This window comes from Aethalodelphis obliquidens, unplaced genomic scaffold, assembly GCF_003676395.1.
Source record: "Aethalodelphis obliquidens isolate GAN/ISIS:26980383/991018 unplaced genomic scaffold, ASM367639v1 scaffold89, whole genome shotgun sequence".
NCBI classification, from domain to species: domain Eukaryota; kingdom Metazoa; phylum Chordata; class Mammalia; order Artiodactyla; family Delphinidae; genus Aethalodelphis; species Aethalodelphis obliquidens.
The window spans coordinates 947,829-1,011,552 of NW_020838033.1; the positions used below are offsets into that span (position 1 = coordinate 947,829).

General features: G+C 57.7%; 4 protein-coding genes across 25 annotated transcripts in view; 2 read left to right on the forward strand and 2 right to left on the reverse strand.

Annotated features, from left to right (window-relative positions):
- The first annotated feature begins 4,195 nt into the window (after nt 1-4,195).
- PPP1R9B (protein phosphatase 1 regulatory subunit 9B) lies at nt 4,196-20,593 on the forward strand. 2 transcript variants are annotated; one of them, XM_027094742.1, is made up of 10 exons: nt 4,198-6,069; nt 10,007-10,139; nt 11,456-11,576; nt 13,438-13,542; nt 14,578-14,713; nt 15,302-15,454; nt 15,565-15,618; nt 18,134-18,363; nt 18,675-18,771; nt 18,963-20,593. In XM_027094742.1, exons 1-10 carry the CDS (start codon nt 4,696-4,698, stop codon nt 19,014-19,016), a joined length of 2,457 nt encoding a protein of 818 aa, XP_026950543.1. In that variant the 5' UTR covers nt 4,198-4,695; the 3' UTR covers nt 19,017-20,593. The 2 variants fall into 2 exon arrangements, with proteins under 2 accessions (XP_026950544.1, XP_026950543.1); XM_027094743.1 differs by lacking the exon at nt 18,675-18,771 and having other exon boundaries at nt 4,196-6,069; nt 18,963-19,633.
- A 3,193-nt stretch (nt 20,594-23,786) lies between these two features.
- On the forward strand, nt 23,787-38,935 carry SAMD14 (sterile alpha motif domain containing 14). Of its 14 annotated transcripts, XM_027094746.1 has the most exons (12): nt 24,014-24,750; nt 26,743-26,969; nt 27,293-27,469; nt 28,207-28,261; nt 32,525-32,932; nt 33,366-33,654; nt 34,379-34,466; nt 34,557-34,631; nt 34,738-34,897; nt 36,112-36,231; nt 36,319-36,474; nt 37,285-38,935. In XM_027094746.1, exons 5-12 carry the CDS (start codon nt 32,585-32,587, stop codon nt 37,438-37,440), a joined length of 1,392 nt encoding a protein of 463 aa, XP_026950547.1. In that variant the 5' UTR covers nt 24,014-24,750; nt 26,743-26,969; nt 27,293-27,469; nt 28,207-28,261; nt 32,525-32,584; the 3' UTR covers nt 37,441-38,935. The 14 variants fall into 14 exon arrangements, with proteins under 14 accessions (XP_026950555.1, XP_026950557.1, XP_026950559.1 ...); XM_027094744.1 differs by lacking the exon at nt 24,014-24,750 and having other exon boundaries at nt 24,757-26,969; XM_027094749.1 differs by lacking the exon at nt 24,014-24,750 and having other exon boundaries at nt 24,757-26,969; nt 32,766-32,932.
- A 254-nt stretch (nt 38,936-39,189) lies between these two features.
- PDK2 (pyruvate dehydrogenase kinase 2) lies at nt 39,190-55,715 on the reverse strand. 5 transcript variants are annotated; one of them, XM_027094761.1, is made up of 12 exons: nt 55,393-55,498; nt 53,938-54,068; nt 53,401-53,542; nt 46,110-46,181; nt 45,578-45,762; nt 45,016-45,105; nt 44,751-44,828; nt 42,310-42,386; nt 42,121-42,219; nt 41,845-41,952; nt 41,062-41,175; nt 39,190-40,261 (listed from the first exon to the last, which is right to left on the reverse strand). In XM_027094761.1, the coding sequence occupies exons 3-12, from the start codon at nt 53,466-53,468 to the stop codon at nt 40,121-40,123; spliced, it is 1,032 nt and encodes a 343-aa protein (XP_026950562.1). In that variant the 5' UTR covers nt 53,469-53,542; nt 53,938-54,068; nt 55,393-55,498; the 3' UTR covers nt 39,190-40,120. The 5 variants fall into 5 exon arrangements, with proteins under 5 accessions (XP_026950562.1, XP_026950560.1, XP_026950563.1 ...); XM_027094759.1 differs by lacking the exon at nt 53,938-54,068 and having other exon boundaries at nt 55,393-55,715; XM_027094762.1 differs by lacking the exons at nt 53,938-54,068; nt 55,393-55,498 and adding an exon at nt 52,753-52,825 and having other exon boundaries at nt 53,401-53,511.
- A 3,751-nt stretch (nt 55,716-59,466) lies between these two features.
- Nucleotides 59,467-63,724, reverse strand: part of ITGA3 (integrin subunit alpha 3) — a 34,594-nt gene continuing 30,336 nt past the window's right edge. For 2 of the 4 annotated variants that reach the window (XM_027094740.1, XM_027094741.1), the window contains 3 exons: nt 62,082-62,207; nt 61,579-61,720; nt 60,711-60,824 (listed from right to left, as the gene is read on the reverse strand). In XM_027094740.1, coding sequence (XP_026950541.1) covers nt 61,610-61,720; nt 62,082-62,207 — 237 coding nt within the window. In that variant the 3' untranslated portion in view covers nt 60,711-60,824; nt 61,579-61,609. Of the gene's footprint in view, nt 60,825-61,578; nt 61,721-62,081; nt 62,208-63,724 lie in introns of those variants that run through there. The other 2 variants (XM_027094738.1, XM_027094739.1) reach the window with 2 other exon arrangements.

Below are 63,724 nucleotides of genomic sequence, written 5' to 3' on the forward strand. Positions count from 1 at the left end.
CACACACACACACACACACACACACACACACACACACACACACACACCCTGACTCTTCCTTCTTGGTCTCCTTCCTGAATCTCTAAGAGGTATCTGAACTTTCCAAGTGACACTAGAATGAAGCGTGGAGGGTGGATGAAAGAAAGCGGGGCAGAGCAGAGGGACCCAGGCAAGCCAGTCTCCCAGCTGTGGGAGGACCCCAAGGGGCACTCTTTCTGCAGGGGCACTGGGGGACTTGAGACACTAAGAGGAAGGAATGAAAAACACTTTGGGAGGTAGAGAAGGAAGGTCACCTTCACTCCAGGGATGATCCCAAAAGCTTTGGAGGAGCTGCAGGCAGGGGGTACTTATATTTCAGAATTTCATATAATAGACCTTAAAAGGAAACAAGAGGCCCTATAGTCCAATGAAGACACACGTGGAGATGCAAATACCGATGCCCACTTTCAGTCGTACCTCCCCACACGTGTACACGTGTGCACATACACGTTCAGATATACATGTAATCAATAACAACCAAGCTTCTTTGTGCCAGGAGCTGTTCTAAATGTATTTAATTCTCACAACACTATGAGGTTGGTCTGTTATCTCCATTTTACACATGAAGAAATTTGTTGAAGTCCCTTAACTGGGCAGTGGCAGGTTGGAGATTCTAACAAAGATGGTCTGGCTGCAAAGCCCAAGTTCTGCTCTGTTCCAGAACTGGGAACAACCAGGATCACCTATGCTCGGGAGACACACTCAGACATTCAAATTTGAGCAAGTTGAGGAAATTGGGGCTTAGGGAGAGGAAACAACTAGCCCAAGGTCACTCAGCAAATGGGTGGAGCTAGCGCTCGGTTCAGACCTTGTGAACCCTGGTCTCTTTCCTCCAAAACTGGTAAGTCACTTCCCACTTCAAGTCTCAGCCTTCCTCATTCCCCCTGGGAAGGGGTCAGCCAAGGGCCGCTAAAGGCCCTTCAACACTGACATCCTGGATTTGAGCTCTCCTGTATATAAAACATGTACGCACAGGCAAGCCTTTCCAGCATCCTCGGATTAGCCCAAGTCCCTGGCAGAGGAGGACAGATGAAGGAGAGTGATCGGGGCAGGGGCCACTGGTTCACTACAAAACGACCAAAGAGCGGGGTCTAGGCCAGTCTTTGCTCAGATGACCCTAGCCACGGAAACACCACTTTCCGAGGCTGAGTCTCAAGGCCCCAGGGCTGGGAAGAGAAGGCAGCCTTGGCACCCAGCCTGGATGTGAGCCCAGGGTGCTAAGAGCTTGGGATTTATCACAAATCAGGTCTGTCCCTGCCTTCATCACCTTCATCACCTGTCTTTGCAGTTAACACCTGGTGTTTAAAACTATGAAGCCTCGGGCTTCCCTGGTGGCGCAGTGGTTGAGAGTCCGCCTGCGGAAGCAGGGGACACGGGTTCGTGCCCCGGTCTGGGAAGATCCCACATGCCACAGAGCGGCTGGGCCCGTGAGCCATGGCCGCGTGTCCTGCGCATCTGGGATCAGAGGGCCCCCATCAGATTTGAGGGTAGGTGGGAAAACAGGGAGGAGCTTTATCTGGAGAATAAAGATTACCTCTCCCTATAGAAGCCTCCAGGCTTTTTAGCAAGAACTGGGGAAGGCACACACCCTATTTTCTGTGTTCCACACTTTCACCTCAGTTTACCCTTATCAGAGCACAGAGAGGCTGAGGGATTTGTCCAGCGTCACACAGCTAGTAAGTGGTGGAGCCAGGATTTGAACTCTGGCACCCTGGCTCCTGCGCCAGCTTTGGGAACCGCTCTATTCCACGTCAGAGGTAAGGAAGGAACTTCCATTCAAAGACCATCAGGCAGCTCCACAAAGGAAAAAGGAGAGAAAGAATGGCTAAATTACCCTGGGAGATAAGTAAGGATCTGAGGATCACAGCCTGAGGAATGATAATTAGGTTCAAACCCTTCAGTTTGGGCGTAACCCTCCCCAAAGTAACCGCCCTCTTCACCCTCCCTGCAGGTGTGATTATTGCCTCAGGCAGGCAGGGACTGGGTGGAGAAGATAACAGCCATTCCCCACTCCTCTCACAGGCCAGCCGGCCTGGCGCCTGACCCCGGGTAAGGAGTGAGGTGCTAAAGCACTCATTGCTCCATAACAGCTTCTTCGGGAATACTGGCAGGGGGTGTCGCCCAGGAAATAACGATCCCCCTCGTTAGCCTCAGTCCTCCAAGCTCTGGGCTGGCTCCAACTGTCCTGCATCCCGAAGTACTTAAAAGAGTTTCACTCTTGGAAGTCTCAGGACAAGGGGGACGCAAGCATCCCGAGTCTAGTCCACTCCAAGCTGCTGCTGGAGATGTTGTTGGGGGTCGGGGTGGGGAGCGTCCACTGGGCCTGACTTGGTTCCCACCTCCTCCTCCCGTCCTTTAGAAGCTGGATTCCCCACCTGGCCAGAAGCATGGGCACTGACCCCTTGGGCTGGGACCAGTTAGAATGACTCACCAAAGGGTGTGGGAGATTCTGGGCGGAACACCCAGGGGCCTGTGCCCTCCCCCAATCCACACAAGAGCTTCTGAGGACACCGCCCAAACCCCCAACTAGGTGAGACTTCTGTCTCACCCAACTTCTATAGTGAGGTTGAGCGGGGGCGGGGCCGGGGGCGGGGGCGCTGTGGGTGGGGAGGTTCAAATCCCAGACTTGAGCTTGGAAACCCAAGTCCCAAACCTCCTGCTCAGAACCCAGATCGTTCCTCTCCGTTACCCTCAGGATTGCCAGCCTCAAGATCCAGTCCTGTGGTTCCTCGCCCCTCCCTGTCCCAATATTCAGGGTTCCCAGGCGGCTTCCCACACCCCATCCCCCACGCTCTTTTGCACGTGCTAACCAGTTTATATCCCACAAAACCCACACATATCCCAACAGTGGAGAGGTGAGAGGATTCCTTTCGACAGCCCTTCCAGGCAAGGGCAGTGGGTAGTGGGAGATTGGGGAGAAGAGGAAGAGGATGGAAGGGAAGAGGGCGGGGGAGGAGGCAGAGGCTGCAGGAAGGCCCGAGATGCAGGAAGCAGCTGGGAGTGGGGGGAGGCTTTGTGCCTGAGTTGTTCTCTGGGTCCTAGGGTCCACAATGTTCATCATTTTCTGGGATCTGTGGAGTGAAGCCGTGCATCTGGATCTGTCATGGTCTAGGGGGTGGACCTTCACTCCCAGGCCCTGGCATCTGGGTAAGGGTAGAGGGCAACCCCAGGCCCCTTGTTGTGTATGTGGGGGTTGGGGGGAGCATCAAAACAGCTGCCAGGACAGGGAACGTATAGGTCACTGCCCCCCTTCCCCCTCCCTACCCACACACACTTGCACACAGTGGCCAGAATCCTTTAGAGTAGAGATCCAAGCTAGAGCTCTCACTGGTGAAACTCTGGCCCGAGGCCTCCAGAATTCCTCCTCCAAAACTCCTTCTTCCTGTTTGAGAGGCAGGAGTGCTCTAGTAAGGCCGTGAAGACAGGCATACCACCCCTTCTTTCCCAGCCTGGGTGCAGTGCAGGCAGGTGACAGGACACCCTCTTCAGAATGGCAGAGGGCAAAAGCCAGCTTCGGACTGCCACCTGGGTGATGAGGACCATCTCCTTTCTCTCTTCCCCTTCCTCCTCCACCATAAGGCCAGCAACACTGGGCCAAGGTTTCACGCGTTAAAGGGTGCAAAATGTTCCCTATGGGAAATTGTTAAAATGCAGATTCCAGGGCAATCTGAATTTTTAAAATTTTCAAAGTGAACTATACTAGGAAGCTCCAAGGACATTGAAGGAAATGATCCTTTGCCCCTCCCCAGTATTCTCCCTCCACACCTCGGGTAGAGGAGGGCCACACTGAGACCACAGTGGTTGGCTTGCCAACCCCCAATATTTAGTGGGAGTGCGGTTATGTGGGTTGTGAAAAGCCACAGTCAGAGGTTGGGATGGAAGGGTTGAAGTGTACAAGCCAGCGTCTGGGGTCAGTGGAAGGCTGTGGCGAGGAACGGGCAGGGGAGGGGAATACAATCGCGTGGAGGGGAAGGGGAGGGCTCACAGGCTCCGGCCCCGGAAATCCGATCCCTTTAGGACCCAGAGGTGCCAGTCCCCAGCGGCGGCTGCGAGAAGGGCAGCCGCTTGGTCTCCGGCAGCCGCCGCTCGGGCAGAGCCAGAGAAAGACCGAGGCTCGGGGCGCGGGGGGGAGGGAGGGAGGGAGGGTAGTGCAGCGGCGGAGCGGCCCGGGCCGGCCGAGCAGCCATGGGCGCCCTGGTGCCGGGCCCCCCAAGAGCCAAGGCCCCCGGCCGGGGTTGGGGGTGCCGGGGCTACCAGCCCCGCTGACACCGCCTCGGACGATGTGAGCCGGCGCCTTCGCTGCTGCTTCGCGGGCAGGGCTCGCAGTCCCACCGGCCCCGGCCGCCGCTTTTCTAATTTGGGTGGGGGCGACCGTTCCAGGCCGCTCGGTCTTTGGTAGAGGGGCTGGCTGTCTTTGGCAGCTTGACTGGGGGAGGCGACCCACACAGGGCTCTCGGAGATATTTTTTCCCTTTTTTTTTTTTTTTTTTTAAAGCGAGGTTAACTGTTTTGGGCAGCTTGGTTTTGGGGGGAGGCTAAAAAAGGCCTTTCGGGGTTCCTTTTCTCTGGGGGAGGGGGCGGTGGTCCCGACTTGGCCAGCCGCCTGTTGGAAGGGGGGAGCGGGAAGCGTGGGGATGAGAACCCGGCTCCCCCCACTATGATGAAGACGGAGCCGCGGGGGCCCGGGGGTCCCCTCCGGAGCGCTTCCCCGCACCGCAGCGCCTACGAGGCGGGCATCCAGGCTCTGAAGCCGCCCGACGCGCCCGGGCCAGACGAGGCACCCAAGGCGGCCCACCACAAGAAATATGGCTCCAACGTCCACCGCATCAAAAGTATGTTCCTGCAGATGGGCACGACGGCGGGCGCGCCGGGCGAGGCGGGCGGCGGCGCGGGCCCCACTGAGGCCTTGCGGGCGCCCGAGCGCGGCGTGCGCCTGTCGCTACCGCGGGCCAGCAGCCTAAACGAGAACGTGGACCATAGTGCCCTGCTGAAGCTGGGCACCAGCGTGTCGGAGCGCGTGAGCCGCTTCGACTCCAAGCCCGCGCCCTCCGCTCAGCCTGCGCCGCCGCCGCACCCGCCGTCCCGGCTGCAGGAGACGCGGAAGCTGTTCGAACGGAGCGTCCCGGCGGCCGCGGGCGGCGACAAGGAGGCCGCGGCGCGGCGGCTGCTGAGGCAGGAGCGCGCCGGCCTGCAGGACCGGAAGCTGGACGTCGTGGTGCGCTTCAACGGCAGCACCGAGGCGCTGGACAAGCTGGACGCCGACGCCGTGTCGCCGACGGTCAGTCAGCTCAGCGCCGTCTTTGAGAAGGCCGACTCGAGGACCGGCCTCCACCGCGCGCCGGGGCTGCCCAGGGCCGCGGCCGCCGGGGCGCCCCAGGTCAACTCGAAGCTGGTCAGCAGGCGGTCCCGGGTGTTTCAGCCGCCCCCGCCGCCGCCCGCCCCGTCGGGGGATGCCCCAGCCGAGAAGGAGCGCGGCCCCGGAGGGCAGCAGCCCCCGCAGCACCGAGTGGCCCCCGCGCGGCCGCCCCCCAAGCCTCGGGAGGTGCGCAAGATAAAGCCGGTGGAGGTGGAGGAGAGCGGGGAGTCGGAGGCCGAGGCGGCGCCCGCGGAGGTGATCCAGGCGGAGGTGACGGTCCATGCGGCCCTGGAGAATGGCAGCGCCTTGGCAACCACCGCCAGCCCCGCGCCCGAGGAGCAGAAGGCCCAGGCGGCCCCCGAGGAGGAGGCGGCGACCGTGGCGGCGCCTGAGAGAGGGGTGGGCAATGGCCGGGCCCCGGACGTGGCCCCCGAGGAGGTGGACGAGTCCAAGAAGGAGGATTTCTCGGAGGCGGACTTGGTGGACGTGAGCGCCTACAGTGGGCTGGGGGAGGACTCTGGGGGCAGTGCCCTGGAGGAGGACGACGACGAAGATGAGGAGGAGGGTGAGCCCCCCTACGAGCCCGAGTCGGGGTGTGTGGAGATCCCGGGGCTTTCGGAAGAAGAGGACCCGGCCCCGAGCCGGAAGATCCATTTCAGCACGGCGCCCATCCAAGTAAGTGAACCCCCTCCCCGCCCCCGCGCCGCCCCTGCCACGTGCACGCAGTCGCCCCCGCCTCGCCAGCCAGCCGGGTTTGGCAGGCTGAGTCAAGCCCTGTCACCCAGCCCCCTTCCCAGAAGTTACCACCCTAAGGGGGGCGTGGGGGACTTCCAGCTGTTTGTCAGAGGGGGAAGATTTTTAGGCCTGAGCCGGGGTGGCCTGCTCTGACCTGCCCTCAGGTTCCTGTGCCCGCTGCCCCACCCAGCCCTGGGGCTCACCTGCCCTGCCCTGCGCGGGTCCTGGGACACCTGCTTTCCCTTCCTTTCCCAGACCTTCGTCCTCCAGAGGCTGCCAGAGGCGTGGACTGGGGTGGTGGGAAGGTGTGTCTGTGTATGTGTGTGTGCGTGTGTATCTGTGTCCTCAGGAGAGCCTCCCCACTTTGGTCCTTACTCCACTCTGGGCTGGAGGAGCCTGGGGAGCTTAGAAACACCCCTGCTTTCCCCCTGCACCAGAGCTGCATGGGGGGATGGAGGAGCAGGAACGTGCAGTGGCCTGCAGCCCTTCCTCCACAATGTCTGTAGCCCTCACCCCAACTTTACAGAACTGAAAGAGGGAAGCAGGTCTGTGAGGTTGAGCTGAGCTGGGGCCATGTGACTCGGGCCCCGTTCCCCGGGGTGTGTGCTGGGCCAGCTCCCGAGGTGGGGGTACAGGGTTCCACGGGGAGCAGGCGCTTTCTGTGGGTTTTGAGGAGGCTAGGCCTTCTGAGGGATGTGGAGAAGGGAGGGGGTGAGGCTGGGAAACCCCCAGGTGCCTGGCGGCAGCCTCCTGCTTTTGCTCTTGGCCTTGGCAGGACCCAAGCGCTCTTGCCTCATTCTCTGGGTGCCCTCTTTTTTGGGGACTCAGCTGCGTGTACACACACACACACACACACACTATTGGTGATTGGTTTGTGGGTTGTGCCAGTGCCCTGAGATCCTCAGGAGAATATTGATGGTGAGATCCCTGGGAGAATTAAGAACCACAGCCCTCCTACTACCACAGCCTTTCCTGCTACCCTCCATTCTCGGCTGGCACATTCAGCCTAAAGGCTCTTTCTCACCACGCCAGGCTCAGCTGTGCCCAACTCCAAGTCTGCTTCATGGGGGTGTCCAGGCCAAGGAAAGTCCAGCCTTTACCCCTCACCAGTCAAACCCTCATCTGTTTGACTGAAGTTTCCATAACTACTCCTGGACACGGAAGCTGCCCAAGTTTCCTCTCACCTGCTCCAGCATCTTAACCTCTGTTCCTCTCCCACCTCCACCCCAGGGGGCCTGAAAAGTGCTACTCCCCGCCTGGGCCAGCCCCTTCCCCCAGCGGTGACCTCACAGGCCCTTTCCCCTCCCCTCTGCTCTTCTGAAGGTGCTGGCATCCTGGAGGGAGAGAATTGAAGATTATGGGTGTTTCAGGGGACACTGAGGACAGAGGTGGGGACCACTGAGGCGGTCAGGACCTCCCCCACCACCACCACCGGCAGTTCTCTGAGCTGTCTGATACCCTCAGTTGGAGTTTGGTCTTTCAGCCCTGGGCCTCTGACTGTCTATATTTGACACCTTACCCTGATTTTTGGGTAGAAAATAGCACATGATTTGGAACAGTGCTCTCTGACTCCCTGGTGACTGTTGCTCGCCTGTGTGTGGGAGCCTGTGGTGTGGGGTGCCGCCTGTGCGTGTCTGACGTTTGACCTTACTGGGAATTTCCTCCCCCCACCCCCCAGTTTTTCCCTCTCTTTGCTGCGCCCCCTGCATTGATACTAAGTCCAGGTCTTGTGCCCCTTGGATGACCCAATTGTTGCCTTTACGGAGGCTTCTGCTGAGGACAGAGAGCTCAATTCCAGATTTGTCACCTGGAGAGGGGGGACTGGGTCCAGGGCCCTGAGGTCGGCTGGGCACATGGTGGTGGGCAGTGGTGAGGGGTGGTCTGGGACCTCTGAGCCTGAGGCCTGGGTTTCCTGCAGGGGGCAGGATTTGATAGGCTGAGAAAAGAGGGGAGGGCGAAGCCCAGGACAGGCTGTGAGGGTGTTATGGAGGTCACTGTGTGTGTGTGTGTGTGTGTGTGTGTGTGTGTGTGTGTGTGTGTGTGATTGCGTGTGCTTACACAATGGGGGGGTTTGTGAGGGTGTTATGGAGGTCACTGTGTGTGTGTGTGTGTGTGTGTGTGTGTGTGTGTGTGTGTGAGTGATTGCGTGTGCTTACACAATGGGGGGGTTTTGTTGACCCAGGCCACCACATAGACTGAGGGATGAAGGGACCATCTCTGCTGGAGTAGAGGGTGAGGGTCAAAGGGACTCAGGTACAAAAGGGGGCCAAAGCCAGTTTGCCAGGTCTAGGCACACACCAGCCCCTGTCCCAGGGCCTGGGGCATATGTGCAAAGGGGACAGAGTCTCAGTGACCCACCCTCCAGTCTCATCCCGCCCTGTCACAGGCTAACCCCCGTGACCTTGGGCAGCGGACCTGGCATTTTGCACTGTGTGTGGATGAGGTAGCCCGTCCCTCCCAGGAGCTTGGGGCTGCTGGCCAGATGTCAGGGGGGCAGCCCAACTACTGCACAATCCACAAGGAGCTTTTAAGGGTTTGTGTTCAACTTTCTCTGATGCTGTGAAGTTGAGGGCAGTGAGTTAAGTGACCACATGGACTCCTCCAGCTAGGAGCCCCCTTGTGGGAGTGGTGGGGCTTCGCGGGGGTGACGCCAGACCAAGGCTGGGACACGAGAGTGCCGCTACCGGCCTGGGTGCCCGTGGAGCCTGCTCCTGGAGGAGTGGGGCCCTGGCAGGGGCCTTGGGGGAGACGGTGCCCCACTTCAGCTGCTTAGGCCTCAGGCCCAGCCATCTGATAGAGCTGCTGCCACCCTTCGTCGCCCCCGCTTGGCTCCAAGTGGTACCAGCCTGTCGCTGCAGGCAGTGAAGCAGGAACACGTCATGGTACCCCAAATGGTGCTCATTAACCTCCCACCAGGGGCACCCTGCCTGGGCCCAGAATTAGGTACTCCTGCAGAGCCCTTGTCCTAACTTCTCTGCTCTTTGGAGGAGGGTCAGGCTGGGGAATTTCCCTTTCTGCTGAGAGACAGCAGAGGGGTACGGGGGACAGTAAGGCCGGGTTCGCTGTGGACAGTGTCAGAGGCTGCCACCTTCCCGCTCTCCTTGCTTTCTGCAGGGCACTGGGCCCAGGACCTCTGCCCAGGCCTCCTAGTGCCCTGGGGATAGGGGCGTACCTCAGAGAGCTGAGGTTCTAGAGGGAGACTGAGGCCTGGCTGTGCAGGCAAGGCCATAGGGGCTCCTCTGGCCTGCCCTCTCTCCATGGGGGTAGAGGTGGTCCTTCCTGCCTCCCTCCTCCACCCTGGCCTCCACTTCAGGTTCAGGTCAGCTGGGTCCTGGGTGCCCCTCTGCCTCTTTCTACCGCTCTCTCTCCTCCCTTCCCCCTCCCTGCGTCTCCACTCCCGTCCGCCACCCCCCAAATGTGGCATCCTCCAGCATCTCCTTCACTCTTTCTCCTCTTCCCCTCTTCCACTCATCCTGTTCCTTCCTCTCTCCTGCCGTCTGTGTCCGTGCCCACCCTCGCCTCTGTCTGGGACAGGGGCTGTCTGTCCATCTCTCTCTGACCTGGGGACCTGGGTTCCTGAGTGTGACCGTTTCTCCGGCATTGACCTTCCTTTCCTACTCCAGTTGGCCATGCTCATGTGGTCGGAGCTGCAGGGGAGTAATGGTGTGGATGCGGCAAGGCTGGCTCCCTTTCTCTCTCGCCCCACAGTTCCGGAACCAGAAGGGCCCCCACTCTGAGCTGGGGTCATTGCGGGCTGGGGGAGGCCTGTGGCAGGAGGGGAGCGCGGCGGGGGGCGCAGCCTGCCCGTTGGGCCCCCTCTCAGCGGTTTAGCGCTCGCCCTCCTGCGGGCTCCTCTGACAGGCGGCCTCCTCCCCAGGTGTTCAGCACCTACTCCAACGAGGACTATGATCGCCGCAACGAGGACGTGGATCCCATGGCAGCCTCTGCTGAGTACGAGCTGGAGAAGCGGGTGGAGAGGTTGGAGCTGTTCCCTGTGGAGCTGGAGAAGGGTGAGCCGGGCCTCCTGCGCCTCCTCCCCCGTGCCAGCTTCCACCCTGGACCCTCAGGCGCTTCCACAGAGACGTTCTGCTTCTACCTCTAACTGGGCCTCTGTCAGCGCCCCACGGCCCCACAGACTCAGCCCAGCCCAAGCTCCTACCGCCACCACCCCTGTCATGCTGCACTATGTGCTCCTGAAGTCATCAGGCCCCCCGGGAGCACTGGGGGCTGGGTCCTGGGCTGTGTGGGCCAAACCTTGATGGGAGAGCGACGGTGGAGGTGGGGGGCAGGCCTGGGTGGAATGGTCACATCTAACTACGTCCTTGTGTACAGTGAGGGGGCCGGGAAAAGAAGGGAGGGGCCGCTATAACAGCATTTAACAGGAAACCTGACCAGACTCGGGGGGATCCCCAAGGAAGTGATGCTTGAGTTGAGCCCTGAAGAGGAGATCAGGGGAGTGTGTGGGAGAGAGGAGAGACCTGGTGGATTCAGAGGGCGGGGGAAGAAGGGTGTGCAAACAAGGCCTTGTAGACCACTTTTTTCTAAGATGGACCGGAAGTCTTGCAAGGCCTGGGAAAGGTATTCTAGAGAGACCACACCAGGCTGTGCTGTGGGGTGAAGGGTTATAAGTGGATGGAGAGGGGCCACTGCGGTGTGGACAAGACGATGGCCATGCAGGAGGTGGATGAACAACTTGAGAGCTTCTTAGAAGGTGGGATCGGCAAGAGTCGGTGGTTACTTGGCTTCCACAGAGGGTACGAGGGGGCGGGAGGAATCCAGGTGGCTCCCAGGCCCCATGAAGGAGTGGCAGACAGGAAAAGCCTGTTTGTGGGGGAAGATCATGAGTTGGGATGTCAGAAGCCCGTTAGACAGGCGGGGGCAGCAGCTGTGGAGAGAGGAGTGGGTCTAGGGGGAGACAAAAGCGGGAGGTCTTGAATTGTAAAGGCTGTGAGCAGCGATGAGACTGCTTAGGGAGGGGGGAGATCATCCCCATCGTGGCTCCCTCAGTGGTCCTGTGGCCACCACACACCTGCATCTGCATCCAGACAGTACCCCTCAGCACCTCTGCTGCCCGTCTGTTCTTTGGACGGGGCAGAGGGCAGGCAGTGACCCAAGAGCATCCTAGTTGGCAGAGAAGAGGTGGCCAGAACCATGTCCCTTCCCCAGGTGTGGGACACCCCCACGTGGAGACTGCTTCTTGAGGTGAGGCCATACCTCAGCACGAGGGTAGGGGATGGGGAGTCGCTCACTCTGTCCCCTGCAAGCCCCAGGCTGGAGCTCCTCACCCCACCCCCCTACCTGCTTCTCATCACCCTCTGCTTCGCAGATTCCGAGGGCCTGGGCATCAGCATCATTGGCATGGGGGCCGGGGCAGACATGGGCCTGGAGAAGCTGGGCATCTTCGTTAAGACTGTGACTGAAGGCGGTGCGGCCCATCGGGACGGCAGGTACCGCCTCCCCTTCCCTGATCAGCCATCATGTATGGGGCGGGCCACTACCTGTGTGGGGCTCAGATGTTCGTGGAGCACTGCTGTGCCAGGTGCTGGTCCAGGCCCTGGGGGTACAGTGAACAGAATAGGCGGAGTGCTCGCCCTCATGGCACGTGCATGCTAGGGGGCTGTGTGTAGGTGTTGTGTGTCCTGGTTTTGAGTGTGTGTTGGGCCATGGGGAGGAGAGCACGGGTGTGGAGGCTCTGTCCTAGCAGAGTACCTGTGAGCTTTTTTTTAGTTTAGCAAACACTGAGCCTCTGACCCTGTTGTAGGGCTGGTGCCAGGCGCTGGGGAGTCATTGTTGAGGCCTTGCCCTCAGGAAGCATGTAGTGTAGTGAGGCAGACGGATGAATAGTGGATACACAGAAAATGGTGAAAGAGAGAAAAATACAGGGTGCCACTAAACCCTAAAACAGGAGGGCTTGACCTCTCTGGGTATCAGGGAAGTCTTCCTGGAGGAAGTGATGTTGGAGTTGAGACCCGAAGCATGAGCAAGAGTTAGCTAGGCTGAGGGAGTGGGGCATGCAAGGCATTGCAGGCAGGGCACCGAAAGCAGGCAGGTATAACTGGAGCTAGAGACCACAAGGGATCAGGTGTGCGGTGAGGCTGGAAGAGCCAGTGGGGGCATGCCAGGGAGGAGGCTGCTTCTTGCCTGTGTGCCTATGTTTGGCCTCTGAGGCTGGAGGGTGTGAGTTCTGTGGGTCAGAGGGCTCAGGAAGACCCCCTGGAGTTACGGGCAGCCCAGTGACCCCTCTGGAGCCTCCCTACTGTGTGTGGATTGCAGAGGGGGAGTGGGAACAGCTGTAGGGCACCCCGGGTTATTGTAAGTTAAAGGCTGATATCAGGGGTACCTTGTGGTACCTCTAAGCACAGACCCCTCCACGTGACAGAGGTGAGTGGGTGTCCTTGCGAGGACCGGGGTCATGATGCTGGAGGTGGGGTTGCCTCACTCAGGGAGCTTCTGTCTGCTGCAGCCCAGGTGGTATGGCGGGCTGGGGTTGGGGGGTCAGAGAAAAGGAAGGAAGGCCATCCCTGCTCTTTCACTTACCCCCTCATTTGAACTTTCCAGAGCCTTTCCCATGGTCTCTCGTTGGCCGGGTGGGGAGTGTGTGTGCATGTGAGAGTGTCCCCACACGAGGCATGTTGGTGTGAGCTGTTTACAGTAGGCTCTCTCCTCCATTTCTGTGTGGGAGCCCTGCGGGGAGGCCTGGCATTCTGGGGGGAGGTGGGAGTGGAGGAAGGAGGTGGCCGAGGGTCCCTCCCACACTTTCGTCCCCCTCGGCGGCCTGTCTGGGCCACCCCCATCTCCTTGTGTGGAGAACAAGGGCTTCCAGCACCACAGCTGGGGCGTGTTGGGGGCTGTGCACCTGTATGGGGGCAGGGGGTGACCCTGTGGGACTGTGTGAGAACACAGGTCTCAGGCATTTGGAGGAAATCTGCGGACTCAGGTCTGCACGGAAATGGATGTATAAGAAGGCTGTGTGTTACGTGTGCGCGGCAGGCCCTTGCTGGTGTGCATGGCCGTGATGAGCTCTGTGGATGTCACACTGGTCCGCCGAGTGTGGTGGAGGAGGGGAAATAGCTTGTGATTGTCATGGCAAGTGTGCTTGCCACCATTCCTGGTCCTGGATGCCTGGTCTCACTGCCCATGGGCCTGGCTGATACCTGGTCCTCCGGCCTCATGCATCTTATGCAGGCAGACAAAGTACCAGGTCCCTGTGGGGACTGAGCCTTGAGTTACTGATGGGAGGGGGGCCATGTCTACCCCAGCTCCACAGTTCGCCTCGTGACCCCCCCTAACCAGTGTCACCTCCCTTAGGATCCAGGTGAATGATCTCCTGGTGGAAGTGGATGGAACAAGTCTGGTGGGAGTGACCCAGAGCTTTGCAGCCTCCGTGCTCCGGAACACCAAGGGCCGTGTGCGGTGAGGCCCGGGAGGGTGGGGGCGGTGGGCAGTGGGAGCAGACAGGAGGCTCAGCCCTCATCTGGCCACTTTGCCCAGCTGCCCACGCCTGGTTAAGACTCTGGGTGGCCCAACTTACAGAGGAGCTTTCACCATCTCCCTGCCAGAAGGAACTGCTGTGTGCCTATCCCCTGCCCTGTCTGCCTTCGCATCTCTAGCCCCTGACTGCTGCTAGCCACCAGCACTCAGGCTTCAAGGCCCGTTGTCCACCATGCCTCCACACTGGCCTCTTGGGCTTATTCTCCTTTCTCCCTGCCTGTCCTGACTCATTCATTGAAGATCCAAGACATGCAGGGAGGATGCTATCCAAATTGCAGTTGATCCCTCCCTCCTCTCTAGCCTGGTGATTCCTGTGAAGACTCCTCCCTGGGTCTGTCAATTAAAGGGGTTGGGTTAGAAGCTCCCTACTTTCCTCTCTGGCATAACATTCAAGGACCACTCCCTGCCCCCTCCAAGAGGGGCACTGCCCCCAGAAAAGGGTGGTAGAGAAACAGGATGTGGGTGGCCACGGAGAGGAGGGGCTGGTGCCTGGAAGTTCCACTATTTCCTCTCCATCCTAATCTCTAGTTGCCATCATCCCGCCCCTTCCTGAAGCTCAGGGCCTTGGAGTGCACACAAGACACCCGTCTACAGCCCCAGGGTCAGCTTCGCCAATCCCCTGCCTCGCTTTCTCCCATGTGGTGGGGGAAGAGCTCCTATGCTGGCATCTCCCGAACTCCTGTCCCCTGCGGCCTAGCCTGAAGTTTGGCTGACGTCTCCCCACCCCACAAACTGGCCAGAAGGGCTAGTGGGCCTCTGCTTCTCCTGGGAAGGAAACCCAATAAGGGCCCCCTGCTACCCCATTCATTATTAACACTCTGCAGTCTCTGGACTCAGTTCTTTCATTTCACCTCCCTGGGAGGACCTGGATGTGGAGAGGGGAATACCAGCGGGGAGGATGGTGGCATTTTCCGGCCAAGGACAGAGACAAAGGGAACGATGCTGGTGCCTCTGCAGATTTATGATTGGCCGGGAGCGGCCGGGTGAGCAGAGTGAGGTGGCCCAGCTAATTCAGCAGACCCTGGAACAGGAGCGATGGCAGCGGGAGATGATGGAGCAGAGATACGCCCAGTACGGGGAGGATGACGAGGAGGTAGGGACTCCGCCTGGCTGGCAGCGTCATCGCCCCCTGGTGGCTTGATGGAGTATTATAGCCATCCTCTGCCTCTGCCACTTTCCAGGCCTTGTGAAGAACCCCAGAGCAACGCTCCTATCCTGGGGGAGCCCCCAGTCTGAGGGAGGCGATGCAGACCTTTCCCTTAAAGAACCTCTAGTCTGATGGAAGAGTCACACCCTCTGTCTTCAGAAAGCCTTCCTGGTCCTACAAGAAAAACGTAGTTCCCTCTAAGAGCCCCCACTCTGAGGGGACCTAGTCTGAGGAAGGAGACAGTTCCAGACCTCAGGGGACCTGCTGTGTGAGGGGGAAAGCAGAGGCTGTTTCTTCAGGGCCCTCAGTCTCACAGGGGTATTACCCCTGTCTTCTGGGGACTCTCCAGGCTGTTGGGGGTAGACACAAACCATGCCCCTGGGTGACCCCCAGTCTGATGAGGGCAGCGTGAACCACACCCCTGGGTGGCCCCCAGTCTAACATGGGCAGACTGCTGCTGGCCTAGGCCCCAGTCCTCAGGGCTGAGGGAGGTTGTGGTGGGCAGGGTGCACAGCCGCCTGTCTCCCTTCGCAGACAGGAGAATACGCCACTGACGAGGATGAGGAGCTGAGCCCCACGTTTCCAGGTGGCGAGATGGCCATCGAGGTGTTCGAGCTGGCAGAGAACGAGGATGCCTTGTCCCCTGTGGACATGGAGCCTGAGAAGCTGGTGCACAAGTTCAAGGAGGTGGGCAGAGGGGTCCCTGGGCTGGTGGAAGGCAAGGGCAGGCTGGTATCCAGCCCCGCAGTACTGCCTGCCCCAGCCCGAGCTGAGTGCCTGTGCCCCTGCCCCCACAGCTCCAGATCAAGCATGCCGTGACCGAGGCGGAGATCCAGCAGCTGAAAAGAAAGGTAAGAGCGGCGGGGAGTGGGGGTGGGGCGCTGGGGGAACGACCCCTCCACCCTCACACTGCACATGCTGGCCCTTGCCCTCCACCCACAGGTGCGTGCAGAACCAGCCGCTCTGAGGTGAGGGAGGGTAGTGTTAAGAGCACAAGCTCTGGACCCATCTCTCCACCACTCACTTGCTGCTCTGGGTCTCATTCTCCTCACCTGTAAAATGGGTTGATAACAGTGCCAACACCGTAGGATCACTGTGAGGATAAAATAGAATAATACGCGTAAAGTCCTTAGTACAGTGTCTGACACATAGTAGGTGCTCAGTAAAAAGTTGTGCTGTTAGCCGTCAGCATTCTAACAGCTGAACGTGGACGTCTTCACGTTCACACAGTCCCACACGTGTCCTCTACACACAAGCCCAGCGGTAAACGTAAACCATCCAGGGGTCCAGGCACGTGGTACCCACAGACTCACTCACCCAGACACCTAGAGACACCCACTCTGCTCAGACATAACACGGGGACAACGGACCCATGCTTCACATGGCAATACCTCTGTGTCTGTCTGCTGTGTCCGTCCGCTGTGAGACACAAGAAGAGTGTCACAGGACGTGCGCATTCTCACAGAGATGCTGATGCTACCAGTTGGTGCACACACGTGACATCTACAAACACACATATGTGCTTTGTACAGACACCCACATGAGCACACTGGGTGCCCACACCCTCACAGGCATAGATACACAGACTTCTGATACACAGTCTGTACTGGGTCCCTGCTGGGCCTGGACATTAGGAGTCCCAGTTCCCCTGGGGCTTCCAGTGTGGCAGGGAGAGGCAGGGGCACATAGGGACTGTGCAGACATGGTACACACATGTGCGCTCCCACATGTGGGCTTAGACCAGCACACCTGGAGAGAGGAGAGCGTGAAACAGCCCCAGGGGGAGGGCAGGGTTTAGATGACTGAGGCAGGGGAAGGGCATTCCTGGCAGGGAGACCAGCGTGAGCTTGGAGGCTGGCTTTGGAAGGAGGCCCACAGGCTGTGGCAGCCGTTCCTGTGGGGGAGAAGTGGGAGACAGCTGGACTGCCAGGGTGGGCTACGCTTGCAGTGTCCTGACACCCTGCTAAGGGCTCCAGCCTTGATTCTTTGGCCGTATGGGGCCACGAGGGGGAAGGTCACTGCCGACAAAGTGGGAGGCGTGGGGGTGAGCAGGATTTGGAGGCCGGCGAACCAGTTAGAAACCCGGGTGATGTCCCGGCAGGGATGGGCAGGGCTGCCCAGGGCACAGGCAGAGGGAATGGATAGGAAGGGCGGGTTTGAGTTGCATTTTCTAGGGTGAGGTGACAGGCCTTGTTCCTGGGTAGATGCGGAGCATGAAGGGGAGGAGCTGCTGGGCGCCTTCTAAGTGCTCAGCGCCATCTAGGACCTGTGATGGGTGAAAGCAGATTTGATCCTTGCCCTTGTGCGGCTTAGAGTCTCTGCACCGACACTGGTATCACAGAAGCTGACCCGGGCTCTAGAGGAGAGGACAGGGCCCTGAGCTAGAGCCAGCAGAGCCTGATGCAGCCGGGCTGTGTGTGGGCTGTGCTGTCAGAGGGGAATCACGGGAGACTTCTAGGGAAGTGATGCACTAAGGAGAGGGCCTAAGGGTGAGCTAGTGGGAAATGACGAGGCAGTGGGAGGGTAGGTGTGGGCATTCCAGGCACAGGGAACGGGGAGGCAAAGGCCCTGCAGCAAGAGGGAATGTGGCAGGTCTGAGGATGTGCACGAAGGCCTGTGTGGCTGGGACACAGAGGGCAAGGGGTGTTTGCAGCCAACGAGGTTTGAGGGGCAGGCAGTGGGGCTTGAAGCTGAGCCCTGGGGTGGCAGTGAGATGACGGCACCTTTGGATGGAGGTGGGCTAGTCAGAAAAGGAGGAATAGGTTTGTGTGGGTGGGGGCAGGGTGCCTCTGAGGAGCTGGGAGTAAATTTGGGCTGGAGGTGCGGGGCTCAGTACACAGAGGTGGTGAAGGAGGTGAGTAGAGAGAGAACAGAGTCCCCAGGACTGGGCTGTGGGCGCTGGGAGGTCTGCACTGGGGTGGCCAGGGAGCTGGGAGAGGAGCCAGGACTGTTGAGGAAGCCACAGAAGCCAGGGCTGCAGAGAGGGGATAGAGGGCAATGGTGACCCTCACCTGCCCTGCTCCTTTACCTCCACCATCTCACTGCAGCCTCTGTGAGCTTGGCAAGGAAGGAATCACTCCTGCTTTACAGATGGGAGGACTAAGGCTTAAGACAGAAGTGGCCTTACCCCAAGGCCCCGAGCTAATCAGCGACGATCCTGGGCCTCCGGCCTTCTAGGAGTGTGGCACGTGTCAGGGCCCCTGGCTGGGAAGGCTGAGGTTGTGGTCCCACCTCGTCCCTCTCCAGCATTCGGTTCTCAGGCCCAGCCAAGGAGAGTCAGTAGCTGGGGGGCAGTGGGCTCCGTATCTGCGGGAATCATCCAGCGACTGTGGCCCCCGCCAACCCAGGGGTGTTTCTTCCTCTCAGCTGCAGAGCCTGGAGCAGGAGAAGGGGAGGTGGCGGCTGGAGAAGGCCCAGCTGGAGCAGAGTGTGGAGGAGAACAAGGAGCGCATGGAAAAACTGGAGGGCTACTGGGGCGAGGCCCAGAGCTTGTGCCAGGCTGTGGACGAGCACCTGCGGGAGACCCAGGCCCAGTACCAGGCGCTGGAGCGCAAGTACAGCAAGGCCAAGCGCCTCATCAAGGACTACCAGCAGAAGTACGTGGCTGGGGGCTGGGCTTCCTGGGCCTAGGGGGGACTGAGAGGCCTGTGGTGGCATTCCCTCCCCACTCCAGCCCAGTAGGGAGGCAAGGAGCACAGAAGTTGGAGGGCCCTGTGGTGGGGATGCCTGGGTTTGTAATGACTGGGCGCCAGAGGCTTTGGGAAGAGCTGGGACCTCCCGACCTGAGGACAAGGAGCCGGCAAAAGCGGCCCAGGTGGAGCCGAGGACGGGGCCGAGGACCCTGAGACTCTGGATGGAAGCTAGACCAGACACCCTTACCCACTGTCTGTCTCCCACTGGTACCCAGGGAGATTGAGTTCCTGAAAAAGGAGACGGCACAGCGCCGGGTTCTAGAGGAGTCAGAGCTGGCGAGGAAGGAAGAGATGGACAAGCTCCTGGACAAGGTAGGCCCAGGGGTGCCCTAGGGGCAGGCAGGTCAGCCCCCGTCTGGCACCCACCCTGTGGATCCTGCAGGGAGAGAGAGGAGTCATGCTGCTGGCTGGGAGCTCAGGGTCATGTCTCCTTCAGGGGGGCCCGAAGGGCAGGGACCATGCCCAGCGCCCAGGCCTGACTCCCTCTCCCCTTTGTTTTTCAGATCTCGGAACTGGAAGGAAACCTGCAAACACTGAGGAATTCCAATTCTACTTAACAGGAATCATTCCTTGACCGGACAATAATTAATCCCCTCCCATTGTCCTCCTCCCTCCCCTGTCCTCAATACTTCACCCCGCCCCCTACCAGCCTGGGGACAGGTGCCCCGACTCCCCCACCCCTCCACCCCACCTCCCCCAGCTTCAGGGACCAGAGGGCCCATATTACAGGCCCCCTTAAGGTGGCCCCGGTCAGACAGGTGGCTGGAAGGATGGCCTCCTTCTAGCCTTTGGGGCTGAGGCACAGAGGCCATGGGATGCCAAGGGCTGGCCTGGGTGGTGGATGGACACGAGGACCTGCAGACCAAACTGCCAGACGTTACAACCTCCAGCCTTTGTCTCTGGACTGGAAAGGGGCCGGGGGCTCTCCCAGCATCTCACCACCTGGAGGCTGCTCCCTGCTCACGGGGCTCCTAGGCGGCCCCTGGGCCTCTCGACTTGAGTCTACCTTCCTGTCCCTTCCCCGCTCCCCCGTCATCGTGCTGTTCTGTTGCATCCTGACCCTCCTGCTGGGAGGGGTTGCCTCTACACCTCTCCTCCCATCCCTGTCTGCCCTCCCAGGATGGGTAGCGTCTACCCAGAGCCTGGAGGCTGGGCCTGGCCCTGCACTGATTTCTCACGTATCCTGCGTGAAAAGGGGAGAGTCCGGGACACCTGATGTCCAGCTCCCCCTTTGCTCGGGGCAGCAGCCCTCAGTCTCTCCTTGTGCCTCCCGTCCCCCAGGTGCCAAATAGCCATAACCTCTTCCTGGAACTGTTCCGCGGCCTCTTTGGGGACCAGGTTTCCTGGCCAACCCTGGGAATGAGCGGGAGGACAGGAGGTCAGCTTAGGGGGCCTGGTTTTAGGCAAGGGGAACATTTGTCACTGGAGAGCCAGGCCCTGTCCTGCCCTACGCAGGGCCACACCTGGAAGCCTTGTACTAACATGGCAGAGTTTCAGCCTCACCCCACCCACACCCACAGTTTTCCAATGTTTTGACTGGAGGGCAAAATTTTACTACTTTTCATCTTTTTGGAGACCAGGGCTGCCCTGCTGGCAGCCTGCTTTCTAAGTGAAATCGACTCCGTTTCCCCACTTTAACCCCAAATTGGGGCTTGGACCAAGGCAGGTGAGACCCTCACCCCAGGTCCCCTCCCCTTTCAGATGACATCTCTCATTCTGCCTCTTCCTCACGCCCCTGCCTCAGCCTGGGTTTTTGTTCTTTTTTTAAAAAACGACGCTTGTTCCATCCATTTTGGCTTTTCCTCGTCCCCTGTAAATAGACCATGCCATCGATCAGTATTTCTCAGCACCCACTTCCTGCCCCCAGACGTGCGCCTACCCCCGAAGGAGCTGGCTGTCTCAGTGCCTGGGCCCGTGCACTTCACCTCCTCGGCCTCAGCAGATGGAGGGGGCGGGGCTGGGTGGGCGGGGCCGTGGGGGGGGGGGGCTTCTGGTTTCTCCGGCCGGGGCCACCTCTGTCCCGCCTTCCACAGGACTGCGTCTCTGTATATAATATATATATGTATGTATTGTTCCCGGTTTTGTACGGACCATGCCCTCTGTCAGGTCGTCCCCATAAAAGCAGCCCCCAGAGCCTTGCTGCCTGGTTTCTTGATTCGCAGGAGGGGGTGGGGGGCAGAGATGCCAGTCTGAGCCCAGTGGTCTCCCGCTAGTGCTACCTCTGACCCTGAGGATCTTTATACTGAGAACCCTTGTTCCCGCAAACTCCATCTGCCACCATCCCCCCACCGTCCCCCATCCCTTCCGGGCAGGGCTGGGGTTTCTAGAGCTTTCCTTAGGCTCATCGCTTTCCTCTTTTTCAAGGTCTCTGATGGAATTTAAAGGATGGGTTAGATACAGTAAGGTGAACCCTGAGTCCCTCCCCTGAGAAGTGTAACCTGATGGGGATACACAGCCCCTAGTTTTCCGGAAGTGCAGCTGGGGGTGGGAGATGATATGTCAGAGCAATTTTGTCGCCTGGGTTCTAGAGATTCCCTCTGGCAGTAGCCAGAGAGGCCTTAAGTAGTCCTAGACCTCTGCTCTGTGCCAGCAGGTTTGGTTGCTAACTCACCAGTTCTAATACCAACAGGCCTGGGAGTCCAGATGCCAGGGTTCCAGGGACAAACTTCAGTGAAATCCCAGACAGAGATGAGAGCAGGGGGCAGTGGGGCCTCTCCTTGCTCTGGGAGCTGTGTGCTATGTGTGATAAAAAAGTACAAGACACTTGTGTTCAGTGGCCCGGCCACCAAGAGGATTCTCACGGTCCCCTTCGCCCTAAAGAATGGAAGTCCCAACATTAGGGCCCTTCAAAGTCACTTTGGTGGGTCCCTGACAAACCCGAGACGAGTGGCCTCTACCAGAACTCCCAGTGGCAGGCGGCTCCTGGGGTGGCCACTCCCTTCTGGATGGCTCTGTCACACAAGTCTCCTTCATGTCAAGCCAAATTCTGGCTTCCCATAGCTTCATTCCAAAAATCCTAGTTCTACACCTCAGGGCCATATATAACCAGTCCAATTCTGCCACCCACCTAAGATCACCTGGGAACCTGGAGATGGTGGCCATGCCTCTAGGCGTTTTCTCTTACAAGTGGATCTTCCTTGGAACACTGCTGGGAAGACAAATCCAGGTGGCTGAATCCCAGGATCAGAAACCACCAAACCACAAGGTCACAGGTCATATCTCCAGAGTTACAGGTGACTTGGGCCCTGCTCAGGCAACCTGGCCAAGAAGACCCAAGGAGGACTTCCCTGGTGGCAGAGTGGTTGAGAATCCGACTGCCAATGCAGGGGACCCGGGTTCGAGCCCTGGTCCGGGAAGATCCCACGTGTTGCGAAGCAACTAAGCCCATGCGCCACAACTACTGAGCCTGTGCCCTAGAGCCCATGAGCCACAACTGCTGAGACCGCGTGTTACGACTACTGACGCCTGCGCACCTAGAGCCTGTGCTCCGCAACAAGAGAAGCCACTGTGATGAGAAACCCACGCACTGCAACGAAGAGTGGCCCCCACTCGCCACAACTAGAGAAAGCCCGCACGCAGCAACGAAGACCCAATGCGGCCAAAAATAAATAAATTCATTAAAATAAAAAAAAGGTCCCAAGGAGTGAAGTGGCTGGATCTTCCTGGGTGGCGAGGCAGACACGGGGGTTGTGATGAGGGCTTCTGTTGATCTGACCAGAGCAGAGCATCCAGGGTGGGGTCCTGCCCCCGTCTGTCCTGTGTATTAGGTGAGGGGCTTGCACCCCGTATGTTCCAAAAGGTGGAATCCCTTTGGAAAGTAGCCCAAGTCAAAGCCTGAGTGTGGTGCGTGGCTGGGGACGGTGTGTGTGGCTTTGCTAGCTCCTCAGGCCTGAGAGGTGACTCACCTGTGAGCTATGTCAAGTAGCCATGGGCAAGCCTGTGTGAGGCGTTACCCCAGCCCTGCCCTGCCCCCTCCCCAGTTCTTAGGAGCTTGCGTAGGTTTGCCACAGCCCCAACATTCGCCATAAGGGAGGGAAATCAGATGAGGGGAGTTTCCCAGCTCCCAGAAATTTAGGGGGTCCTCCTGAGTCTTACGGTCTATAGGCACCCTCCCATAGAATGTGCCCCCAACATTGACATTACATACCTATCATCTCCCCACTCCCTACGGGGGCTATATAATCAATCCCTCACTCCAGCCTACCACCCAGATTTCACCAAATGCCCACAAACTGTGTTTCCCAGACACAGCCCCAATAACACCTCCAGAGTCACCACTCCCTCCCCAGATCTCCACAGTCCAGCCAGCAACCCATGGCTGCCAGCAGATTCTAAAGACACCCAGAGATGCCACAACTCCCACGATCTCATTGGATCTTCAGCCCCTAAAGGTTATGAATTCTGTCCTTACCCATGGTCCTAAGACCATCCGGGCTCAACATGCCACCTCCCAGAGCCCCTCAGAGACCTGGGACTGCAGAGACTTTGGCCATCGGGGAACTCTATCCCTACAGACTGCACACTGCTCCCCTGGGCTCTGGACCCCCTTGCCCAACCTCACCACTTGCTCTTGAACAGACAAAGGGGGTAACAGAAACACCTACCTCATGGGTTTATCGTGAGGGTGACATAAATCATCTGAGAAAAGTGCCTAGCACAGTGTCTGGCATCCCCTGCACCATCTCGGGACCGTAGCTAGCTGTTGATTATCGTATTCTCTCCCCTGGCTGGCCTGCCACCACCTCCAGCTCACCAGGTCCAAGTCTGACCTCATCCCCCCACGCCCCCTCCACCTACGGGGCCTCAAGCCAAGGCCTGCAGTCATCTAGACCCCTCCTTCTCCTTCTGTGGCCAGCCAGTCCCCAAATCCTGTCAGTTTCTTCAATTCCACATCCTTAATATTCCTCATCACGATCTTTGATCTTCGTGCCCACTGCCATCACCTCTCAACAGTCTCGTGAGTGGTGCCCCAGCCTTCAGGCAGCCTTCTCCAAAGGAGCCGAGGGGTTCTTCCTAAAATGCAGATCAGAGCCCCTCACTCCTCTGTTACTTTTCCCCTGTGGCTGGTAGGATAAAGTGCAAGCCCCCCCCCCACCATCCTTCATCTTCCTCTCCTTTCCTCCCCACCCCCACAAGTCCCCCTAGCACTTCTACCCTGGCCTGGCCTGCAGAAGTAGCCAACAGGTCACCTCCTCCGGGAATCCTCCTGGATCACTTCCACACACAGCCCCCGCCCCGGTCCTCACCCGCCCCCGGGCGAGGCCTGGCTCTCCTCTGGTGTGCTCTCCCCGCGCTGAAGTGTCCTCTGTGAACCAAGGCTCACAGCACCCGCTCTCTTGAGGGCCTCCCCACTCGTCTGTCCCCCTGACAACGCTGCGAGAGCCACGACGGCCCGGACCGGGTCGGCTCTGCTCTCCACGGTCCCCTCGGGCCTCGGCGTATCCGACTGCTCTGTGGACTTCTGTTGAATGGATGAATCAGGAGCCCTCACAGGCCTTGCAGAGGAGGCAGAAGCCCCGTAGGTCCTAAGGTGGGGCCGCATCTCCGTCCGCTCACACCCGCCCCGACTCCCGCGGGCCGAGAAGTAGCGGTAACTAGAATCCCCTCGCCCGGCTCCGCCAGCCGGGGCCGCCTCCTCCCTCCCCCGTGCTCCCGCTGCCTCCGCCCCTCCCTCCCCCCATCCCTCCCGTTCTTTGTCTCCCGGGCGCCCGGCCTCCCCGCCACGCGCCCCCTCATCGCCCCTTCCCTGGGGACCCCCCGCGGATCCCCGTTGACACGACGCTAAGAGTATCCGCCTGCCAGGCGGGGGACCCCGCGTCCAGCGGGGCTGGGCGGGGAGACGGTTTCTCTCTCTCTCTCTCCCTCCCTCTCTCTTCTCTTCTCTCCTCTCCTCTCGTCTCCTCTCGTCTCCTCTCTCTCTCTCTCTCTCTCTCTCACACACACACACACACACACACACACACACTCGCACACACACGCACACACACGCACGGAGCATCCTCCCGTCAGGTCTCCTGGTCCAGCCCCTCCCGCCGTGCCTCCTGCTTCCTGCGAACCTTCTCCTTCTCTCTCCGAACTCCCCCACCCCCACCCCCACATTCCCTCCGGCTCCAAGACCCCCCTCGCTGACCCCTACCCCTACTCCCGGGATGGAGCGGATGGAGCCAGCCCGGAGCCCCCCGAGGCCGGGGTGACTGTCCCCCGCCCCTCTCCCGCCTGGCCCCAGCCCCAAACACCATGGGCCTGAGGGGATTCTGAGGCGCCGGACGCTGAAGATGACAGATGCTGGAGGTGAGGTATTGGGACCCCAAGAGCCCCAAGTTGGACGGGGAAGCGGAGCTGGGGGGGTCTCCGGCTTGCGGTGGGAACCCGAGTGGGGTTGGATAGGGCGAAGAGACAAGGACCTTTCTTCCCCTGTCCCTAGGGCGGCCCGCACAGAGCCAGGGTTCTGGGCCGTTAGGAGATGGGGTGGAGATAGGATTTGTGTCCCTAATCCTCTCCCTTTGCCCGAGGTCCGGAGAGATTAATTTTTTTAAAAAACTGGTGTTGGGGGAGGGGGGAGAGCTTAACCCCTTCTTGCCTGGTGCGGAGTTGGACTAATGGATCGGACAGAACTAGCCACTTGGCTCTGATTGGGCAATAGGGGCCCCGAGAGTGCAGAAGGTGCCCTGTCCTCCACTCCCACCCCATCTCCAGCGGTGCTTGCTGGATGCCCCCAGCTTGGGCCTTATGGGAGGGGGTCACCCCTTTCTCTAGCTCCACACTGCCTCCCCTGCCCCAGCCTCCTCTCCCAACCATCCCTCCCCAGTTGCACTTCTTTCTCGGGCTCCTTCTCCTCTTCCAGGGCCCCTTTCCTCTTTCCTTCCCCACTGAGGGCCGCCTCTCGCCTGGCAGCCGATTCTGCCCTTCTGCACCCCTCCCCTGGGCCTCACTCAGGGCTGCTGGAGCCCTGTCTGTACTGCTTCTTCCCCTGGCCCCGCTGCCGCCGCTGCTCTCAGGCTCATCTCCTTCTTGCTCTTTCTTCCTCTGCAGCTCTGTAGACTGACTCTCCACCAACCTGTCTCTGTCCTGCTCCCCATTTCCTCTCCAGGGCTTGTATACCCTTTCTTTGTCTTTCTCCTTCCCCTGGGTCCCAGGAAACTTGGCGTTCACCTGCCTCCCTTTCTCATAGGGAAGGGTCAAAAGTTATTGGTGTTCTTCCTCCGGGAATTGGGAAGTTTTGGGAGGAAGGAGTGGCCTGGTAGAGTCAGAGCCCAGACTGCTTCCAGAGAACAGGTTCATTTCCACCTTGTAGTGGTTACCTGGTTTGAATGTGCATGTATGAGTGTGGCGTGGGTGTGTGTGTGTGTGCGTGTGTGTGTAGGAGTGTAATGTTGTAGGAGTGTAAATGGGGGGGATGTCTAATTTACCACGGTTCAGTGTTGGAAGGGGGGGTGGGAAGGGCCTGGTGACATTCTGATGTCATGCTTCCCAGAGTTCCCCAAGGGACAGTGTAGGGAGGGTCCCCCATACACCCCCCAGGGAGTTAGTTGTTGAAGAAAGCGGTTTGTGCTGAACCAGAATTCATTCGGCACTGATGTGAGCTGGAGGCCCCAGCCCACCCCAGAGCGTACCTGAAAGAGGATGGCATCCACAAGAGGGTCTCCACCCTAAACTGGGACCTTGAATAAAGAGCACATGGGCTCTCCATTCTCAGGTGGTCTAAGAGAGGAAGCACCCTCAGGGAACCTCCATTCTGTTGGGAGAGGCAGTTCTTATCTTCAGAGATTCCCTCTTCTGATGGGGAATACTGCCCCTTCTCCTCAGGAGCTCCCATCTGATGTGGCAGAGATATGACCCAGTTAGGGAATCAATGAAGTATGAAAAATTACTCATTTCCTAGTAGTGGGGAAGAGTGGATTTAGAAATTATATAGACAAATGAGAGGAGTGAGGGCTATCTAGGACAGCTTTCTGGAGGAGGTGGCAGCTAGGTCCTGGTCAGATGAGCTTTGCGATTGAAGGAGGGAATTTAGTTCATTCTTAGGGGCAGCCTCTCTTCCCATCTACCCCTTCAGGACAGGAAGAGAGGTTCTAGAACTTCTCTGTTACTAGCACCCAGGGTTGAAGAATGGCAGGAGGGTTCCTGGAGGGCCCACATCCCTGGCTCCTTCTCATACCTCATTTCCTGCTTGCAGCCCCAAGCATCCGCAGAGCCTGGGGTGGAGGTAGCTTTGAAGCGTATCCGGTCCTAGCGAGTATGGACCAGCTCCCTTACCTCTACCCCTGTCCCTTCTCCCAGCAGTGTTCTTTCCTCATGAGCAGGTTCCCAAACTGCAGATCACCACCCAGGACAGAGCTGAGGGGCAGGAGACTGTGGTCAAGGTCGAGTTCTGCCTCTTATCTCCTGCATCTCAGTTTTCCCATCTGTAAAGTGGGGACACTAAGAGTCCCGAGCCTGGACAGTTCACAGTGAGATGAATCTGTGTAATAACAGAAGAGGAGAATCGGAAGAGACCAAGCAGGCATGAGGTAGCTTTCCTACACCTGTCAAATGGGTGGTCTAATGCAGTGCTCTGCCCTTCTCATGGGGACCTGAGTGTTAGAAGTAATTGGAGATCACGTCCCAGGCATGCAGCATGCCCCTGACCCTGAGCTTCCTCCTTCTCCCCTCATCTGATATTCCCTTGCTTCTCTGACACCCAGGCTTTGGTTTAGGGATGCTGCAATCCTACATCTGCTAGGAAGCCTGCCCAAATTGTTCCGGCTACATATATCCTGCTTTCCCACCTGCCCTTCCTTTCTTACTTCCCACAAAAAAAACCAAACCCCTATCCATCCATATTTCTTCCCAGAACATTATCTGGTGCATCATAGAGATTTGGCTCTGCACTGTTCTGCTACGGGTACTCTTTATACCCTTCTGCATCTGTGAGTCTGTCTTGAACTGTGAGAACTGTGACTTTGTCGAGAACAGTGGCCCTGTTGATGATGCCAGCTTCCTGAACAGCTCATGTTCAGGAAGACAGGTGGTGAGTGCACCAGTGATGAGAGTGGGGGGAGGCAGGACTGGGTGATGGATGGGAAGATGGATGGGTGGATGGTATAAATTGACGGATGTAAAAATGGGTGGATGGTTGGACGGGGCGGATGGTGGATGGATGGGTGGCTGGAAAGATAGATGTTTGGACAGATGATGGATGGGTGAATGAGTGGACGGTGAATAGGCAAGTAGATGCATGGATAAGTAGGGACGTAAGTAGGTGGGTGGATGGAAGAACCTGGGTTCTCATTTTGATCTTGCCATTAACTTATTATGCGACCTTAGATCAGTCATTCTCCTGTCTCTTTCTTTATTTGTAAAATGAGAGGATTGGATTTAATAGTCTCCAAGATTTCTCCCAGATTTGATATTGGACAGCTTATGATGATTAAAAGCTTTTAGGGAATGCTAATGACAGAAGGGCCCAAGACAGTGACGGGGAGAGAAGTTCAGTGACCCGTGTGCAGGCACTCGGCAAATCAGCTTGGACCCGGGCTTCAGGACAGCCTGTGTCTATACCCTGGACTCGCTTCTACCTCCTGCCTGCCCCAACCATCTGGGCTGTGGTTCAGATGATTTCTCTTTCAGGGGCCAGAGAAAGAGTTGTAAGGAGAGGTGAGGGCCGGAAGGCTAGGAGCAGGTAGCCATTGGCAGCTCCCTTGCCTGCACCAACCTGAACCTCTTATCCATGGTCTTCTTTTCCTCTTTCTCCTCTTGTCCTCCCAGCTCTCTTGAGTCATGGCTTCTTCAAAGCTCCGAGAACCTGCGGATGAGGTTTTCGGTAAGTTCTGTTTGGTTCTATCTCTAGCCAAGGCTATCGGGCCTGGGGGGAGAGGAGTCCTGGTAACTTCAGTGTGTGTGTGTGTGTGTGTGTGTGTGTGTGTGTGTGTGTGTGTGTGTGTGTGTGTGTGTGTGTGTGTGTGTGTATTTTGGCCTTGCAGCCTGATTTTTTGTCACCATTATCTGAGTAGATGTCCAATTACAACACGATGATAATAAGGGTCCCCATTTATTAAGTGCTGTCTCACGCCAGGTGCTAGGCCAGCGCCCCCATTTCACAGGCACTGTATCATTTAACCCTCAGAACAAGGCTAAGGAGTGTGCCCACTTTCCTACGCCTAGGACACGGAGCACAGAAGTGACTTGCTTTAAAGATTACACTGCAAGTTAGTGGCAGAGCCGGGACTAAAACTCCAGACTGCCTAACTCCCTGCTGGCAGCCACTGTGCCGTGTGTACACCAGTATTCCCCAGCGCAGGTGACACAGGTTACCTCCGAGCTGCATAACTAAGGGACCTCATCTGCATGGATGTGCAGGGAAATCAAAAATGCATAACGCACACTCAGCATCTACACCCTCGGGGCACCCCCAGACTGACCCCCCTGTGTTCTCACTGGGGTGCATGGACACCCCCCCACCCCATCATTTACCCCCTGCAGCCTTTCTATTGTGTGGATTAGAGAAAGACCACTGACGGGGCACAGCTCCCAGCATGCACTGGGGTGGAAAGGCTGTTTACCAGCTGGGTTCGGTGGAGGAACGTGGAGGGCGCGGTGGAGGCAGAAAGCTCGCGGATGCAGCCCTCAGGACTCTCAGCTGGGAGGGGCTCCTAGCTGTGGAATGCCACAGGGCCTCCAGTTTCTCCACCCCTGCCTCTCATCTCTACCTTCCTTGCCCTCTCCTCCTCCCACTTCCCCGCTCACCTCTCTCTCCCCTGTGGCTGCCACAGGCCCGGGCAATGCCAACGCCGCCCGCCGGAACTGCTGCCTCCTGGCTCCTGGGGAACTGCTTCCCGGCCTGGCCTCCCTGGGGCCTGTGCATGGAGGCTTTGCCTCGGGGGACGCCCCCAGCCTCGAACTGTCTCTGGGCCTCAGACTCTGAGTGTCTCCATCCCCACGCAAGCCCAGCCTGACCCCTGGCCTGGCAGAGGCGAGCTCCCCGTTCCTTGGGCTTTTTGGCCTCCGCTCCCCCACCCCCGACCCTTCCTGTTTTCCTTCTCCCTGACCTGCTGAGGTAGCTGCCTGCCTGGCAGCCTTCCTGAAGAGAAAGGCGATGAAATATTCATGACTTCCCACTGCCCAGGGCCGGGCTAACTCCCAGGGAGAGAGGGAGAGGGAGAGCAAGATGGTGGGAGGGATGGACAAGGTGATGAGGGCCTGGTAGAGTAAGGGACCAGAGGAGAGGCTGGCCCCACCTTGCCTCAAAAAGCCCCAAGCCCCTTAGGAGTTCCTTTGCTCCCTAGACCCTCCACGGTAAGATGACCATGGTTTTGATGTGGCCCAGATTCAGGTGCAGACAGCCCTTCTCCACGGCCCAGGGCGGCTGGGCACCAGCTGCGCGCTGGACGGGTCGAGGAGGCTCATGAGCTCCCTTCCAGGAGCCCTGCCTACTGTCCTTAACTCCCTCTGCACCCTGGGCCAAACTTTCCTCTCCAAGGAAAGTAAGGGCCTGTAAGGTGAGGGGTTGGACTCACAAGTCACTCCCATCTCTGCCTCAGAGGACGTAGAGAGGGCTTGGTGGTTACACACGGAGCCCTGGAGCCGGAGCCCAAAGGCCTATGACCCTGGCCTGCTCTTCACCAGCCCTAACCCTCGGGCAAATGAAGGCTGCCCTGGGGGTTCTTGGAGTCGCTTCCTCCTTGGGTTGTGGGGAGGTTTAAACGAGCTAGTAACTGTAAAACGCTCAGAACGCTCATATACACATACACTCTCTCACACACACACTATTCTATGCCTGTGTTAGTGCAGTGAACAAAAGAGAGAAACGTCTGCCTTCACGGAGCTGACGTTTTAATGGGTGGAGAGACAATAAACTAAATTAGTAAAATATATGGTATGCCAGAGGATGACAAATGATACAGGAAAAAATTTAGCAGTGGGGGTTTGGGGGGTATTCTAAATTGGGTGGTCTCTCAGTGAGAGAAAGCATTTAAGCAGAGACTTGAAGGAGGTGAGAGAGAGAACTGTGCAGAAATCTGTGGCAAGAGCCTTGCAGGAAAGGGAAGAGGAAGTGCAAAGGCCCTGAGGTGCAGGATAGCTGGTGTAAGGAAGAGCCAGGAGGCCAGGGTGGCTGGAGCAGAGGGAAGAAGAGGGAGAGAGTCGCTGAGCTGCCTGAGTCTGGAGGCCGTGGTAAGAACTCGGCTTCTTACTCTGTGAGAGATGGAAGTCACTGGAGGGTTCTGAGCGGAGGGAGGCGTGACCTGGGCTGACATGTTTTATCAGGATCACTCTGGCTGCCGGGTTGAAATTAGGCCGTAAATGGGAAAGGGAGGAGGAGGGAAGACCAGCCGGGATGATCTGTAATAATGGAGGCAAGAGGTAGTAGTGACCTAGACCAGGAATGCTGTGTGTTCTCCCTCTCCTTTCCTCTCCCCTCCTCCTTCTCCCCACATGTATACATGTATGTAAGTGCGTGTGTATACAGACACATATACACAATATTTTACAGTGGGAAGTCAAAAGTAGAGAGACTAGCACAATGTACCCCATCATACGCTTACGTACTCATCTCAACCTCAACCATCATCAACTCATGGACAGTCTTGTTTCATCTACATCCCCTTCCACTCTCCACTCCTAGTCTCCTGGATTATTTTGAACCTAACCCAAAACATCATGTCATTTCACCATAAATATTTCAGCATGTCTGGATATATTTCCAAAGTAGAGCTAACAGGAATTGTGGACGGATCAGTTTGCAGGGTGAGAGGGAGAGGGAGGAATCACGGGTGACTCCAGGGGTTTGGCCTGAGCAGCTGCAAGGATGGAGACGCCATTCACTGAGCTGGGCAGACCGGGCAGCTTAGGGGGTAGGGAGGTCAGGTGTCCAATTGTGACATATATGTTGAAGATGCCCATTGGACATCCAAGTGGAGGTGTCAAGTAGGCAGCTGGACACATGAATTACCAACTGGGTCTGAGAGGAGTGCCTGGGTGGACAGTGGGGCCTTTCAGTGAGCCAGGGACAGAGAACCAGTTTGAGGCAAGGTGGTGGGTTCGTTTGATGGGCTGAGTTTGAGGTCCCTGGGTGATTCTGACATGGTAAGTTCCCTGGCAGGTGCTGAGGTGCCCAGACTTGGAATTCAGGGGAGGGGTCAGAGTTCGAAATAGGTATCGGTAGTAGTTCAGCCACTGGGGTGGCTTAGGGGGTGTTTGCAGACAAGGGAAAGAGGAGCAGGCAAGGCCTTGAGTGATGGGATGGGGTCCCTGAGATCATGAGGGGTGGAGTGGTGAAGAAAGGTCTTAACCCATGCCGAGGTCTGGGAAGAACCTGTTCTGCCTGGAGAAGCTCAGGGTCACTGCAGAGTGAAGGTTGCATTCTCCGGTGGAGCAAACGGAAAGTGAAACTTGGAGCAGGAGGGTCTATGCATAATCTGTTGGGTTTGCCTACTCTTCCGCATGTCCTCATCCAGGACCTAGCCCTGGGCCACGGACCCCAGGACGGGAGAGACAGGCTTCAGGGGTCTGTAGGCTTTCCTCTCTGCCACCGCCGCTGGCTTTTGGGGGTCCCTCTGCTCCAGTTAACTGTGAGCCCTCTAGATGCTCAGCAGTGCTGTCTCTGAGCGTGACCTTGAGCGTGGCACAGCAAGCCAGTGTCCCCAGCAGGGCCAATCTCTGGAGCTAGACTAGCCAGGCCGGCGCGGCGCCCCCTGCTAGCCAGGCTCAAATCCCAGACCATTGCTAGCTGCTGGCCTCAGTCAAGAGACTTAACCTCTCTGATCCTCAGTTTGCTCAGCTGTGAAATGTCCACAGCAGCTGTGCCTAGCCTGCGGGTTGTTCTAGGTAGACAAGGTGTTGTATGTATGTCCTGGCGTGTAGTGGGCGCTTCCTCAGTGGTAGCAGTTACAACCATGCTCTCTCCGGCCTCATCCTCCAGTCCTTCCCTCCACAAACCTGCCCTCCCATTGCCCTGGAGGTGCCCGCCCCCAGCTTCCCTTCCTCCCAGCACTGCATATACCAGTTTTGCCAACCTCCTCTCTTGTAAACTCCCATCCAGACCTTAAGACCCAGCTTTGGTGTTTCCTCCTCCAACCCATCCAAACAGAGCCATCCTGTCCTCTGTGCCCGTGAGAGGTTCCATCACACACTGTATGTATGAGCTGATATGTCCAGCTCCCTGCGAGACTGTGAAAGACCCAGCTCTCCGTCTCATAGGACTATCAGTGCCCTGCGCTTGGAGACATTTGTGGAATGCCTGGGTGTGAGTACAGGTGGCCACTTGAGGTGGGCCTCCGGGATTGCTGTCCTCATGTGTCTGGTCTCTGCCCCTCTTCCCCGGTTTGCAGACCTGGACTTGGCTGTGCCAGAGACCGTCAGACTGGACAGCAGTTTACACAAGGCCCGAGCCCAGCTACTGGCCAAGGGCCGGAGACACAGGCCCTCCCGCTCGAGGCTTCGGGACAGTGCCAGCTCTGCAGAGGATGGTGAAGGCTCCGATGGGCCCGGAGGCAAGGTTGGGGCAATCCACCCAATCGCACATACCCCACCCACCCTTCTTGCTCCTGGATAGTCCCTCCAAACCACTCTTCCAGGGAAACCACACCCCTCGACTTCTGACATCATAAGGCTAACAAATATTAGCTGCAGTTCAATTCTGGCTAATCTCATCCTTTCAAGGAAGGTATTAGCCCCATCTTCCAGACGAGGAAATTGAGGCTCTGAGAGGTTCACTAACAAAGTCACACAGTTAGGAAGTGAAGGAGGCGGGATCCAGCCCCAGCCCATGTGACCGGAAGTCCCGTTTCCCACCTCTCGCTGCCCAGCCACCTCTCGGCCCAAGGCACGAGGAAACCCTCCCTCCAAGTCCCGGAAGGACCTAGGAGCCCCGCGCTCCCCTCCGGGAAGAGGGGAGGAGGGTTGGCGGTGAGCGGCTGCCCCTTCCCCAGGTGACCGATGGCTGCGGGAGCCCCCTGCACCGGCTGCGCTCACCTCTGCACTCGGGCCCGGGGTCCCCAGCCGGGAGCTCCTTCTGCCTGGAGCCCCCGGGGTTGCGGCGCAGCCTGGACGAGGACGAGCCGCCGCCCTCGCCGCTCGCACGCTACCGACCCCTGCACAACGCCGCCTCGCACGAGGGCCTGGCCGCCGCCTCCTGCTCGCCGCCGCGCTCCGCGCCCTCGTCCGACAGCTCGCCCAGCTTCGTGCGCCGCCATCCCCGCGCCGAGCCGCACAGCGAAGGTGAGCGGCGGCCGGCGCGGCGCCCCCTGCTGGCAAGAGGTCCCTTGGGCGCCGAAGTGCGTGGCGGGATCCGAGGGGCAGGGTGGCTGGGGAAGGTGGGGAATAAAGACCACGGTTCTTTCACTCATTTCCCGAGCGCCTTAATATGTGCCAGGCACTGCTGGGCACTGACACACACAGAAGAGCAAGCAGATGCAGTTCTCGTCCTCACGGGGCTTATAGGTTCGAGCAGAAACAATCAAATCATCCATTGATTAAACGTATAGTTACAAGGTGTATTAAGTGCTATGTGAGAAAACAGTGCGCGGGGCGGGAGAGCATATATCAGCGTGAAAGCATCCTGGGAGCAGTTGGGAGCATCCTGGAAGGCTTCTCTGAGGAAGTGACATGTGAGCCAAGATTAGAAGGTTGGCTACAAGTTGGACAAGATAAAATTAACAGTAAACAGCAGTGGTCCCTACGTTTTCAGCGTGGTTTATGGTTTGTCTAAGGCTTTCATCAACATCTTATTAGGTCTCATGAAACAGGCAGTGTCATTATCCCCGTATTTGAGATGCAGGAAGCTCAGAAGGTAGTAACTTGTCCTAGGTCACACAGCTAGTGAAGGGCACCAGAGCCAGGTTACCTGATTCTAAGTCGAGAGAATTCCTACCACCTCACGGGCAGCTGGAAGAGGCAGACAAGCCACCACCCAGGCTGTTTTCTTCCTTCTCTTCCACAAAAGATGACAGCCGGGATGCCAGCCCACCTGAGCCCGCCAGCCCTACCATCGGCCTGGATAAGAAGACTCGCCGCAAGTTCCTGGACCTGGGGTGAGTGGAAGAGGGGCCAAGAACAAAGGCTTGGGGATGGGGGTAGCACAGTGGGCAGCACTGTCCCACTCCCCCTCGCCCTCCCCACAGGGTCACCTTACGCCGAGCCTCCACTAGCAAGAGCCGGAAGGAGAAGGGCAGCAACCGTCTGTCCATGGGCAGCAGGTAAGAGGCACCCACAGCCCCTCAGCCGCAGCTTTTGCCCCCAGCTCCCTGGGGGCCCCAGCCCTCGCCTTGGTGCCCACACCCATGCAGGGCGCTCTCTCCACAGGGAGTCGGTGGAGGGGTCCGGCAGGTCAGGGGGCTCCCCGTTCCTGCCCTTTTCCTGGTTCACAGACAGTGGCAAGGGCTCGGCGTGTGCTGGCAGCACCACCTCCCCGGCCTGCTCCCCTAAACACGAGCGCTTCAGCCCTAAGAAGTCAGCTTCTCAGGTGAGTCTGTGGCCCTCTGGCTCCCATACTGGCCCCCAGACTCAGGTGACATGAAGACATACTTCCCCCTGGCTTGGGCTGGGATCCAGGCATTCCTGGAGTCCATCTGTCTGTCCATGGAGCCATTCCGTGATCCATTAATTCATCCAGTTTCTGAGTTCAGGCATTCGCTCATTCACTTGTTTATATGCTGAGTGGCTCCTTCATTGATTCGTTCATTGCTGCCTCCAGGATCCCCTAGTACACACCCGGCCTGAGGGCTCCTCTATCCCTGCTAACTCTCCTGCCTGGCTCAGTTCTGGCCCCATGTCCTGTCTTAGGAGCTGGGCTACGTGTGTGGTGTGGTGATGCTTGGGGGAAGCAGAGATGAACAGGACCCCAACCTAGCTAGTGCTCAGAAAGTGCACTAGCTGTGGGAGAAGTGAGACCGAGTAGCAGAAGCAAGAACGGGCAACTGTTTACGTTCCCCGGGACTCCGCGGTCTACAAAGCTCTGAGCGCATGTTTTTGCTTTACTCTCACAAAGGCTCAGTGAAGTGGGGAAGGCAGACACACTCACCCCCATTGTACAGATGAGCAAATGCAAGCCCAGACTGAAGGGATGTGCCTACAGACTCAGTTGGATTTAGGTGCCAGGCGCTATGACTCCCAGCCCTGTGCTTGTTCTGTGATTCTGTTTCTTATGTGCAGCCTGGTCAGAGATCAGAAAACTGGAAATTCAGGGGAGAAGGGATCCCTCCCTTTCTTCCTTCCCTTGTGCTGGGCCCTGGTGAACAGACACAGCCCAGGCCCTCACAGAGCTCACAGTCCAGTGAGGACAAAGACATCTAACCAGGTTTTTACGAGCCAGGGTGCTAGAGGCCATGCTGGGGAGGCACAAGGCAGAGACGTCCGACCCAGCGCGAGGGAATCCCAGTCTGCTGTCTAGAAAGCGACACCAGTCTGACCTCCTCCATTCCTGCTAACTACTCCGCCTGGCTCAGTTCTAGCCCCACGTCCTCCCAGAGGCCTCAGACGCGATGTCTCGCACGGGTTGCCGCGCCCTGCGTGGCCGCCTAGCTCCTGGCTCACTACGAGGGCCCTGAGCAACTCCTGGTGCCCAGCCCTGGGCTTCAGCTTCCTCTGGATGGGGCTGGAGGGTCGGGGGTGACTGCCTTGCGCTTGGAGGTGAGCTCTCTCCTCAGCAGCGTGCCCCCCCCCCCCCCCCCCCCCCAGGAATCCACTCTGAGTGACGACTCCACACCCCCCAGCAGCAGCCCCAAGATTCCAAGTGGTCCCCGGCAGGCGGCCAAGTGTTCCTACCCCTACCACACACTGTCCCAGTCTTCGGATGAGGTAAGCAGGCCCTGACGTCTGACGCAGCCAGGTGTGCGGGCCACGGGCCACGCCTTCCCCCCTCACGCTCCTTGGTCTCCGCCCCAGTTTCTGGATGAACCTCTCCCCACCATCTACCACTGGACCAGTCAGCAGGTGGGCCAGTGGCTGCACAGCCTCAGCCTGGAGCAGTACGCTGCCGAGTTTGCTGCGAGGCAGGTGGATGGGCCGCAGCTACTGCAGCTGGATGGAAGCAAACTGAAGGTGGGTCAGAGTACAAGGACCACGACCCAGCCAGAGCCTGAGGCAACCTTCAAGAATTAGGACCCCCTCATCCTGACCTTTCCACTCCCGTTAAGACCACTGCCCTGGCCTCTGACCTCTAGGCAGGATCCCCGGCCTGATCGCTGCCCTCTAGTATGGGTTCCCAGTCTGACTCCAGCCCAATTCCTCAGTTTGACCTTCAAGCTCCAGCCCAAGTCTCCAGGTTGACCTCTGACCTTGAGGACTAGCCTATCATCTGACTCTTCACTCTAATCAGTCTCCCGTGGTCACCTCACCTGCTTCTTGGAGTCTTAGTCTCCAAGACTAAGAATCTTGGAGGCTGGTGGTTGTGGGAGGGACTGAGTCGGGGGTGGGGTGGGGGGCGGTGGCAGGGGGCTTCTGGCCTGTTGTGCACCCTCTGCTGAGCTGCTCGGGGAAGCGGTGGTGCAGAGAGTCCCCCAGGAAGTCTCTGGGATGGAGAGGGGACTCAGCTGCTGACTGGCTGTGTGACCTTGAACATTTTGCTCCTCGTCTCTGGGCCTCAGGGGATCAGGCAGGGTCACGCCAAGGCTGAAATCCTGAGTGGAGGAATATGGGAGCCAACCCTCTACCCTCATCTCTCCCAGTCACTCCCATTCCAAATTGTTGCCCTGAGGGTTCTGATCCATCAGCAAGTCTGGGAGGTGGAGGCTGAGGGCTGGCAAGAGCTCCGGATAGAATACACCTGGGGCACAGAGAACCCGGGGCTTGGGTTGGCCAGGCCTGGGTGGCTCCGGGGCTCTTCCGCTCACCCTTGGATTCCTCCCCCAGAGCCTGGGGCTCAGCAACTCACATGACCGGGCGCTAGTGAAGCGGAAGTTGAAGGAGCTGGCAGCGGCCGCTGAGAAGGAGCGCAAGGCCCAGGAGAAGGCTGCGCGGCAGCGTGAGAAGCTCCGGCGCAGGGAGCAGACGGCCAAGAGGAGCTAGGGGGACGGGCAGGCAGCTGCTGGGCTCTGAGGGCACAGGCCGCCCGGGGAAGTGGGGCCTGGCCCCATGCTCTCAGGAGGAACAGCCCTCTCACCCTGTCTTCTATCTGGACCCAGATTCCTCAGAAAGGGAGACCCCAGGGGGAGGACCCAGTAATAAACCCCATTTCAAGGACTCGTCTGGCACAGGGTTCCTGGGGGAAGTGGCAGATTATGGGCAGAGAAGCCAGGGCTGAAGCAAGTCTGGGAGCCCAGAAGTGCCTGAGTCTTTCCGACCCTCTGCCCTCAGGCCATGGTGGTCCTGGGACCAGCAGTGAATTAGGAGGCCTGCTTACCTACCAGAAGCCCTGGGCTCAGAGGGGGCCGGGCGTCTCTGCAGGAGCAGGTAGATAGAGCAGCTCCTTGCCAGCTCTCCCAGGTGACTGTGTCAGGAGAGCCCGTTCTGCTCCGCAGGGAGGCTGGTGGGCCTGCAGCACGTTGCATGCAAGGTGGGCTCCCAGTCTGCACTCCTCAACAGGAGGGCAGAGAAAGCAGCATGATTACCCCACATCATCTCTGCGAGGACTTCAGAAGGAAGGGAGGAGGCAAAGCTCCTCCTTTTCCCTGTCCCTGTCCTGTGGGTCTCTGTTGAGATAATGCCCTTGCAGGTCTGCCCCTCCTGAGGCCCAAAGCCTGGTCTTTGACCCACTCTCCAAGCTGGGCCCACTTCTGCTGCTCCCTCAGGGGCCACCTGGGCCCTCCCTGAGGACAGAGCAAACTTGGGAGCTGGTGGCCACGGAAGACACCCCCTACCAATGCCTAGATGGTCCTGAACTGGCGAATCCTCATCCCAGCCAAACAGAGAGGCAGAATCTGGGAGGTCCCCCGGAGGCTGCTAAACTGGAGAGGTCCATCAGCCGTCCCCCATCTGCCCTGGTCCCTAGCGAGGCCTCAGTGGGTTCCAGAACTGGCAGACAGCGCGGGCTCTGGTTCCTGGGCCACAGGGAGGGGTGGGGCCGGCTCCCTGGGTGGGGGCGGAGTCCACCCCAGCAGCCCAGAGCAAGCCGTCTGTCCTTGTAGGGAGGGAGTGTGCGGCTACGGTGCTGGCCAGCGGCGAGCCCAGCTTCTGGAGCGCTGGCCGGAGTTAACAACGAGGCCAGCGGCCTCTGATTAGAGACCTCCCTCCTCCTCCTCCCATCCGTCTGGAGCGGTGGACAGGACCCGATGCATGCCTACCCACCTCGTTCCAGCCCAGGCGCTGTGGCCTGAGGGCTACCCCTATTCCTGGGTCTCAGTCCTTTCCTCCTCTCTGCTATCTGGGCCGGGAGAGGGGCTTCAGAGAGGGGACTGAGATATGGGGGCATCAGTACCATCTGGGCCCAGAGGAGGGGCCAGTGGGGAAGGTGAAAAGTTCCCAGGTCCTTGAAGCCATCAGGAGTTATCTGGGTGCCCACCTGCATGTGAAGGGGGAGGCGGTACTCAGTTTATTTCAATAAACACTTACAACGTGCCAGTGACCTTTCTGTCTGCCCCAGCTGGGGGGTTGGGCTGGGCCCCGAATGTGGGAGGCCACAGTCCCGTCCCTGGGTGCCGCACCGTCAAGTGCTCTGAATGGACAGCTGTGGCCGCTGTTATACTCGGCACGCACTGAACCATGTCCTGAGCCGGGATCAGGTGTCCCGAGCGCGTCATGTGTTGGTCACAGGGGCTGCAGTCTGTATGCGTTTATACGTGAGGATCTCCCTCCCCCAGGAAAGCAGCAGGGCTGCAGTCTCATTCGATCTCCTCTTTACTGTGGATGTCACTGTCACCATCACAGCCACTGGGAGGAGCACACAACTTTAACCCCCTGTGTGCTAAGGGAAAGGGCTATAAAACTAGCTATGTACACACAACGTTCTAGGGAGAAAGCCACCCCAAGCACACGCGGGCACAGTGGGAACTGGGGTCTGGAGCTCGGTGGGGGACCGTGTGTGGCAGGCAGGTGGACGCATGTGAGGACATGCAGGGGAAGGGCTCGGGCGGCGGCAGAAACATCGCTGGGGCTACCTGCAGGCTTCAAGCAGCTTGGCTGGACGGCCAAGCTCTGGGTCCTCCCAGGCTCCTCGGCTTTAGGGGTGAGCCCCAGGTGAGAAACCCCTCCCCCCTAACTTTGACCTTAAACTCAGTGGAGGAAGAGACTGTAGGACCAGGTCCCCAACCAAGGGTCCCCTCCCACTATGCCAGATGTGGCGGGTACCTGGCCCCTTCCTAACACTGACACCAGACCAGGGCCAGGGTACCGGCACGGGCCAAGGGAATAAGGCAAGCAGGGGTGTCCACTTGGAAGGCCAGGGCTGTGGAAGGCAGTGAGGGGGACCTAGGACCCCCAGCAGAGAAGTGGCAGCTCTGGGCTCAGAGAGAAAGAATGCCATGGAAATGTATCTCTGGGACACCCTATCAGGGTGGAGGCATCCCCCAATCCTCAGGCATTGCCCACAGAGACTGGACCCAGGGAGATCCCCTAGGAGTCTCCACAGGGACAGAGATTGGCACTTAGGGGCCACCGCAGACCGGTCACCGCAGTGATTTCCACAGAGACAAGAAGCTGGTCATCAGGGAGAGCCTCCCCCAACCTGGGGTGGGGACAGGGAGGGTCACCATGGTGGCCGGATGCAGAGACAGCAGTCCATCCTCCTGGGCGCAGATGAGTGGGGCGGCCTCTAGCTGACACGGTACGTGGACGTGTTCTTGGGCTCCGTGCTGGGCACACACCAATCGCCGGCCTCCTGGATGGTCTGGTAGTGGCGCCAGGCTGACTTGTTGTAGACGGGCAGGCGTTCCACCGAGTCCGTGGACAGGGCCTGGACGGCATCAGGGTCAGCCTCTCCTGCTTCCCTGCGCCTTGCCCCCTCCTCGGCACACCAGCCTTGCCCCGGTACACTCTGGTGGCCGCTGACTGTGGCCCACATGTTAGCCCAGCCAAGTGCCAGACATGGGCTGAGATGACTAACCCGGAAAGACCCATGAAAGGGTCTGTCCCTTCCGTGGCTCGCTCCTGCCCATTCAAGAAGGCTGTTCACTTAAAGGTCAGGGAGGGATAGGAAGGAGGCTAGGCTCTGTGACCCTGGACAAGGTCACCAGCTCTGGGCCTCAGTCTCCCCCTGAGCTGAATCAGGAGTTCTCTGTGGTCCCCCCTTTCCTTCTTTTTTTTTTTTTTTTGCAGTACGCGGGCCTCTCACTGTTGTGGCCTCTCCCGTTGCGGAGCACAGGCTCCGGACGTGCAGGCTCAGCGGCCACGGCTCACGGGCCCAGCCGCTCCGCGGCATGTGGGATCTTCCCGGACCGGGGCATGAACCCGTGTCCCCTGCATCGGCAGGCGGACTCTCAACCACTGTGCCACCAGGGAAGCGCCCCCCCCACCCCATTTCCTTCTGAGTCTAGCAAGTCAAGGGTTCCCAGAACAGGGTCTTACTCATGCAAACCACAGACTCCCTGAAATTGCCTGCCAACTTAGGAGTGCCTGGTGGCTGGGAACTACAGCTTCGCTCTGATTCTCAGTTTGGAATCAGGAAAAGGTTGGAGGGATGGAAAAGAAACCTAATAACAGGCCCGACCTATCGGCAAACTCCCCCAGCCAGACTCTGCAGGCAGGGGCACTCACCTTGAGATAGATGACAGCGTCGGTCCCAAAGCCCTCCATGGAGAAGAGCTGCAGGTCCCCCTGGAAGTACTTGGCATACAGGCGGGAAATAGGGAGCCCATACCCGAAGCCAGCCTGCAAGGGGGTGAGAAGGGAGCGTGAGGAGACACTGGCCCTGGGCTTCCTGGAACTGCAGGGACCCGATGTGCTGAGTGAGGAGGGCCAAGCTGGGGTCGTGCACGGGGACTCCCAGAACTGGGGTGGGGAGGGGACATGAGAAAGGGACAGCTCTGAGGCAAGGTGGGGACCGTGGGATAAAGGAAATCAGTCTGGCAGAGGGAGGAAGGCTGTGGAGCATGGGGCGGGTGGGGAGCAGTAAGCAGGGCAGGGAGAGGGGCTCGGGACTGGTAGCCAGGGGTCTGGGCAGGTCACGGGACACCTCTCTGTCTCAATTTCCCACACCCAGCTCTGCCTACTCTGCTGGGAACGGACAGGGAGGTGTTGGTAAGCTGAACAACTCCAAGAGAGAGGTAGTTACTTGTGGAGAGAGAGAGGGGAAGGGAGAGTTGAGCAACAGTGACAGACAGAAGACACCCACAGATAGGTAGGTAGGTACAGGCTGGGAGAGACAGGAAGAGCAGGGAGGCCCAGACTCAGACTCACACACAGCCACACAAGGACGGAGGGACCATGGGAGGTAGGGAAGCGAGAGATAGGCAAGAGTGACAATTTGATAAGAGACCCGAAGGCCAACAGGCATCCTTCAGGAGGCCAGTGGGGGGAGCCAGAGAGAAGCCGTCTCACCAGTGGGGTTCCCCCGGTGCCAGGCTGAGGCGTGGGGGCCGTGGAGTACATGTAGCTGAAGAGGCGCTCAATCTTCCTCAAGGGAACACCCCCACCTCGGTCACTCATCTGGGGGATGTGGGACATGTCAGGGTCTCCAGACCTCAGTTCTCTCCACACCCCACCCGACCTTCTCAGATCTTCCTCACCCCCAGGGGCTTCCCTCAGCCCATCTCCTGGCAGGAGGGAAGTCTCCACACCACTGCTCTCTGGTCCCCAAAGTCAAGGGTCACATACTTTGATGGAAAGATCTTCCTCGCCCAAGGCCACCATGACCTTGAGAGGTGGGAGAGTGAGGCTGGATTCATGGCTTTCCACAGTCGCTCGCATGGCATTCTGTGGTGGAAAAGGGGTAAGACACAGTGAGAGCAACCTAGACCCCACCACTCCCACCCCCCACAAAGGACCATCCCCCAGCCTCCTCACCTTGAAGAGTTCAAAAAGCATGTGGTAGAGGTGGGAGGGGACATAGACCATGTGAATTGGCTGTTTGGAGTTGGATGCTGCCAGGGAAGTCCAAACCACAGATCAGGAAATTGTCAGGAGGTCAGCATTCAGCATTCATTCACCAGCATCCAGCACCCAGCACTCAACCACCAACCACTGTCCCTCCATCGTCCATCCATCTGCTCATTCGTTCATCCGTCTAGCCATTCATTCAGTGTCCATTCATCCATCTCTCTCTCTGTATAATATCCATCCACTGTACAGTGTCTGTCTGTCCGTCCAGCCATCCATTATCCATCCATTCATAGTCATATCCATTCAATATCTATTCGTTCCTCTATCTACCCATTCGATGTCCATCCAACCATCCAATTGTCCCTCGATCTATGTATCTGTTCAAACATCTTTCCCATCTATCCATTCATTCAAAGTACAGATCCATCCTCCCATTCATCCACTGTTTATCTACCCATCTATCCATCATTCATCCACCCAAATAACATCTGTCTATCCTAAATGTAGCCCACTAGCGTTCACCTTGATACCAGAATCCCCTGTAGAGCCTCTTCACCCAGAGGAGAGGGGAGGGGGCTGCCCAGGTGATTTTGACACCAGCATCCTACTTCCCAAGAATCACTCTATCCTGGAGAGTTTTCTTGGTTTTATAGACCGAGTGTCTCTTCCTGGTGCCTGGCACAGAGCTTTGCATGTAGCAGCAGCTCAATAAATGTGCAGTGGATCAATGAAGGAAGGAAACTCGGGCCCTGTGCTGAGCAGTGGAGACATAAAGTTGAATAAAATTCAATCCTACCCTCTCAGAAATTCAAGTCTAGACAGAGAAACGCACAACTGACTTTCACATTAGGTGTTGTACCCAGAGCTGTGTGCTAGGCCCTGGGCTTGACCCCAGGGATCCTGAAGTAAAGCGGCCTGTCTCTGCCCTTTGGTTTCCGCCAAGTAATGCAAACAGTGCAATTCAGAGGCACACCTGGGGCAGGCGGTGCCTAACTCTTCCTGGGAAGTCCGGGAAGGCTTTTCAGAGGAGGTGGACTTGATCCAGGTCTTAAGGAAAGACTAGGATGTGGGCAGTGCGACTTCCAGGCACAGAGGCATGAACACCTCAGGTTTCTGGCCCACAGGCCAGGGTGGCTGAGGAGCAGGTGGGTGGAGGGGAGGGTAGAGGCCCTGATCCTCCTCACCCCTCCACCTCCAAGGTATTTATCCAGTTCACCCCCTTCTTTTCCTCTCTGCTGCCTTCCCTTCCCCTTGCCTGAATCTGCAATGACCTCCTAACTGGTCTTCCTGTGTCCTCTCCTGCCTCCTCCAACCTCTAAATATCTTTTTTTTTTCTTTCATATTTATTTGGTTGCACTGGGTCTTCGTTTTGGCAGGTGGGCTCTTTAGTTGCGGCTCATAGGCTCCTTAGTTGCGACATGCATGTGGGATCTAGTTCCCTGACCAGGGATCGAACCTGGGCCCCCTGCATTGGAAGCACGGAGTCTTAACCATTGTGCCGCCAGGGAAGGCCCCTCTAAGTATCTTTAGAATGTTACTCAGATCCTGTCATCACCGTGCTTCAAACCTCCGGTGGCTTTTCTGCTGTTCTCAAAATCCCAGCTCCTGTCTGTGGTCCACTGGCCCTGCATGCCTAGCCTCTCTCCCACCCATCACCCCTTTAATCTCCTAACCCCACCACACTGTTCCTTCTGGTCCTTGACTACCCCATCCAAAGTAGGACCCTTGTAGCCATCCTCTTGTATCCGTTATTCCCTTTCTTCTTTTAGTAACAGATGCCTCCCTCCCCTGAAGTTTTGACTAGCACGTGACTACCCAGCTAGAGACTAAATTCCCAGCCTCCCTTGCAGCTGGGAGACTTAGGAAAGTGCTGTGTTCAGCTCTTAGGCCCTGCCTTCTCCATCCTCTTTCCCCTTCTCCAGGCTGGAACTGAGACGTGAGGGTGGGTAGCCAGCTTTAACCATTCTACCCCAGGGGCTGGGGAGAGGGAAACCTCTCTCTCAAATTAAACCAGTTTTTGGATTTTGGGAAGACAGCCAAACTCACATCCCACCTAATACACTGCTCCTATCCATCACTGTCACGTTACCCCATTGTGTTTCCTTCCTGTCACTTATCATGACCTGAAGTTATCTTGTTTGTTATTTGTTCATTGGTTAAAGGTCCCATTCCCCAACCTCCCCAGTACCGAGAATGGAAGCTCCGTGGGAACGGGGACCTTGCCTGTTGTGTTTACTGCTTAATAAAATATTTACCAGATAAATTAATAATAATAATACAATAATAGCTCTGCTTCTCCCTCATCCAGGTAACAGTTCATTTCCTGAGTCCCACCTCACTTTCCTCTCCCATGTGCCCAGCGCTTAGACAGACAGACAGGCAGACACACAGCCTCGCTCCCTCACCATTGATCTCCTGGATCTCCAGGTCAGGTGAGGCCATGTAATACTTGTCACACAGGAGCTTGGCCATGTCGTAGGCATCTGAGAGAAGAGCGGGGTCATCAGGGAATGGGGTGACCTCTCCCCAGCAGGCAGTCCTCTTGGCACCAACACTGAACCCATGGGGACGTGGCCCCCACCCACTGGGGAATGGGTCACTGTCTGGCCAGGTAAGACTGGGGGATCACTGGGGCTCCTCTGTGGGCCAGGCACGGTGGGGACAGCTCACCTTTCACCACCTCAGAGACGCTGCAGTTGGGGTCGATGCTGCCGATGTGTTTGGGGTGGGCTGGGTTGGTGCTGCCGTCAAAGATCAAGGCTGCGGGCGGGGAGGGCGGGCGCGGTTAGCGGGGCCACACAACCCCAGCGCTCCCTCCCCCCCTCCCCCCGTTCTCCAGTGCTCCACCTCTACTTCTGACACTTCTGACCCTGATGCCGCACCCCCCCCACCCTCTCTCCCCTGACCCCTGACCCCTCCAGCCCTGGCCCAGGCCAGTCTTGGACCTTTGTAGGCCTGAAGCAAGTCTTCTCAGAAGTTTCCTCCCCATACATTCTACGTTATATTTAGTCTTCTCTTTTGCTATACATTTAAAAATAATTTTTACCTTCTTCTGTAATTAATGACTGGCTACGATTTCTCAACAATCATAGTTAATACTCCTGGAGTAAGAAACACCAGACAACCACCTGTGTCCTAACGTAAAGAAAATTTTACGAACGCCGCGTAAAGAGGCGACGCGGTTTTGCCTTCTGTAAACATGCGAACAGCGACCGGCCCCGCGCCCGCTCACTGTGCTGGTTGATCAGCATGCGGATGGAGATGCGGCTGAGGTAGAAGCGGTCCAGGAAGTACTGGATGTTCTGGTTGGAGACGGGGTCGTCGCCGTAGGCGTCCTTGTACTCCAGCACGCCCTGCGCCATGGTGGGCACCACGTCATTGTGGCGGTTCCGGATGGTGACCAGGGCGTCGGTGAACCTGCGATGGGGGTACACGTTGGCCCTCACCCTGCCCCAGCCCTGGGACACCCTCAGAAGCACCCCGCTTCTCTCCATGGTGCCTTCACCCACTCGACTCTCCCCAGCCCACTCCTCCGGAAGCCCACCCCAAATCTCCCACCGCCTGCCTGACGGCCTGGGAGCTCCACAGGGGCGGGGCCTGGGTCCCCCCATCAGACTCAGGGCACACCAAGGATCGGGGGCTGTCTGCCCCCTCAGACTGGACAACCCTGAGGGTGGGGGCATTTCCTTCATCCCGCTGGCATTTCTGCCCCCGGGGCCGTGGCCCACACCTGCCCTCCCGCCCCCAGCCGAGGCCTCACTCACTGGCTCAGGGTCCGATGGTCCTCAGGGTCCTTGTCCAGGAACTCCATGATGTCCAGGAGACTCTGGACATACCTGTGTGCGGGAGGGGGCGGGGGACGCCTCAGCCCCAGGCCGGGCCCCGGCACACCCGATTCTGCTGACCCTGCTTCTGTCCTGCGCCTCCAGTGGGCGCCGCCCAGAGCTGGGCCGCGTGGGTTCTCTCACTCTGCTCCCTCCGTACGTGAGTCTCCCCAACGACACCGCGAGTTATGCAAGAAAGTCTCTAATTTGTTGGTACCTAGAGCGCCTCTGCTTGACATCCTAGAATACCAGTCCTCAAAGGGTGACTGAGGTGACCACCCCACCCACAGGTCTCCCGGATTAGGAGACTGAGGCCCAGACCGGAGAGGGGCCTTGCCCGAGACCAGCAGTGAGGGCAGGCTGGGGCGAGGCACTTAGCTCCCCAGGGCCCGTCGTGGAAGCAGATCTTAGTGTTTGTCCCGCAGGGTTGTTTCTGCATCCCACGGGCACGGGGGCAGAGTGGCCAGCCCAGAGCTCTCCCAGAGCAGGGGTTCAGGGAGGCCCAGAGCGCTCCCAGAGCAGGGGTTCCGGGAGGAAGATGACAGCCTTATACTCCCGACTCCAGGCACCAGGAGCTGTGCAGGCTCCTAGGGAACTGGATTGTAAATGGTGGGTGGGAAGGACTCGGGGTGGGGTGGGCATGCCCAGCTCTGACACTGGGTAGGGCTGGGGCCCACGGAGAGCCTGAAGCGACCCGGGCTGCCCAGATGGTGCCAACCTGGAGCCACTGTCCCCCCCGCCCCTACTGCGAGGCAGGACGCCACTGCTTCCCTGCTAACGCCTCAGCCCGCGACAGCCCATTCTCCTGGGGAAGGCGGAGAGCTGAGCCTCTCTCCGGCAGAAACACTTCCAGCCGGCAGGAAGGAGGGGCCACCGAGAGCTCTGACCGGGGCGGGGGGGGGGGGGGGGCCCCCGGGGGCCAAGGCGGGGGGGGGGGGGGGGGGGGAGGGCCCCCGGGGCCTAACAGTGTCTCTAGAAGAGGCCCCCACCACAGTCGGAAGCATTCCCAGGTACACAGTGCTTTGACCCTGACAGGTAAGAACGGCAGTAATTAGCCCCATTTCACAGTCTCCTCAACTGAGGCCTGAAGCAGCTCCACAGCTGGGAGGTAGTATAGTGAAGACCGGCCTCCAGCGCACCTGCCACTGTACAGTGCTGGCTGCTCGAGGTGCTCAGCCCGTGGGGCCTGCGGTTCCCTCTGCCTGGAGTGCCCTGCCCCCTCCACCCACTAGCTGCTACTCTCCCCTCTGCTGCTTAAACCAGTAGAGAAGAGGGTAAAAGGGCTAGCTTTGAAGCTGGCTCTGCCGAGTTCCTGGCTGGGTTTTTCCACTTTGAGCTGCGTGGCTCTGGGTAAGTCATGGAACCTCTCTGGGCCTGAGTTTCCTCATCAGAAAAGGAAGGGTTTTGGACCTACTGCTGTCACTGCTTTCTGGTGAGAATTAAATGTGATAATTAACACGGTGCCCAGCAAACAGTGAGCACTCTCTAAACGTTTGCTCTTGTTTCGAACAGTGGTTCAGACACTGTCAACAGCTGAGTGCACCCTCTGGGTCCCCAGGCGGCACACGACACACTTCTCCTGGTTGTACTGGGCAAAGACTCGGAATCACACCATGTCTGAATCTGTCACGCTCTGGACGGCCACTGATGGCAGGAATGGGGCCGTGCTCGCCCTGCTGCGCCTGCCTGCCCTCCCCACCCAGGGCCCGGCACGACGCCTGGCAAGAGGTGGCGTAGTCACTGGTAGGCGGAGCCGACAGCAGAGGAGATCAGCTCCCCCTCAGTACCCCCGCAGCCCCAGCAGACAGAGCGGCCCTCCTTCGGCCTCACCGCAGGCTCCCTGGAGAATAAGAACAGACGACACTTACCCAGTGACTGTTAGAGCTCAGAGTCTACACAAGGTCTCTCATCTCCCAGCAGCCTTCATGAGCATGTGGTATTTCCCCCCTTTTGCAGACAAGGAAACCAGCTCAGAGAGGGCAGGTAATATGCCCCAGGCCACACAGTAAGCATTCGCGCTGGGATTCCAACCCAGGTCTGTCTGATGCCAAGTCTACACCACACGGTCAAGTGCTCACTGTCTACACCGGTCCCAACAGCGATGCTGATGGTGAAGGCGGCCCAGCATCTACTGGCGCCGGCCTTGTGCCAGGGCTCTGCTCTGTGTTCCCCTACTTTGACCTCCACAGTGACCCTGTGTATTGTGGGGGTGCTACCGCTAGACCCATTTTACAGATGAGGAAGTTAACATGCAGAGCTGGGATCCTCTCTCACAGGCCTGTGTTATCCCTCATTCCTTGACCACACCCAGAAGAAAGCGTCAGGCTCATGGGATTCTTAGAGGGAGAGGGGATTTGGGAGGAGAACCTGCGAGTATGCAATGGTGGGGACAGGCAGAGAGAGGAGAGCGAGGAGACCAGCTGAGGGGTGGGGGCCCTGGAACCCCTTCCCAAGACCCTGGGGTAAGCAGAGAGAGCTAGGGGCCCCTGACCAGCTTGGCCAGGAGCGGGGGCGAGGGTAGGGTGAGCGCTCTCGCTGCGGGCCCCGCCCCTCTGGGGCTGCCTAATGAACCATAGGGCGCTGTCACGTGGCCAGTGAAGTAGAACAAAGGGCACCAGGATGGACTGGCAACGAGCAGCGCCTGCGGGCAGGGCTCTGGGGAGAGCGGCAGCCTCGGGCCTCCGTCTCCTGACTGTGAAGCAGGGTTTAGAATCCCTGCCTGCCCCCCTCGCAGGGCCATTCCTTCAGGGCAGTGGTCCTGAGTGTACTCTTGGAAGGAAGAGGAGAGGATGACAAAGATTCTCCCAGGGGAACCTTGACTCTGGCCTGAAGCCCCCCAAGGGCCTGGCAGACCAGACCTCAGCCCTGGGCCAGATCTTGGTCCTAAACAGGGAAAGACGCTGGGGAAGGAGTGACGCTGGCTCCTGGGCTGCCCACCCCCGAGGGCCAGAGAAAGAGCTGGGCTTGGACACTGGTCTGGACCAGTGGTGCAATGACAGATGTGCAGCCTGCCCTGGGCCTGGCAGAGCAGGCACTGGGGCCAATGTGACGCCCTAGGGAAGGCCTGGCCTGCCGACCCCAACAGTAAACAAGGCCGCCCAGGACTTCCTGGGTGAGATCTAGAGCTTCCTTCCCCTCCCCTCCACCGAGGTAATGTGGAAGCCCCAAACCGTGCCTCTGGGGCTTTCCAGCCATTCCAGAGCCCTGGATTTAGGAGCTGGGAGTGGAAAACGGAGAGAGGAGGGAGCGAGACAGCGTGTGTGTGTGTGTGTGGGTGCGCGTGTGAGTGCGCGCGCGCGTCTGTGTGAGCGTGGGTGTGTGAGCGCACGCGTGTGTGAGCGTGGGTGTGAGCATGTGTGTGCGTGTGCGCTTGTGTGTGTGGGTGCGCGTGTGTGAGTGTGAGCGTGTGTGTGTGCGCGCGTGTGTGACCGTGTGAGCGTGGGTGTCGGAATGAGTGCCCGGCAGCTGGGGAGGAGGCGTGTGCAGCCTTGCGTGGGGGCAGAGGAGTGGTAAGCATGTGTGAGTCTGGGCGCCTGCGGGTGTGTGTGCACCACGTACTAGTGTCCACAGACGCTGGGGACCAGGGGTGTGAACAAGGCAAAGGCCCTGCGAGGAGGGGAGAGGGGGCAGACGTGTCCTCCATCTATCTGGAAGCTGCTTGTGGAGGGGTGATGGGCACAGCCCTGAGCCAGGCCGACCTGGGTCCCATTGCTGGCGGTGCCACTCAGGTTCCCGTGTGTGAAGTGGGCTTCGTAGCAGCAGGCGCGGATTAGAGGAGACGATGCTGGTGCCCGGTCTCCATTCTGATTACCTAAGTGGTGGCTGAGGGATTCAATGGCAGGGTTTGGCCCTGGGCGCCCGGAACCTGTGAGGTGGTCATTCTTTTCAAGGGCAAGGACTGGGTTTGGGGTCTACATACTTGCTGACGCAAGAGAAGTTCATAGAAGGTGCTGGTGATACCCCCTGCCACCCCCTTCCCTGCAGCCCTGCCAAGGCTCTACTGGTGACAGGAGGGACTCGCTGTCGTTTGATTCTACTCTGCAGTCATCACTCAACCCTCCCTTTTCTCGAAGTACATCCCCACCGACTCCACGCCCTTCCTCAGGCTGTCTTTCTCTCCTGAGAGGAGGCAAGGTTACCCCTCTGTGCCCCCACAATACTAGCCATCAAACCCTCTCTGTAAAGAACATCTACTTTCCCACTGACTTGCTCTGCGAGCTTAGAAATCTCTGACTCCTGGTCACTGTCCCAGAACGCGGTTCTCTCCTTTCCCTTCAGGAACGCAGCCTCCAGATCACACAGCCTGGGCTGGGATCCTGGCTCTGCCAGTTATTACCTGAATGAGCTCAGACAAGTTTCTTACTCTCTCTGAACCTCAGTTTCCTCGTCTACAAAATGGGGATAAGAACAAGGCCTACTTCATCAGGCTGTTTTGAAGTTAAATGAGTTAATACGTGGACACGCTTAGAACGGCTCCAGGCATGTCTGCTTCTGTCATCGTCATCATTATTATTACTACGCTGTGAAGAGAACCTCTGCCACAGCACATCGTCTTTGTCCCGGAGGTGCTGTTGCCAGAAGCTCGCAGACATCACTCACGCTTAGAGAGTTCCGTGTACTTTCACATCCAGCAGTGGCATCTGACCCTTAGCAACAGAACGGATCCCCATTTTACAGATGAGGAAGCCGAGGCTCAGAGGGGCCACGTGGTTGACCAAACATTAAGTGTCTAGCAAGCAGCAAAGCCAAGCCTCAGAGTCAGGCATGCCGGCGCCACCACCCAGGGCTTTCCTCTACCTTCCAGTCACTTCCAAAACAGGTTCCCACAACACCAAGTCTGTCCGGTTGAAATAATACATCAGGTTTGTTTAGAGCCAGGAATTCTCCACTTGCCCACAGTGATTCCTGCCTGGAACCTTTCCCCAGCTGAATAGAAACTCCATTAGCTGTTGCCACAGATTAACTATTACCTCTGCTCCTCCAGAGAGCAGGTGCTCAGGGCTTGTCCATTTCCAAAGGGGAGGTTTTGCTCCTCACTCATCAGACTCTGAGGCTAGCGGGCCTCTTGCCAGGCTCTCTGATAGGTCGTCCCCCTCCTCTCCTGCAAACTCTACCCACCTCCACCGCCTCCATCATCCAAGCTGGCAAGGGGGTTCCCCCAGATAGGGAGGTCTGCCCTCTCTCACAGGCAGCCGCCTCAGAGAGTCCTTCCTTCCCTCAGACCACAGTCTCTCTTGCTGCAGCTGATGCCCATTCTCTGGGAACAGTCTCAGCAGGCCGTCTCTTCAGTGTGTCAGCACACTCTAGCAATACCTTGGCCTGCTCCCCTCTAAGTGAGTCATGCACTGGGAAGTCTTCCCTTTTGTCTAACTTCACTCCCTCCTGCTGCTGCTGGACATTACTTCCCAGCTCTGAGGGAAGAAAAACGTCAGGCCAAGCCCCCCGACACGTGTAACCGCGTTTCAGGAAGGGACTCTGGGGGCCTCGGGGGCATCGCGGGCAGTTCAGCAGCTCCCTGCCCTCCCTCCCCACATCCCCTGACTCTTCTAGGAACACGGTGTCCAGGGAGGGGCCCGGAGTCAGGGACCAGCTGGAGAGGCAGCCAGGTGACTCAGCCGGAGGAGGGCTGGGGAGAACAGATGGTACCTTCCGTCCCTCCCCATGCCTTCCACACTGCCCGATGGCAGGAAATGCCAGTTGGCTCAGAGGTCTTGGACCTCTAAGGGACAGGGCCCAGCGAGGGGTGACCTTGTTGGGCCACATGCAAATCAGGCTCTGCCCTCTGTCCCCCCGTCCACCTTCACCGCTTGCAGTAACAGCACTGTATCCACAAAGTGAGCGCTCAGATGCCCCAGCCGGGCCCTCTCCGGCCTCTGCACCTTTGCACAAGCAGTTCCTTTGGCCTGGAATGCCCTTCCCTCCCTTCTAGGTCAGGGTTCAGTTAGGCACCCTGTAAGGCCAAGTGACACGTCACCTCCTCTCTGCGTCCATTTCAACTGCCCCACAACTTTCTGATTCAACTGAAATTCACTGTGCACACATCATGTACCTGGTCCTTCCTTACCTTCTCCTCATTTAATTAGAGTAAGTCACGCATATGCATATTCATGCATAGAAAAAAGCTGGAAGGGCACCAATAAAGGGCACTTACAAAACCTTAACAGTGTGTGGTTAAGGGGTGGAGGGTAGTGGTTGGCATTCCCTTTTATCTACTTTTCTGTGTTCTCCAGGTGTCAACGTGAACATGTCATACTTCCGCAACGAGGGGCAAAAACCCAATCAATGTTATTTTAAAATAATACTTCGCTTTTAATTTAAATAGAGCTAACTTTTCAGCGGCTTCCTGCTCCTGCCACTGTGTAGCTCTTAGCTTGCCCTCTTCTACTCCCCCCGTGCGATCACAGGCTCCCTGAGGGCCGCTGCTGCCTGTTTAACCTAACACGGCACTGGGCTCGAAGTAGGTGCGGATGCCGCGAATCCGAAAGGAAACCACAGTCACACCACACCTGCCACCGCCAGAAGCAAGGGCAAGATTTCTGCACACACGCCACTGAAGATCAGCCATGATGACGCATTTACATACCCAGTTACACAGCAAATTCTTGCTCCTTCTCCATGTGACTGGCCTCTGGCTAATGGCATTCAGGTACTTATCCCTGGACAGAGTTTCTGAGTAAACTTCACTGAGGATTTCTCTCTGCTACTGCTGCTCTGTGCAATAAACCTTTGGTCTTTGCCCATCCAAAGCTCTCTGGAGTTGGTACTGAGCCATCCTTGCATCTATTCCAGTGTTTTCCAGCATCCAAAACACGCTGACGTGTTTGGATTATATAATTTGAAGGTTAGCTTCTTCCGGTGTCTGCTTCCCACAAAGTTGCCTCAGGTAAATACTACCCAACAGGTGCCAGATTTTCAGGACCAGGGCTGGTGGCAAATGCCGACATTAGCCTGATTTGGGTTTGGGGCTGTGAAAATGATGATTTCCTAGGTGGATCCTGTGTTTCCAGAGAACGGAGGGTGGTGAGTATAGGGCTGTGTCCCCTAGACATGGAGGCCACGAGCTTGATCTGAGTCCCTGCTCTGGCCTAACATTCCCACTTGACCGCAGGAACCCCCCTACCTCTCGGAGTCCCTGTGCCTCTCCTCTTTCCCCGCCTCCCTCAAGGTTCCTGGGAGCAGGGGGCATCTGACAATGCGGTGGGAGGTGCGGGGACCTATTCAGGGGTCTCACCAGCTCTGTACCAGCTGCACCGAGGGTGTGCTCAGCACCCGGTCGGGAAGCAGGTTGATTTCTTTCATGATGTTGGCCAGGCGCACGGGCAACTCCTGCCTGAGGAAGGTGAATGAGGTTTTCTCACAGGCATTGCTGGACCCTGGTGGGAGAGGGAAGGGTGAGCTCACAGAGTTACAAAGCACTGGAGCCAGAGGACATCTTGGGGGTGGGGGCGGGGTCAGGTCACTACATCCTTTATTTCCTTGAGGGTTCAGAAGAGAAGAGATGGAGGCATGGGACAAGGAGTCTTTCCTGACCCCGCCCCCTGCACTGACCACCACACCACCCAGCCTAACCCTTAGAGAGGTTGCATCCTCTCCTCACCCCCAGCTGAACCCTGCTTGCCTTCAACCACAGGGAAAAGGGCCACCCTGGGCCCACAGGGAGCTGCCTCCAGCCCAAGTTATTCACTTCTCTTTCTTTCCCTCCTAGTAGATACTCACTTCGGGGGGGTTGATCCAGGTGGGCAGAAGGGCCTGGGAAATCCATCCCTACCTTGGGATGAGCTCCCTCTGGCTGAGGGGAGCTATGCTCGGACCACCGCAGCTGCAGGGTCCCAGTGTCATCTCTGGCCCAGCTGGTCTTTATGCCCACTGTAGAGCTGCCCTATGTTAATGCCCGCCCACCTGTGAGGTAGACAGGGCCTGAGAACCGGGGCCCAAATACTTTGATCCTTGGTCTGGCTTGAAAATGAAGAGGGAGTAGAGGACTGAATGAGGCCATGGCCTAGAGTCAGGAAACCTGGGTTCTAAGTCCAGGTTCCGCTTTTAACTGTCATCCAGTGCATGTCACCATCCTTCTGAAGGTCTGTTTCCCTCACTGAACTCCAAGTGGGGGACCAAACTCTACTGTGAGCCCCTCCCTCCTGTGACAGTTCTGTTAACTGGGGTCCAGTCTGGACTGGACAGATGCTGGGGGCTGGGAGTGGGCTCAGGAGGCTTTCCTACATGGGCGGAGCTCAAACAGGGAGGGGGTAGGCGGACAAGTCTTGGGGAACAGATGCCCTGTATCATGGCTGCCACCTCCCCGCCCCGTCCCACCAGTGACACAGCTGTAACCTAAGCCAGGCTCTGTCTCCTCAACTCTTGAGAGACCCGGGCAACCCCCCCTGATCTCCAGCTGGCACCATGTGTGAACAGACAGGGTCCACACAATGCCTGTTTCAGTCCCGACGTTGGCACAGCCCTGCCACCCCCAGAACACTGATGGTAGGCGACCCTGGCCCAGGATCCCAGGGGGGCAGCCAAGGATGGGTAGGTACAAGCTACCTGGCTCCATCTCATGGTGCCCCGGACCCCTGCCCAGCTGGGGTAAGGCGGCCAGGCCACAGCAGATGTGATCTGCAAGTGTCCTTGCCCTCTAGGACAGCTGGGAGCCAGCTCCTTCAGTGCGCAGAGGTGGACCGGCCAGGGCCTCACTCCTGTTGACTCATCTGAGAGAGCCCCCTCCCCCAAACGACCCCTCCGCGCCCACCCCCGCGCAGGTCTCCTTCCAGATGGCTGCGCCTCCCAGTGCTGCCTTGTTACCCCCACCAGCATCCCCCTCATCTCCTCTCTGACCTTCACTTTTAGAGTCGCCAGGACAACCCCCAGTAACCCTTTAGTGCCTGGTTACACCCTCCTGCTCCAACGTCACCGCCTCACTGCCCCTTCCTCTCCAAGACCCCTCACAAAGCCCGGGAAGACATCTTGGACCCTTCTTTCTCAGTGCCCCCCCCCCTTCCTGCTAACAGTTCAGTCTCTTCAGTAACGGTGCCCTTAACCCTTTCAAGCCCGGCGGCCGGCCCCTTCCTCCCCGTTAACCCTTTCCTGTCTGGACCCCTGCAAGCAAACCTTCCCTGTCACTCGGCCTCCCTTACTCTCCTCGTTAATCCTTCATGGCCAGGACTCCTTCACTCCACCTCCACCCCCCGCGGGCCCTCGCTGCCAGCCGCCTCCCGCCCACTTGTACCGAAGTCCAGAAACTGCTTCATGGAGAGCGGGGACGGGGAGAACTTGCTGAAGTGCTCGATGTACTTGGGCGCCCCTGCCAGGGACGCATTCTTCAGCAGCGCGCGGACCCAGCGCATGGCGGCGGCGGCGGCCGCGCCTCGGGCTCGGGCTCCGGTCCCCGCCCGGGTAGCGCTGGCGCTCCGTTCGGCCCAGGTGGGCCCAGCGCCGCAGCAGCCGCCTACACCCCACCCTGGCCCTGACGGGTCTCCGAATCCCGGCCAATCGGCTCGTCGCGGCGCCCCGACGTTGCCAATGGCGGCTCACAAACAACTCCGGGAGAGCCAGTAGCCTCTCGCCCCGGCACGTGGCTGCCCCTGGGCCCACCCCCTTAACACGTTGTTTACCCGGAGCGGCCTGGTGTTTTCGAGAGGCCTCGCCGAGAGCCCGCCTCCCGGGCGTCACCACGCGCTTTCCTCCTCTGCGCCTAGCCCGGGTTAACCCCTCCCTCCCCAGAGGCCCGTTATTCCCTTTCCTCTTACACTCCTTCCTTTCCCCGCTCCCTCCCTGAATCTCCTTCACTTGCCTTCCCTGAGATTGTCCGGGTAGCTTTCAACGCATTCCTTTCCTCCCAAAGGGGTCTGATTCACCTGTCCTGAATTCCACGCACCTGCTTTCCCTCAGGGGGTCTGGTGGGTTTCCAGTCCTGATGAGTGACTCAGACTGTGAATGTTTGCTAACTTCGGGTTCGGGGTGCAAGCCCACGCTAATCCCTCATATAGATATGCAACCCACCCACTTCCACAAATATCTAAGCGCTCAGGAAAAGGCGGCATTTTGCTTTTCCAGTTAAAAAACACCCAACCCCCTAACTAACGCCTAGCGGCGGCTACAATAAACTTTTCAAAACACTTTTATTTTATTACTCCCTACTCATTTGACCTGAGAAAGCAACCTTTTCTGCCCTGGGCTTCTTTAGAGAAAGGTCCTTTGAGGTGATTTGTGCTGGAGGCCGAGAGCACAGCCTTGCCCAGCAGCCCGGCTCTCTCGTGGGAACATAGCGCGCCCTCTTGTGGTCGAACGCCGTAAGTCCTGTTCCCTCCACCCCTCCCGCTTTCCCCTTTGAGGTGTTTTTCACCCTTCAGTCCTTGTCTGGCACTCACCAAGTGCCTAACAGGTGCTAGGCTTATATGCTGGGAACGGGAAACATAGACAGGATTGGGCCATGGTCTTTTCCCTTGATTATTTCAGTTCTCAGTTTGAGAGAGAGCTGCATAAGTAAATAGTTATAACAGAATGCAATTACAGCCAATGCAGAGCTACGTGCAAGGCGTCACGATGGAAGGGATCTCTTAGCTGAATGAATAATAACCTATGTGCCAGGCACTGTTTGCATGCATCATCTCATTTAATTCTCCAGACAGCTCTACTGTGCTACTCTTATCCCATTTTATAGATGAGGAAAGAGGTTCAGGGATCATTTTCAACTGCAAATCTGAAGGTGTTACTTCTCTTGCTCACAGCCTTTTGATGGCGCTCCACTTCTTACTGGAGCCTTTCTAGCTCTCACATGATCTGATTTGGCCTAACTCTCCAGCCTCATCTCTCCACATTCCCTGCTCAACTCCTAGCCATACTTATCTACTGCCTTGAACCAGCCTCCAATCTCCCCGCTGTTGCTAATGCTGTCTCTTACCCATGGACCATTCTTTCTTCTCACTTTCACCTACCCTTCTTCAGGCCCCTGACCCCCCAGGCTGGGTTATGGGCTCCCTCCAAAAGTTCCTTAGGCCTCCTGATCTAGCACTACTTTAGCTCTTATCACACCAAGTGGTAATCATCTGCTGACTCATCCGTCTCCCCAACTAGACTTTAAGCTCCACGAGGGCAGGGCTGTCTTGGTCTTATTCACCACTGTCTCCAGCACCAGGCCCAGCACCCAGCACATTGAACGGAAAAGAAGGAGAAAAAAGAAGTTGGGGTCACTGGGAAGACAGGCCACAGAGGTATCAGGGAGGACCACTGAACATCCCTCAGGCTAGCCATTAGGTCATTGACAACGTTGGTGAGTGCAGTCTTCAAGTTGCCCAGAAGAGTGTATGAAATACTATATGTGAAAAGCCAAGCCCTATGCCTGGCACACAGTAAATAATTAATAAATAGCAGCTATTACTATTATTATCAAAACTAAAGTAACAAGGAAAAGGCCATGACCTCTGAGGCTACATGTAAGCGACAGAAAGATTTCCCATGATCGTCCCCTTCGAGCTGGACTTCCGTAATGAGGCTCTGAGCTTGGATTAAATTCCTCCTGCAGAGATGGCTGAAGGGTGGTAATGGGAGTGGTGTGGTGTATCAGTCCAGCTAGGTTAGGTGATGGGAGGTAACAAAACCCCCCAAATTCCCAAACTTCCCACTAAATGTACAACGTGGGTTGGTGGGGGGCTGTCAAGGCCTGACAAAGCTTTATCTCAACACAGGCTTCCACAGCAGCAGAGTTAGGAGAAGCAGAACTGGGAGAGGCACCCCCAGCAATGAACTGTCTCAGCCCAGAATTGATCCCCTTCCCTCTGGCTGACAACTCATCGGCCGGAATGGCCTCACGTGGCCTCATCCAACCAGGAGGGCCCAGGAAACGCAATCCAGCCCTGTGACCAGAGAAGAGCATTACCTTATGGATTCTTTTAGTGATATAAAAGCCAAGACCCTCTTCTGAAACTGTTCGGAGGTGCTGCAGCTCCAAGGAGCTCAAGAAGCTTGGCATTAGAAAGGGTCCTTTTCTATAAAGCGGACATTGCTGCATCTCTGCCAGTATGTTTCTTTCATGAAAGGGTAGCTGCACCAGTCCTGAAAAATGACTACTTATTCTCACAACCGTGTGTGTGAGACAGACAGTGTGTTCGTATCCAAACAGGTGCTCACAGGAGGTGGGGGGCTGGGCCCGTGAAGCTGGCCAGAGGGATGTGGAGATCCCACTTCTTTCTTCAGCAGGAAGTGGTTGCAGAGGACTGAACCGAACTGCACGGAACTCTGCTCAACCTGAGCTGGGCTTTGACAGCCTACACGTGTATTATTCCTGGCCCAGTGAATGACCCAGATTCTGGAAAACAAACTGAGGTCTCCGGTTACTGGTTGAGAGCTCTGGGTAGGGGCTGGGGTTTTCCTGGAGGAACTGGACATTTCACTGTCAATCAGTGACAAATCCCAGCACAGAAAGTGAGGGGGTGGGCTCTGGTAGAGAGTGGGGAGGGCAGACAGCTGGCATAGGAAGGCAGACACGTCAGGAGGAGCCCGAGACAGCGGCCGGGTCTGAGGGCTCTGAGTAGCTGAATTGAAGATCTGCCTCTAGGCTTCTCTGGGTGGTAATTTCCGGCCTTCTTTCTTGCCAAAGGTCACCGCCTTAGGGACAATTAACAGAAGGACCTGTGCCACGATTTAGGACAACCTTAGCGCAGAGCAGGCAGCGAGAGCTTGACCCGCTGTGGACTGTGGCTGGAGGAGCTGCCGCAGACTAGGGCTCCAGGTACTCCCGCCCAGAGGCTAGGACGTGGATACTATGACCTTTCAGTTTTTCCGGGCTTGGGTCACTGGTCCACCTTTTGCTCGACTCATCATGGGGCCTAGGGCTGGTTGTGGGGGAACTGAGGCAGTAAAGCAGGTTCTTGTCTGAATTTAGCCACCAGCCGAGGGCTCTCGGCTCTCCACCTGTGCACCCAGCCTCGCCCCACCATTCCCCGGGACCACCTGCTTCTACAGCACAGTGGCTTCCTGCTTCTTCCAGACCCTGCCCTCTACCATCTCTGCCCCAGGCCTGGCGCATTCACCACCAAGAAGCCATTTCGGGTTCCATCCAGTCTACTCGGGTCTTTTTCATTCATCTCATGTTCTGGATCTCAGTTATGTGACCATGACTATCCCTTAGACCGGGACACCCCTGAGAACAGGAGCAGGTGTCTCCGCCATAGAGCTTCACCCTCCCAACCTCTATGAGCCCTGCACCTGGCTTTGTCCACCTGGGGGTCAGCTAGGTAGCATGATCCGTCGGACCGAATGGCGTTGGTGAGGTGCGGGGGTGGATGGAAGCAGATGCAGTGTGTACAAACTGGGAGCTCTTTACTGGCTGCCGTGAGAAGCCTATATACAAAGAAGGCACGAGGAGGGGGAGGGAGCTCCCCTGCTACAGTACCATGGAAGTGGGCGGGGGTTGGGGAGGGGGCCTGCCAATAGGCAGAGGTCAGGAGAGGTTTTCTGGAACCAGCCTCAACTTCTGGAATGGGCCACAGGGGAGAAGGCAGAGCTAACCTGGCTCTGAAAGCCAAGGACAGCCAAGACCTTCACTTCTAGGTCTCCAGCCCATGGTCGGGGGGGCAGAGGGGGGTCTGGCTGATGTGGTATCATGGGGCTCCCCCCCTGTTGTACATTCAAGTGTCGCTCCCTCTGTGATCTTGCGGGGGTCCCTCCAGGCCAGGATGGTAATGTGGCTGAAAGGTGGTATCTGCTCTGTATCCTTCCAACATCTCCCTGGCCCAGGACCAGTCCCCTCTTCTGTTGAGGATTCCATTGTGCTCCCAGGGCAGTCCCAGCACAGTGTGTCCTGGCTGCCTAGCACTGTGTCCATCTTTTTTCTTAGGGCTGAATTTCCTGCTAGTGCATGGAACGGCCATGGCTGAGGACAGAGGTTTCGCAACGATTCATGAAAGAAAGCCATCCTGGGGACCTTCCTTCTAGTTCCTTCTGCTCTTGGGTCTGAGCATGCCAGGTCCTGTGAACACCCCCTTGGACAACCTTAGGCAGGCTCCGACTCTCTGGCATGGGTATCGGGAGCTGCACCGGGGGCCTGTCAGTAGTTTTCATCTTGAGGACAGAGTCAGTCCAGTGACTGTGGCGCACGATGGGTCCAGTGTGACAGAGGAGGTGTCACCACATTGGGGGCCTCTTCCTCCTGGCTCTGGTGGAGGCCCTTTGGCGTGGTTATGGCACAGGTAGAGGCTGGGACACGCATGTCCATGCACCATCTGGGGCGCACAAGCACAGTCCACAAGCAGTAGGACCCATATGTGCTCATATGTGTCCAGGGCACAGGGCTGCAGTGCTCAGCAATGCAGGTTCCACGGCCCCAGCCCTCCTTCGGGGAGAAGGCCATGGCTGGAGGGCACGTGCATACACTTGAAGAGGTGTGTGTGCCCGAGCCTGCTGGTGCCAGCCAAAGGCAGTAGCCCCTGTGGACCGTCAGGGCATAACTTATGATAAATAGAAGAAGGGGACACTAGGGGAGCAGGGGTGGGATCAGGGAGGATGTCAGTAGTATCGGTCGCGAGTCTGCCAGCTGGTCACCCAGTGCTTCTTGGTGGGCAGGGTGCTCCCTGGAGGTGGGTAGCGCTCCTCCTCCCGGATCCGCACCCCGTGGTACTTGGGCATGATCCGGTAATAGCGGGTCCGCTTAAAGAAGTCACACTGGAGAAGGGGAGAAGAGAAAGGCCCTTAGCATCCAGCTTTTGCGCCAGTGGGAAGATGTGCCCAGCCCCTTCCTTCCCCACCCGGAGGTCCTCAAAGCCAGGACCCCTACCCAAACACAATGCCATCTCCCTGCGCTGAGACGGGGAGGACAAGGTTCCCCATCCCAGGCCCCAGAGGAAGGAGGAGTTGAGGAAGGCAGAGGAGAGGGAGAGGCAGATGGGCAGACAGAGGGGCAGTCGCTGAGACTGCTGACGGAATGGCCGGGAGGGTGGTGATCTACCCTGACCACAGTGTCGGGAGGGGTCAGTTTGTCATCCCAGGGGACTCCCAAGAGGAAGAGGGCTGGTTCCCAGAAGAAGGACTCTACTAGTGCCCTCCTTCTCTAGAGGTGGGGATGGGGGTGTGGAATCACTCTGAAGTTCGTCTTGTGGCCTACAAGGATGGGGCCTGGCCTTGGCCTTGACCCTTTTCCGATCCCCAGAAAGCAGAGGGGGCACAGGGAGGGTTTTGTGGTTCCCTCTGGGGGTCCCAAGCCCTTGAGGGGCTCAGTGGGGAGGCTGGTGAGAGCAGACACCCCGAGCTCTCCCAGGGTGCGGAGAAGGAGGCCGACAGAGTGGCCTGTTCTTTGTGGTGGTGCTGGGGACAGAGTGACGTGCAGAGAGGGCCCATAAAGGAAGAGGAGCAGACAGAACAGAGTCAGAGGCCCCAGCCAGCTGGGGGCTTGGGGGAAGGGGCCCGGAGGCCGCGTTACCCAGTGGACCAGGGGTGGGGGGCTGCCCCCCTCAGTAGTCGTCCGTCAGCCTCTCTGTCTCTGATGGCTGGCTCTTCATCTCCGCCTTCTGCCTCTTAGCTTCATACAGGGCCCGAGTGCGGGCTCGCCTGAAGAAGCCACACTGCGGAGGGGAGGAGGTGGGGAGGGGCCATCAGGGGGGGTTGGGGGGTCCTTGCCAGCAGCACTCATGAACGGGGGCCCAGATGCCTGGGTCCCAGCCCCAGCTTGGTGATGTAGCAGGAGCCAGAGCTCCTGGTTCCCCTTTCTGGCTTGCAGGTCCCCCCATTAACCCAGGCAGGAGCATCCTGGGTGAGATGAGGATGGGGCAGGGGGTGCGACTGGGAGCTGCGAAGAGGTAGGGGGGACTTGGGGGACGGGGGGGGGAGATGGAAGTGAGGACTGAGATGAAGGGAGAGTTGGGGAGGGTCTGCTGGCAGGAGGTCCCAGAGCGGGCGCCCCAGTGGCGGGCTGGGTGTCCTCACCTTCCACAGCAGCAGGATGATGAGCCCGAGCAGCAGCAGCCCGGCGCTCACAGCCACGAGCACCAGCCACAGCTCGATCTCGGCCGGCAGCTCCTCCACCAGCTCGGAGTCGATGTCCACGGAGAACTGGAGGGGTGAGAAGGGGCTCAGCCTGTATCCGTGCCCTAGGCCCAGAGCTCATCCCTCCTGCTCCAGCTGGACCCAGGACCCTGCTTTTTTTTTTTTTTAGTTGCACATATTTATTTTTAAATTTTTATTTATGTATTTATTTTAAACATCTTTAGTGGACTATAATTGCTTTACAGTGGTGTGTTAGTTTCTGCTTTATAACAAAGTGAATCAGGTATACATATACATATATCCCCAAATCTCCTCCCTCTTGCATCTCCCTGCCATCCTCCCTATCCCACCCCTCTAGGTGGTCACAAAGCACCGAGCTGATCTCCCTGTGCTATGCGGCTGCTTCCCACTAGCTATCTGTTTTACATTTGGTAGTGTACATATGTCCATGCCGCTCTCTCACTTTGTCCCAGCTTACCCTTCCCCCTCCCAGCATCCTCAAGTCCATTCTCTAGTACATCTGCGCAGGACCCTGCTTTTTGATCTACTGCCAGTAGGGGGCACTCAGGGACTGGAAAAGCCCCTGCCCGCCCACTGACAGCCACAGATTCCTCCATCCTCCCCTTTCTCCACAGGAGCAGCCTCAGATCTGGGAGGCAGCCTGTAGTCTGCGTTTGTGACCCACACATCTGGGCTTGGGTACCAGCTCCATCCTTCACAAGCTGTGGAACCTTGGACAAGTAATTTCACCTCTCTGAATCTCCATTTCATGCTCTCTGATAAGGGGATCATAATGCCTACCTCATAATCCAGTAGAGAACCAAAAGTAAAACCAAAAGCATGGGTTCTGGAGCCAGACTACCTGGGTTCGAGCCCTAGCTGTGTTATTCACTAGTTGTGTGACCTTGGGCAAGTCACTTAACCTCTCTGTTGTTCATCTATAAAATGGGGATTATGCTAATAATACCTACATCATCACAGGTTGCTGGAGAGGATTAAATGTGTTTAATATGAGTAAACTGCTTTGAGCAATAGCTGGTACACAGCAACACTCCATAAATATTTACAAAAAAACAAAGAGTGCATAGCATACAGTTCAATTTCTTCTTCCCCTACAATGAAGATATATATATAATATATATATTATTATATATGTTTTATAATATGAAGTTATTTCATATATTTTAAATATACATTTATATATGGAAAAATATTTTTTCTGATGCTACATTATTATTTCTTAAAAAGTTATTTAGGGGTCTTCCCTGGTGGCGCAGTGGTTGAGAGTCTGCCTGCCTATATAGGGTACACGGGTTCGTGCCCCGGTCCGGGAAGATCCCACATGCCGCGGAACGGCTGGGCCCGTGAGCCATGGCCGCTGAGCCTGCGCGTCCGGAGCCTGTGCTCCACAGTGGGAGAGGCCACAACAGTGAGAGGCCCGCGTACCACAAAAAAAAACAAACAAAAAACAACAACAAAAAGTTATTTTGATTATTTTTTTTAAAAGATGACATGAAGAAAATTAAAGGTTCCCAGTAATTTTACTCCATAGCAAAAGCTATCTTCAACATTTTGTTGAATCT

Excerpts from the sequence above, each read along its gene's own strand:
- PPP1R9B (XM_027094742.1), top strand. The coding sequence starts at position 4,696 with ATGATGAAGACGGAGCCGCGGGGGCCCGGGGGTCCCCTCCGGAGCGCT. Across the intron at positions 10,140-11,455 it reads CCCTGTGGAGCTGGAGAAGG|ATTCCGAGGGCCTGGGCATC; the intron begins GTGAGCCGGGCC and ends TCTGCTTCGCAG. Across the intron at positions 13,543-14,577 it reads AACACCAAGGGCCGTGTGCG|ATTTATGATTGGCCGGGAGC; the intron begins GTGAGGCCCGGG and ends GTGCCTCTGCAG.
- SAMD14 (XM_027094746.1), top strand. The coding sequence starts at position 32,585 with ATGTCCAGCTCCCTGCGAGACTGTGAAAGACCCAGCTCTCCGTCTCAT. Across the intron at positions 34,898-36,111 it reads CTAAGAAGTCAGCTTCTCAG|GAATCCACTCTGAGTGACGA; the intron begins GTGAGTCTGTGG and ends CCCCCCCCCCAG. Across the intron at positions 36,232-36,318 it reads TGTCCCAGTCTTCGGATGAG|TTTCTGGATGAACCTCTCCC; the intron begins GTAAGCAGGCCC and ends TCTCCGCCCCAG.
- PDK2 (XM_027094759.1), bottom strand. The coding sequence starts at position 55,510 with ATGCGCTGGGTCCGCGCGCTGCTGAAGAATGCGTCCCTGGCAGGGGCG. Across the intron at positions 53,543-55,392 it reads GAAGCAGTTTCTGGACTTCG|GGTCCAGCAATGCCTGTGAG; the intron begins GTACAAGTGGGC and ends CTCTCCCACCAG. Across the intron at positions 45,106-45,577 it reads CATGCTGATCAACCAGCACA|CCTTGATCTTTGACGGCAGC; the intron begins GTGAGCGGGCGC and ends CCCCGCCCGCAG.